The sequence below is a fragment of the Acromyrmex echinatior genome, chromosome 1, assembly GCF_024713525.1.
Source record: "Acromyrmex echinatior isolate Ae372 chromosome 1, ASM2471352v2, whole genome shotgun sequence".
Lineage (NCBI taxonomy): Eukaryota > Metazoa > Arthropoda > Insecta > Hymenoptera > Formicidae > Acromyrmex > Acromyrmex echinatior.
The window spans coordinates 3680773-3745616 of record NC_141852.1 but is presented as its reverse complement, the minus strand read 5'-3'; the positions used below and the strand labels follow the sequence as shown (position 1 = coordinate 3745616).

At 31.6% G+C, this 64844-nt stretch overlaps 2 protein-coding genes across 7 annotated transcripts; both read right to left on the bottom strand.

Moving 5' to 3' along the window:
- Positions 1-4793: 4793 nt before the first annotated feature.
- On the bottom strand, positions 4794-64223 carry LOC105148133 (DENN domain-containing protein 1A). Of its 6 annotated transcripts, XR_015546491.1 has the most exons (16): positions 63960-64220; positions 63870-63894; positions 61911-62066; positions 61685-61822; positions 61476-61611; positions 61303-61356; positions 57455-57712; positions 39447-39548; positions 39121-39348; positions 32987-33163; positions 32824-32856; positions 32608-32662; positions 32322-32505; positions 18698-18830; positions 9486-9626; positions 7994-9401 (listed from the first exon to the last, which is right to left on the bottom strand). XR_015546491.1 is itself a non-coding variant. In XM_087410668.1 (15 exons), the coding sequence occupies exons 1-15, from the start codon at positions 64192-64194 to the stop codon at positions 5997-5999; spliced, it is 2295 nt and encodes a 764-aa protein (XP_087266794.1). In that variant the 5' UTR covers positions 64195-64223; the 3' UTR covers positions 4794-5996. The 6 variants fall into 6 exon arrangements, 5 of the variants coding, with proteins under 5 accessions (XP_087266794.1, XP_011057949.2, XP_087266800.1 ...); XM_087410668.1 differs by lacking the exons at positions 7994-9401; positions 9486-9626 and adding an exon at positions 4794-6413 and having other exon boundaries at positions 61685-61786; positions 63960-64223; XM_011059647.2 differs by lacking the exons at positions 7994-9401; positions 9486-9626 and adding an exon at positions 4794-6413 and having other exon boundaries at positions 63960-64218.
- On the bottom strand, positions 45151-49735 carry LOC147910845 (uncharacterized). The gene is made up of 2 exons (XM_087410719.1): positions 49084-49735; positions 45151-48998 (listed from the first exon to the last, which is right to left on the bottom strand). Exons 1-2 carry the CDS (start codon positions 49377-49379, stop codon positions 48953-48955), a joined length of 342 nt encoding a protein of 113 aa, XP_087266845.1. The 5' UTR covers positions 49380-49735; the 3' UTR covers positions 45151-48952.
- Positions 64224-64844: the final 621 nt, after the last annotated feature.

Sequence of the window (64844 nt, the reverse complement as noted above, 5' to 3'; positions counted from 1 at the left end):
CAAGCGACATTCATCGATACAGCTTTAATGATATTTATCGATAATGTACAGACAGATCAAAATAAAAAAGAAAAATTTATTTCAGCCAGTAGTATTACAGCTCTCAAAGAAATGTAGGCAGTTTTAAGACGTTTAGTATACATTCATGTATGACTTATATTCTTTCCACGGTTCTTTCTGCGATTTGCTTCATTTTACACGATTATGTTGTATTTTTATTATGTTGTATTTTTTTCAGATATTAACATTAAAGGTTAAAACATTTGATTGCATTTACTGACTTACTTATTTTTTTATATATAATAAATTCGCACATGATTTGTAGTGTAACTTGCATAACTCTCTAACTTTAATATTGTATTATTCAACATTATTTAATTATTCATTATTTAATTTGTATTTTTATATAAATATATAAGAAATAATATATTAAATAATTTCACGTAAGCTATATTGCAAAATATCATCTCTGAGGAAAATTTTACTCGATATAAAATACATTATGTGTGGTATAATATAAAAAAATACATTATGTGTAGGGGTTTGCATTAAAAGCCGTTGTTTTTTCTTTGTATTTGAGCACTTATTTCAATAACAAAATATATGAATACCTCAATCAAAGTATTTTCCCTCGGAAGTTATGACTTTTTGCCACTTTTCAGGCAGAAGTTGAATTCCACGACGAAAGAATAGTCTGTCTTTTGAGTCAATCCATTCAGCAACCCAATTTTCGACTTCGCTATAATTATGGAAGTGTGTATCTTCCAGAGCATGTTGCATCGATCGGAACAGATGATAATCGCTTGGTGCTAAGTCCGGAGAATACGCTGGGTGCGGGAGAACCTCCCATTCGAGATCTATCAGTGTTTGTTTCACGGCTATAGCAACATGCGGCCGAGCGTTATCATGGAGTAAAATCACCTTTCGACGATTTGATGCAATTGATGGTCGTTTTTGCATCAAATTATCATTCAAACGTTCCAATTGTTGTTGATAACGCTCGGCGGTGAGTGTTTCGTTCGGTTTAAGCAGCTCATAATACACGACACCTTCCATATCCCACCAAATACAGAGCATTGCTTTGTAACCGTGGATATTTCGCTTTGGAGTCGATATTGATGGTTGGTCAGGATCAACCCATGATTTTTTGCGTTTTGGGTTGTTGAAAAAGATTCATTTTTCATCGCCAGTCACGATACACCACAAGAAACTCTTCTTGTTGTGCTTTGCAAGCAAAGAAATTGAGATGTTTAAACGGTTGGCAATGGCATTTTCGGTCAATTCATGTGGCTGCCATTTTCCTTCTTTCTGAATCTTTCTCATAGCTTGTAAACGTCATAAAATAGTTGATTTATCGACTTTTAATTGTTGAGACAATTCTTTGAGTGTTTGAGCTGGATTTTCTTCCAATAGAGCTTGCAGTTGTTCATCTTCGAATTTTTTCGGTTGACCTGTTCGTGAACGTCACAATCACCACTTTTGAATCGTCGAAACCAGTCTCTACATACTGTTTCCGATGGAGCAGATTCACTATAAATTTCCGCAAGCAATCGATGAGTTTCAGCTGCACTTTTTTTCAAATCAAAATAGTGTAAAAGTACACATCGGAAAAACAATTTATCACGTTCCATTTTAATTCAGTTATAGAAAAGCACATATGTAAACAAGGATGACGTCTGTTGACTGAATTTTAGTAGGAAATGTTCACATTTAAAAATGATATAAGTAGCAGATGTCTCTGATCATAGCATACGCAGCTACTGCCATCTAAACGTGAACAGCGGCTTTTAATGCAAACCACTATTTCGAGTAAAATTTTTTAAGACATTTTGGAATATAGTGTTAAACAATATTAATCCTTTCTCAAATATAAATTACAAATAAGGAAAATTATATATATAAAATATATGATGTACGATATTATCTACATTATATTATATAAACATATTATATAAAATACTTTAATAAAATTAATTAAATATTTAAAAAATATTTACTTTATATTGCCTTCAATCTACTTAATAAGTTATGATATAGCGATTTTTACTATAATATTTTAGTTGTCATTAGTAAGTCCAAGACTACGTTCGCTGACGTTCACGGCATTTAAGTATCAATTGTCCTTGTTTAATATTTAATAAATATCAAGAATGAAACGACGCTTGAAGCATTGTGAGTGCCAAAACAATCCAAATGTGTCGATACGACGTTTTCGTCATCTAAGGGGGAATCACGTTAGAGTTAACAATTATTATCGTGAATTAACGATGAATATCGTTTCATATTTATTAGCAGCGATATAGAATTGCACTTACCCGAACTTTATCGACGAGAAAGAAGCATTAATATTATTTAGGGCTACATTCAAAGATGTTCTTTAAAAAATTTTACTCGAAATATATTACTATATATTACGATACAACGCATTTTATATCAAGTAAAATTTTCAGAGATGATGTTTTGTAATGTAACTTACGTGAGGTTATTTGGTATATTATTTCTTATATTTATATAATATAAATACAATATTTTATAAATATTATATTCATAATTATAATATAATATATAATAAAAATACAAATTAAATAATGAATAATTAAATAATGTTGAATAATAACATCGACAACTATCGGTGAGCGTAAAGACATTTACAAAAGACATTTGTAAAGACATTTACAAAAATGTCGAAATTCTCTAAACATTTTATCGATAATTTTCGTTATCGTTAACTAGCGACAGTTGATGAAAGTCGCGCTTTCTTCCAGCAGGGACACTATTCTGTAACTGTAATTACATGCCTATCGACAGTAGTTGGTGTCATTGCGCAACTTTTTCACCATATAAAATGTCTGTGCATGATACCGACAACTGTTTTTACGTGACAGTTGTCGGTGTCGTTAAATGTCGGTCGACAAATTTCAGACAAGTGCAATTCTATAACACTACTATTGATATAAATATGTAACGATCATTCGTCGTTAATTCACGATAATAATCGTTAACTCTAACGTGACTTATGTAACGGAAACGTCGTACTGACACATTTGGACTTACTTTTTTTTTGACAATTAAAATAGTAAAAATCGCTGTATCATAACCTAACAAATTGAAGGCACATATAAAGTAAACATTTTTTAAATATTTAATTAACCTTATTCAAATAATTTATATAATATGTAATTTAATATAACTACGTTTATGTAATATAATGTAGATAATATCGTACATCATATACTATATATGTAATTTTCCTTATTTGTAATTTATATTTGAGAAAGAAGCATTAATAAACATTTTTTAAATATTTAATTAACCTTATTCAAATAATTTATATAATATGTAATTTAATATAATTACGTTTATATAATATAATGTAGATAATATCGTACATCATATACTATATATGTAATTTTCCTTATTTGTAATTTATATTTGAGAAAGAAGCATTAATATTATTTAGGGCTACATTTCAGGATGTTCTTTAAAAAATTTTACTCGAAATATATTATTATATATTATGACGCATTTTATATCAAGTAAAATTTTCAGAGATGATGTTTTGCAATGTAACTTATGTGAGGTTATTTGATATATTATTTCTTATATTTATATATTATAAATATTATATAAATATTATATTTATATAATATAAAAATACAAATTAAATAATGAATAATTAAATAATGTTGAATAATACTATATTAGAGAGATAAGAGTTAGAGAGCTATGCAAGTCACGCTAGAAATCATGAGCGAATTTATTATATATAAACAAATAAGTAAATCGATAAATACAATCGAATGTTTTAACCTTTAATGTTAATATCTAAAAAAATTACAACATAATAAGCCTGTGCAAAATGAAGCAAACTGTAGAAAGAATCGTGGAAAAAACACAAATTATTCATATATATGGATGGTATATTAAACGACTTAAAACTTCTTACATTTCTTTTAGAGCTGTAATGCTATATATTGAAATAAATTTTTCTTTATATTTTGATTTATCTGTACATTATCAATAAATATAATTAAAGCTGTATCGATAAATGTCGCTTGCAATGATCAGTATCGGTATGTGTCATTTCTAGCCTTGATCCATCCCTGTCGGTTGCGCAAGCGACAAACGTCGCTAGTTAGCGACACCGAGAAATATCGTTAAAAGTTATAGAATCGCGCCCCAGATTGTCCTACCATTGACTGTCGTTAGTTAACGATAGCGACAATCATCGTTAAGACGTTTAGAAAATCTCGCATATTAGACGTTTTCTTTTTATGAGAAGCGAGTTCATCTCTCTCGTAGCAGAATCATATATGACAATGACAGATCTTGCTCAATTTTTGTCGACAATTTGTCATAAAGTTAAGACAGCAAGTTTTACTCAGCTTTTGTCTGTTAACTTGCTGTTAAATTACTTGCAAGCCTTGCTTAGCATTGATCGATAATTTGATCATATTATCAGTAGATTTTGTTCTTTACTTATCATAAATTTGCAGCCTTTGAGTACAACAAAATTTGCATCCATTTGGCGCCTTTTGTCTTCAAAATTTGCAGCAAGATTTTTGGAAGATTTATTTTCAATAGGATTTGGCTATTTTGTCTACTTCAGACTGGACGCAGCAAGCGTCAAGCAACCAACCAACGAGGCGATATTTTTACGCCACTGTAAATATCGCTTTACTGACTGGTTGCTGCTCCGTTGCTTTACGCTTGGTGCGTCCAGTCTAAACTAGGCATATCTGAGAGCGTATTTGGTGGAAGTTTGCTAATAGTACTAGCAATAACAAAGTATATTTCCTATTTGCAGCAAATCGGTATACTTTATTGTCAACATTTGCGATTGTAGAGAAGGTTATAGGGGTTATTGAGTAACACCTAAGATGATCCTTATACCAATATTAATGCGAATGTTTAAGGCAAGGGGATGTTGGAGTAGTCCTGTTTTACTAATAAAATGTGATTAATATTTAATCCTCCAATCTCTTAATTGCATTTATAAATTTAAAATTAAAAATCTTTCTACACAATTAAATTAGACGAAAACACAGTGCGCAAACAACAATTTCATATATAAAAAACAAGAAATTTAAAAAATTATAGTTTTATCAGCTTCTGCAGTTGACTCCTGACGACATGTGTTGCATATAAGAATTTTAGATTTTGTATGCTTGTATGTTTTAAATAAGCTTAGATCAGCTAGAGATAAAAAAATAATACTATATTTGTATAAATGAGCTAGAGGTTTTATAAGAGCAAGGAGAATTTGAAAATTTGATTTATATACTATGAACAAAATCGATGCGAAAAATAAAACAGAGTACTAATTGTGTTTAGTAGATATTGGATGCAAAAGTTAACGTTGCAATATATTATTTTAATACTTTTTTTAATATTTTGTTAATGCTTTGTAAACGCTGTGAGTTTAGGAAGTCTGTATTATCGACATCGATCAAGTTCGGCCATTGCTTCAACATTTCCTTAATGTAAAGATATCTAAATAATGTATAAAAAAGATACTAATGCTGTATTTACAATTATAATATGCGTGTATATATACATGGTTAAGTATTTTAAAGGTTTCAAGAGGCGATTCCTCATACTAAATCAAGACGAAAATATGACGATATATCTGAAATGATGTCCGAAAATATAACGATATGTCCGAACATATATATGTTTATCCATAAAAGTAGATGGAGTGGCTTTCAAAATTTTTGGAAAAAATGAAATTTTTTCTTCAACTTTGGCATTTTGTATTCTTGAAATTAAGCCGTCTCAGATATAGTCATATAGAAGTAATTTAATATGACGATTGTGAGGAATTACCCCTTAAAACCTTTTAGAGTAACTTAATTATTACCCTGTATGTATGTACAGTACATACACACACACACACACACACACACACACACACATACATACATACATACATACATACATACATACATACATACATACATACATACATACGCACGCACGCGCACGCGCTCACACATTTACTCAAACTTCGTCCAATTATTTTGTGATTTAATGGTAGGTGCATCCAATGTTAAACTGAATGTGTCCATTGTATCATTAATACTGTTGTCACTTTGATTACAAGCAGCAGTGTTTATTGTGAATGAATTATCACTATTAGATAAGCTAAATTTATTAAAATCTATACCATACGCTTGTAATAAATCCGTATCACCCACATTATCGGAGGTCTTTGGCTTGTCAGTTTTGTGCGATGGTTGTTGAAAATAAGGATACAAGGGGTTACTAAGACCTTCGCCCATTTCAGGTAAATATAATGATTGACTCATCTGTTTTGTGCTCGAAAATTCGGAAGATTTAGATAGTAGCGGATCGAAATCGTCGTTGCTGTTTATTGAATCTAACCGTATTAAATCTGGGACGTCAGAAGAATCCTGTAAGAAGAAACACGCATTAATTATTCCAGTTTTGTTAATTAATTAACAATAATATGCAAGAGAATAACGCGAATTTTCATTTGTAATATTAAAATGTTATTTTTTAATTCTTGTCATTGGAGTTGGACGGCTGAAAATTATGTAAAATTCGAATGTTGTTTCTGGACAAATGAGTGAACATATTATATATACATTTTCTTTTTAGCATGTTTTGAATACTTTAACGAATAAAATCAGTCACGAAAGTCTACAAAATATAATATAATATAATGATATAATATAATAATAATTGAGGGCAATATTGATGAATTTATTATAAAAGCGACTACGCGATTTGCTCCGCGACGCGACGCGATTGCTCTGTTCTTGTCACGATAACTCAAGAAGCTGCAGAAATCGACTTCAAAATTTATTTTTAAAGTAAAGATAACAAAACTTTCCATAAACTAAACCTACTTTTTTACGTACAAAAATTTATTTTTTAAGCCCATTTCAATAATAAATAACATGAATTTTTCGATATTTCTTAATTTTCAACCACCATTTTTATAATTTTCAGATTTTAGGTTCAATTTATAGATTAGAATTTCATCAATAAAATGGCACCAAGAAAATTGAAAAATTCCAATTCACGCGAAATCATGACAAGAACGTAGCAGTGTGTAGTCGCCTTTAAATATCAATATTGCCCTCAAATATTCATATTTTGTGAACTTTCGTGGATGATTTTATTCGTTAAGAAAGCATTCAAAATGCTAAAAAGAAAGTTTATATATGTTTATTCAATTGCTCACAAACATTCAAATTTTACATAATTTTTAGCCGTCCAAACTTTTCCATCACCCTTAATAAATAATAGATAATATTTTTTTAATCTGTGCAATAAAAATGTATGGAAATTATTATAAAATAAATGACAAAAAGCTCAATTTTTTAATATAAGTAAATAATATATTCAAGATTATTTATGTATAAAGTTACATTGCATGAACTATGTTCTAAAAAATAACTAATCTCATTTTAAGGACGCATTGTCAGGGACTGGAAAATTACTTTTTAAAAGTAATAAATTACAGTTACTTATTATCGAATAGAAAAAGTAACAAATTACCATTACTAATTATCGATTTTTAAAAGTAATTCATTTATGTGCCGATATGGTTGTCGGACTTTCAATCAATCTGAAATATTAATAATGAACGATAAAATAAATTGATCAAATCCAATTACACAAGAGACTTACTGACAATCTTAAGATGACGAAATCGAATGTTGGAAAAATTATTTAAAATAACTTGAATACGTTAGTAATTTTAAAAAATGCAATTACTTTTTGGCCAATCCGATAAATAAAAATGTAATCTTCACATATATATAAATATATATATATATATATATTAGGTGTTGGAATTAATTCGTAGCGTTTTACAAGTGATGGGAAGTACTTTCATTAATGTATTTTTTAATGCTCATGTGAAATAAATAACATTCTTTCATTAAAAAACGCTACGAATTAATTCCAACACCTAATATATATTCTGAAATATTGTAAGATTTGAATAAAAAAATTTGAGATATTTTCTAAACAGTTATAAAATAATACAGAAATTCTAAAAATTCAGAATTTTTTATATGTGAATTATAAAATATTGTAAGATTCATATAATTTTCTACAATTTTTTATAATTGTGTATATAGACATATTTTATATACAATCATATCGTGATGTCTACACATTATCTATACATTAAACATAAAACGTGCAAGGAATTCATTTCGGTAACAATATTGCAAATTTGAAATGTACATAAAAATGTTTATAAAATATTATATAAAAATGTTTATAAAATTTCATGAATGTTTCAAATTAACATTTCAATTGTAACATTCATACGCCGTTCCAAAAATGTTACATTTTGGCTGTTATTTCGACAATTTGATTTGAGATATTGGAAAAATAATGTTTAGCAACATTCAAGAAACGATTCATTTGGGATGTTTTATTTGTAATATTCAAAGACATTACAACAATGTCACATATGTGATGTTCATAAAATATGTATTTTAAGACAATCCATAAACGTTTCATTTAGAATGTTTGGCCTATGTTTGATAACATGATTACAGCAATACTATATTTGCAACAGTCCTCCGTGGCCCTCTATCGGCAGAGATGCATAATACTCGTGGGTGAATGATTTTCGTGATAACATTTTGTTAGCAATGAACTATAATTTTTGTTGCCGTCATATTTTCGACATAATGAATGATCGTCAAGATACAATTCGTCAAGATAGAATTCGTCAAGATTCGTCAAGATAGAATGATTAATGGATTAATCATTCCTTGTTATTATGTTGCTGACAGCATAACGTACCATTATTACTGACCGTTTGTTTTTGAAATTTCAACTGATTGCATGCATAAGTAATCATATTACTGCATTTATAATGTGTCCTATTTTGATATCAACAAATGTATGCCAAATATAAAACAATTCAAATATTCGTTTGCTCAATATAATATTGCTAAATCACGCTTGGTTATCCGGGATATTTATCGAAAGAATTATACTAAATATATTCTCACACATAAAAATAATAAATCATATAAACATGGCTCGAAAAGTGGTGCCATGATTTAAGATAAATAGAAATTGAGTGTGAGCTTCTCATGTCCAATTTCTTCCGTCTAGATAACTTTATACAAGAGATATCTCCCAGAATACAATGGAGAAATCTCCTGAATAAGATTATCCGCAACGTATCTGGAAGTGAAGAAATTGGACATTAGAGAAATTACAAGCATATTCAGACCGACTCAAGATCTCGCAGCAATCAGTCTATTAATAGCAAGTTCAAATATTATTCAGTTTCGATACTTGCGTCACATTTTTCAGATTCTTAGCTTCAATGGACAAGCAAATATTGCACCGGATGCGGGTAGTGAAAATTCGTTAATTATCTTCGGATTGATTCGTAGAATCTAGAACAAATTCAGAGAATCGAAAAATGAGGATAGCTGACAGAGAGCTGAGCTATCGACGATCTCGAAATTACTCCTACTAACCCAAGAAAATTAGATTTTTTTGGAGGCAAAATTGTCATAAAAGACATTTGTTTACGGGAAGTTGTTTGAAATGATATATTATACAACATATTAAAAATCCTGTCCGCCAGCTGACTTGGAAAACTTGCCAGTTTCAAAAAACTGAAAAAAGATAAAAAATGCGGTTTTTAAAAAATGTTTCAGAAAGTATTCATTTTATCGAAATAAAAATCATTATCAACAAGAAAGCTGATAAAATTACGAACAATTTCGTTTATTTTGAAGGTCATACGATCAATACTTTCTGTGATAGAATTTTTTTAAAAGAATGTTGTATTTTTGGTCATTTCGAGAATGAAATGATTTTTCACACTTTTTTCGTAAATCGTTTTTTATTCATCCTTGTACGGCCAATAGTTTCCAAGATACACATCCAAGAAGAATTTACTTGCGTAATTAGTCTTAAAAGATTATTTTGTTTTTGTTTATTAACGATCCTTTTTGCTTCAATGTTGAATAATTCGGTAAAAAAATTGTATAGAGATCTATAAAAAAATAAATTAAAGGTAAAGACTCTTTCGAAAGCTGTAAATTCTATTTGTGCGCAATTTTTAATTGGCGCCGTGGAACTTCACAAATTTCGTAAAAAATTTTGAGATTCTGTACATCTTTGTTTATGTTTATGTATTAGGTGTTGGAATTAATTCGTAGCGTTTTACAAGTGATGGGAAGTACTTTCATTAATGTATTTTTTAATGCTCATGTGAAATAAATAACATTCTTTCATTAAAAAACGCTACGAATTAATTCCAACACCTAATAATTCCATAAAATATCAGTAAGACTGTTTTCTAAGTATTGATCTAAAGTAAAGATTTCAAGCTTTAAAAGGCTTTTTTAATCATCTCGATATGATGATTTTTGACGAAGTTATTTTATCTTGAAATTTACCTGCTACTGCTTTTCAACAAAATAAAAATCAGCGTTAAAATTCAAATTTCACATATCTGCAAAAAATGGTCGCGAAACGATATTCGCACGCGATATTCGACAACTTTTTCTTGTAAATTCAGTATAACTCAGAAATAAATTATTGTATAGGAAACTTTACCAAAAAAAAAAAAGGAAATTAAGATATGAATTTCAAATTTTAATTCTTCTTAATTTCATATAAGTGCATGTATGTACAATGTATATTTGAACACTGAGATAAAAGACGTTAAAAGATGCAAAGATATAAAAGTAACAAAAGGTAGACAGGAAAAACTGAAGCGATTCCTTAAAGGAAAGTGGCGCTAAAGTAGAAAAAGATTACCTCAGCAAACAGTGCCATCGATGCAGAGACGTTACAATTAAGATAGCTTACACCGAAAGTATTGGGTCATCTAAAAAGTATCCGCGGTTTTTTGTCACTAGATGTGTGTTGATGGTCATATATCTAGTGACAAAGTACCGCGGATACTTTTTAGATGACCCAATACTTTTCCCAATATATATTTTCAACAGAGGATTTTCCGTCTCAGTTTAGTCCGCTCTACATGTCAACGAATTAAGAACAATTATTAGATTCCCTGTATATTGTTGCAAAGTTACAATTTTTTCTCTACATTTTTTCTTTTCTTCTTTAGAAAATTCGCCAATAGATTCGGATTCAGTCATGAAAAAAATCTACAGAAATATATATATATTTTCCGAAATGGTCAAATATTACAATTTATAATTGCAGGAATAAGGTGTATCACCAACGAGATTTTAACCTCTTACATGTTTAATCGGGTTTAATAACATCCGTAGTTATGAAATTGGTCAATCATAGCTGTTCCTCGGAAGAATGGAACGATTGTGATTGGCCAGTTTCATAACTATTCTAACAGCACAAAGACGACTCTAAGTTAACTCTGAGTCGACTATAGCTTCTAGAAAAACATCTGAAAAATGGACGTTCATAAGTCGACTTTAGACTACTTCTCTAAATCATACAATGTCCCACTTTAAAGACGATTGTAAGCCGACTTTAAGTCAACCATGAACAGCATTCAACTACAGTTAAACAACAAGGACGAAATGATTCCACGTTTAAGTTTTATGAGCGTAAATTGCACTAGACGTCCTAAAGTCAACATTGGAAGCACATCTATACAAAGTCGACTTACAGTCGACTCTAAAGGCCTGACTTAGCAAAGTTAACTTACAATCGACATATCGACGTTTGTGCTGTTAGGGTACTGATGTTATTAAGGGTCGACAGGAGTAACAAGACAACTTATTTACACCTTATTTGTGATGCAGTTACATATATGTACTCTATCAGACTACCATATACAGTCTCGTAGAAAAAATATTAGGTGTACAAATAAGTTTCCGCCGTTTGACAAAAGACGGCGCCACTAGCAAGCTATGGTTAAAATTGTCTGATGTAAAACATTATATCGTAAGGTTGGACATGTCTGTCAACAACATAATCTTGAAATACTAGCGATTTTGTATCAGCATCATATATTTTTTTTTGTGCGAAAATGCCGAGTTTTGAGCCGAATAAGCGTCATTTGCGGGAACTTTTGATTTACTTCTTTAATTTGAAGAAATCTGCAGCTGAGGCTCATCGATTGCTCGTAGAAGCATATGGTGAGGCTGCCTTAAGTGAGAGAAGTTGTCGTGAATAGTTTCAAAAATTTAAGAACGATGAATTTGACGTCGAAGACAAAGAACGTAGCGGAAGGCCGAAAGTGTACGAAGACGCGGAATTGAAAGCATTATTGAATGAAGATTCGTGCCAAACGCAAAAAGTAATGGCTAGTGATGGACAATACTTTCAATAAAACATTATGTATCGTTCTTTCACAATAAATGTTTAATTTTTAATTAAAAACGGCGGAAACTTATTTGTACACCTAATATTTTGTCATGGAATTCGTTTTGGCTTATATTTTACGAAGCTACGAAATCTATGAAAGACTAAATTTCATTCTTAAATTTTAATGAATAAAATAGTATGCTCCTTATTTATAGTGCAGATACCTGTCTTTATGCTGATATTTTATTTCTAAGAAGTAATATTACGTCATAAAATCTTTTTTGTTTCTTTTTTTTATGAAGTTGTGAAAAGCAGAATTTTGCAAATTGATTCTTGAAAATTTTTTAATAATAAAATTATGTGCATTTTAAGTGCATTATTGTACATCGAGTGAGATATCAGAATACATTTTTATTTTGCCTTTTTCCCCAAAAAATTCTGTAAAAAAAAAAGCTACAAATCTTTAGTCTTCAGAAACCTTTTCTGATTACAAATATTGCAATCAAAGAAAGACTAAAGCGAGGAATACAGACTCTTGCATAACGCATAATATATGAGGCATAAATTGAACCAATCAGATTCTTTATTTCATGGAAAGAAAGGAAATAGAGGACTTCGATTGATACAGTTTTTTATGTGTTATGCAAAAGTCTGTGCTCCCCCCTTTAAGTTTGTGGTATGGACTTATAGACAAACTTATGGACTTACAACTTCAACAGTGTTATTAATCCGTACAAATTAAAATCGTGTTGCCTAGAGGCAATTTTTGTTAGTGTCAACATTTTCTAGTTTAGTTTTTCTAACCCAGAACTAATGTGTCAAAATGGTCGAAGTGCACATAGTACACGATGTCGGATGCGTTCCGTTTCGTGTATGATGCGCATAGAAGCATAGAAGTCCGTTCTATTTGTCTTTATATGCATTCGCTGCATGCATGATTCATTTATGATAAATTGCATGGCTCCGCCTCTTCCGGTGCATGAGACCGTATGAAGTGCTTTAAGTAAGGGTATATCCACACAAGTTATCCAATCACGTTTTATGAGACTTTAAAAGAGAGATGCAATTGGATAATTTTCTTTATGCATACGTTTATGCGGCTATGCAATTTGTGTGCGAGCTGTGAGGCAGTTCATGCAGCTTATGTATTTAACATATTTTGGCGCGAAATTAGAATAAAAGATAAGATTATATTTACATAAGCTCTTTGAGAAAATGTCAGGAAAGATTACTGTTCCAATTTTCGTTGGAAATGATGAAAAAGAAGAATTATATTGGCACTTTCATCTGAACAATATAAACGAATACTGAATGGAGATAAGTTATCAGAAATTCTCTAAACTTATGAAAAAACTACTGAGAATATTATGATTTACTTTTGAATATTTTTGCGCTCTCTCTTTCTCTCTCTCTCTCTCTTTCTCTCTCTCTCTCTCATCTTTTTTTCTTTGCTTGAGAAAATGTCATTCGAGATAGCCATTAATAATAAATGTATACCTTTTCTGTTTCTCTGCTTGAAAAATATAAGTCTTCTTCTTTTCACAAAAGAAAATATAATACTAATTGATGAAGAATTAATGAAGAATTGATTTGCGTATCGGTTAATCTTAAATTTCCGTCCATGTTTAAATATAGAATGATAAACCTTTCGTTTATCATAAATTAGAGAAAAATCTACTCTAGCTCACTGATACTTGCGTTTCAGCAAAAATAATGACTTCAGTAACATTGGTAATTGATGCGCTAACTACGTGTTTTCTAATATTTCCAGTCAGTTTATATAATTAGCGCATCGAGTGAACATTTGCCCGTGATTTTTAAAATATTAGATTGCGATCAAATTGTATTTGTGTTCTGACTTGAGATACGTGACAGTCCCCTTTGCTGCACTTATTATCATTAATTCAAAATAGCAAATTAATCCATTGGGTACAATATCCAGCTAACTACCGTCTTTCTGAAATATTTTCAACTGTTTACACTGAATAATCCGGATCTGAGTAAAACATGTTTCCACCGGATTATTTTTTCAAAATATACTCTTACGGTGATCATTCATTAATTTGATATTCGTGTTTAGTTCGAAATGATCGGTTTTGTACTTTATAGACTATTAATTTTGTATGCACATAATCATTACTAAAACACATAAGTTAAACATACGTACATATTCTTTAAATAAACTAATTACAATTCAAAAACATTGATTTACATACTAACGGATATATTACATACTAACATTGATTTACATAACGGATTCATTTTCTCAAATAAAATACTTACATACAAATTCATTAATTTGAAATGGCCGCGTTAGGTGTCAAAATGAATGCGAGTTTGCGGTACTTTATAGATCTAGTTACTTTATTGTAGTCCTGCACATAATGAGTGTCGTAGGAAAAAGTATCATGAACGTAACTTACCCCGTGAAGGTGATTTGGTCTGCGGTTAATCTTTCTTCGTGATAAAGACTAATCGCTTTTTCCTACGGCGCACTCATTATGCGCAGAACTATAAAGTTCACAAGCGCGATTGTCGAGAATCGAAACTTAACTCGAAACGCAAAATCGCGTGCCGCGGTCTACATTTATTTACAATACGTAAGTGGAATCTCCTTAAGACTGCAGCACAGATTTTTGTATAACGCATAGTGCATAAACGAATCAACTAATCAGAATTTCCTTTCCTCCCATTCTATAGAAAAGAAGAATTTCGATTGATTGATTTCCTTATGCATTATGCGTTATGCAAGAGTCTGTGCTGCGACCATTAGTCTTCCTTCCTGATTGTAATTAAAACGCCATTCATCCAGTATTTTAGTCGAAATTTCAGTATAAAGAAATTTTTCCTTAACTCCAAGAGATCTCCATATGACAATAGTCTCTTCTGTTGACCCTTAAGGGAATACTGAAGTTATCAACGGAACGTCATTTCGTATTTCTCAAATCATTTCGTTTTCCTTATATAGAATAAAAAATCCTTTTCCAGAATAAGAAAAAACGCAAATACCTTTGGAAAAGTACCGGTACGAAAATCTCCAAAAAATTGTAAATTATAGTTTTCTGTTACCATGTAGATTTGCTTCCTTCACATATACTGGGTGTTTGGAAATTGATAAGTCTTTCATACAGGGGTAGTGTTGAGGAATTGCTTCCTCGGTGATCTGTGTCGCGTGCGTATGTGTATGCTATTTTCACCTTGTCGTGCGTGTGCTTGTATATGGTTGTTATCAGGAAAGACTCAAAAACTTTGTACTTGCTTTATTATACTTTATTATGCAATAGCTCTCAGCGTGAGATTCTGTGTGACTCTTCTCGAATTGTAACGGAGGAGGGCCTCATGCCGCGAGCGCCAACAAGGGGGAGTACGAAATGTGTATGTCGCGAACAACTAGATGTCGCCGCTACATTGGCACTAGTAACTTACGACTATATCAATTCGCTGGTTATTTAAAGTATACGTAACAGGTAGAATGGACTAAACTGAGAAGAAAAATCCTTTACCATTTTACAATTATCGCAATGGTTAACGAGTTATTAACTTATAAAAATAACCAAATTCGTCCAGCCCACCGCCAAATGCAAGCGCGCGACAGGATAGGACTGCCCAGCGCGGTGAAGCGCGTATTCGCCGTCGCTAGGCACATTGTTTATAAACGACAATTGCCGTCGCTATATATTACGTGCCTATAATATTTTATTTAGAATTAAAAATCTGTTTTATCGACATCGATCAAGTTCGGCCATCGCTCCAGTAGAGCGACTCTCAAGGGAGAGTCTGGCAAAGCAATATTCAAGTCACAGTATATACAGTAGCGTAACTTTCTTTTAATGTTAGTGTTTGCTAAAATGGAATGCGCATGCGTGAAATAAGTAAGTTCCCTAGTAACGCCATTTGAATTTCTTTCTCACTTGCTCTTTATTTTTCGATTCTCTCTCTCTCTAGGTCATTTGTATATCAAATTATATAATCTAAATGTAATAGGACTAAAAGGAATAGATTCATAATTGTAATGCATTGCAAAATAAACAAAAACAAAAATAAGAAAATATAAAATTATATAAATGTTGTATGATACAAATATTATACTGTAAAAATATTTTAATTAATGACTGCGGCACACGATGCTTGTTTTCTTAATTGCTTGCGTTTTAGTAAATTATTGTATTAGAATTGCACCACACAGATTTTCTAGTTAAAACAAAAGCAATTCAGCAATTATGCATATTACTCACAGTATTTAAGCGAGAGTGTGTATGTGTAAATGTATGTATGTGTGTGTATGATTTCAGTTAATGGTTCAGCTCTCATTGCATTGTTGTCTTATTTCCAGTTTTGTTGCTGGTGGACTTTGTAATAGTAATTTTGCTAACATCTAACCATTTGCAAGCTACTAATGACTATTGTATTTTATTTTATTTTATGTTATGTCTACTATAGTCTATTGTATCATATTTTATATCTACTCTGTTAATATGTAGTCTTTCTCATAAAGCTTCAATAAACTAAATTAAACTAATCATGATTTTCTTTTCTTCTATCTCTTTCTCTGATCCGTATTTCAGCTACTCAAACATTTAAATGGCTCTGAAAGAGAGAACAAAAAAGAAAGAAAGAGAAATGAGATAGAAGTGTAGATGGCGTTACTGAGCAACTTACTTATTTCGCGCATGCGCATTCCAATATAAAATCAGGAGAATTGCACTACTGTGGTCAAGTTTTGATTGATGCAGCCATGTGCCAAAATTTTCATGTCATCCTTGTTTAACGTTCGGTAAATAACAAAGATGAAGTGATCTAAATATCACCAGTTTGCACCATCAGGGCAAATGTTTGCCAGACTCTCCCTTGAGGATCTCTACAGTAGAGTGCCTATAATAAGAGTATGGCTACCAGGGTAACGATTGGTGATTGGTCCGCCAAATTGAGGCAAAAAGTGGAGTGAGTTGCGTGCCCGTACTATCAGTATACATACGAAGTACATCTTTTACACGGCCATTTACACTGTTTCGAGCGAATTTTCTGTGTGTCAGAGGTGAGTGATTCGTTTGGCGAGTGATTCCACAAGTCAAATTGAGAAGAAGAGAGGTGAATAACGAGTGGATTGCTGTTGGCGTCCGAGAAAATCTGATGTTTCTAGTAAACAATCATATTCTCAAAATGGCCGCGATGTTGAAACCAAGGAGTATGATCGAAGAGTTGCGATCATCGAAAGCCTTCGCGCTGGGCTCAACAACGGAAATAATTTGGTTCTTTGGATTCTCGAAATCAATCGTTTATGACGTTGTGGCAAAATATATGGCTTTAGAACAATCCAACGAAGGTTCCGTATGTTAGCAAGGAAGAGTCACTCGAAAGAACGCACCGCGAGGACCTCCACAGTCGTTGAAAGGGCTCAAGCACTGATTTCGGATGATCCAGGGCAATCGTTGCAAAAATTAGCATCGATTGTTGGTGTAAGCGAGCCAACAATGCGTCGAATTGAGGACTTTCGATACAAATCGTACACATTAAAGATATAACAATTGCTCTCTGAGGCTGCCAGGACAAACCGAGTTGCTCGCCTCGGCTCCCATTCTGGCCTCCCAACAGGTCAGATTTAAATCCCTTGGACTACTACGTATGGAACGTAGTTGAAAGGGTCAGGTCAAACAAGTCTCGGCATTCCAATGGGGGGTTTCCGTGTGCAGAAGCCATAAATTAATGGAAATATTATAATTAACAATCACATAACGTATAATTGACGTATGTTTCCACAAGTGACAACAGTTCATTATTCAAAAGCTAAAATGTTTTTTAATGTCTCTGTAACAATACTGCAAGATTTATAAAATCTTAATATGTTCTCCGTAATATGTATTATATATATATTACAATTTCCTAATACCTACGATGTTGCAGCGATATTATAGCGCAATATTGTAACATTTCTGCAATGTTACTGTAAGTTTCTGTGCTATATGAGTGACAAAATTAACGGATATTCTCACGTTTCAAAGTTATTGTAATCTGTAGATGTCAAAAAACGGTCTTTTATTTTTAGAACATCTTAGAAAATTCTGCCATGATAGACATTTTTATGGTTAGATTCGGGTTCAACGCAAAAAATTATGTTGGAAATCACTCCTACATCTTAATGTAGGAATGATTTCCAACATTTTTTGCACTGAATCCGAATCTAGCCACAAAAATCAATCTTCGTAGATCTATATAATTTATTAATAAAAAAATTGGCATTAGATTAAATTTGCTTGCATTGTTAAGTATTCTTTGCTAGAGTTAAGAAATGAAAGAGTGAAAATATGTGTGAAATTATAAAAAAATAAAGATACAATACTCAATTTATGCAATTTTTTCGTTTTCAATAATAATATTATTCAAATTTTTGTGCAAATCATATAATAATGTATAAATATTGTAAAAGCTATGAAAAACTTACCGTCTTATCTACAACTGGGATATTTGGAAATATCACATCTTGAAGTTCGTGCATAAGATCTATATTTATACGCTCCAATGGAGAGTCGGATTCTTCAGGGGAACTAGGGCTTAAAGGTGAGTACTGTTTTCTACTGTAATAAAAATATATGTAATAAATATAATGCAGTTCAATTACATTAATTTACAATAAAAAAATTACTTCGAACCTTCTAACAAGGGAAGTATCACAACTGTCCGGAACCGATTTGATTCTTCATGAAATATGTAAAACATTAAAAACTTATTGCCTCGGCCGGGATTCGAATCCGGATCTCTTGCATTGCAAGGCAATATTTTTCGCAATAAGTTTATTATAGTTTTTTAAGATTAAGTTTGAGAAATTTGGGGGGATTATTAATATTTCAGGTTGATAATATTTCACGTTGAAAGTCCGACAATCATATCGGCACACAATTATAATTTTTGAAATTAATTCATTTAAATGAATATGTATAATAGTTCAACATCTTAACATTCAGATCGTAGTGACACTTCGTATTTAAAGTATATATATATATATATATACAGGGTTGGCCATATTCGACGGAAAGATCTGGCAAACACTGTAACTTTTGACAGAGATGTTAGATCGAGTAACGACGTTTCCCATGATTGAAAAAAAAAACATCTTTCCGTCGAATATGGCCAACCCTGTATATATATATCTTAAAAATATTATATATTTACAAAATCTAAATACATATGTAAAAAACTGTACAAATTTTGCTGAAGACATCTTTTCTTATATCTTATCTTTGTTCCGACGACAATTACTTTCACATATGAGCATGGATAGTGTATATATGGAAGCGTTAATAATTAATTCTCGAAAATGATATGTCGTACTATAACTTTATTACACATTGTTGAATTTGTAAAAAAATAATCTTTAATTTGGTAGAAAAAAAAATTAAAAATTAAAAAAAATTACGGGTGGTGAGGTTTGTTAAACAAAAAAATAAAAAAAATTTTTTGTTCTTTATAACTTTAAAGTACTCTTGAAATCGTACATTTTATTTAGAAATTTTTTTTCTATTTTTTATACTCCCGACGATATTCGGCTCAAAAGAAAAATACCGTTTTTTTAAAGGAGTGTTTCATCCTTTAAACATGAGTTAGCACACGTAAAAAAAAGTATGTGTATCTCTTCGATTTTCGTGTTTTACAATATATTTCATGGAGAATCAAATCGGTCCGGACAATAGTGATACTCTTGTAAGTATTTCATATAAATTTTTGAATACTGAAAACGATGCTATGAGTAAAAAAATTTCAATACGTTAGGTTTTTTCAAATAATAATTGGGGTTCAAATGTCCAAAAATGGTATTTTTAATGATATTTGACATTTTTTTTATCAAAGCCGCATCAATTTGTAAACTGAAACCCATATTTTTCATTGCCTACTTTTGTAGCTTATCTGGAGAGAGCTCTTCAAAATACTATTCCAAACACTATATATAAAATACTTTTTCATTAAATATTTTTTGAACTAGGAAGCTTAAAAGTTACCGTACTGCCAGCATTAGAACATTATCTAAGATGTCCAACAGATGATTAACACTTTTTAAATGTTGTTCAAGATCATGACTTTCATAACATTTGATAAAATCAAGATCGTATTCTTGGTATTTTCATTTTTACTTTTTAGTATAATATAAAAATACACTTCGTAACAATGGCGCTACAAGATTAGTATAGGGATTTTAGGTAGCATTAAGTTGCACCTTTTACACTCATTGCACTTTTAGTTCTGTTATACATTTAGATAGATCCTATATAATTTATGTTCTTTTTTACGATCGCCACTTTTGTCGCATCTTATATATTCTCTCTCTGTATTTCCTCGGAAGAGTATCGTTCTACAAGAATAAAGACTTTGGATATTACATTAATTTTTTCATTATTACCGGACATTATCGGGTAATACAATACATTCCTATAGCCTGGTGACTCCGACGTGATTGTTTTCAAGAAATGCAAGGGCACATTCGTTTTTAGTGTGTACCCTGAAGAATGGTTTAAAAAATGAATGGACAGTAAGCGTACATTGAGATCCGAATATTCTTACGATCCAGCAAAGACCTACGCAAGGGCAATGACGTAGTACATTCTCCAAAGAGCGGATACATTAATCGAGGCAGTCAAGGCGAGATTACGAGACAAGCAGAGACGAACCTCATAGAGTTAGAGAACGATGAGGATATACAAAGGCACAAGAGGTCTAACTATCATCATTTTGAAGAAAAAAACGAGCAATAGTACGATCCAGATACAACTTCCGAAAATCGTTTTTCAGAAACAGTGAACACAGAGAGATTAACCTGTTAAAATCGCGGAACCAGCATCGGACGAACTCATATTTCCCTCCCACGGTAAAAAACGCGACCGAGACATTCGTATACCGAAGCTACACGTAAAAACATAGAGTAAAATTACGTAAATTTCAATCCGAAAGTAATGTACAGGCATGGTTTAAGATCGCGGAGAGCAAGTTCTTAGAACGAAATATTTCCGAACCGGAAAAATTTACCGCATTAATATCCAGCCTAAATGATGATGTTTATGACAGCTTGAAAAATGTAATTGCCAGACTTCCTTCCGTGAACTGTCACTCTAAGCATTACTGATCGAATATTATTCTTTAAGGAATTTACACGAAGACAAAAATTACGGAAATTACTATTCGGTTTATCAGTCTTCCGGTTACTTGCGGAAATGCAGTCGTCCGTCAAGGAAGATTTGACGATGAAGATCTAAAAACACTCTTTCTCGAATATTTATCTAGCGATATGCGAATGACGCTACAAGTAGTTCTCGACAATGTAGACGCGTTGGCAGCAGTAGCGGACAAAATAGAACATCGACCATCAAATGACCGTCAAGAAATAGCGATTCAAAAGCTAGAAGATGACATCGTCAAAAAGTTCGGGGAGATCACAAAGCAGTTAGATCAAATGCAAGCGCGTTTCGAATCAAGATCGCGTTCACGTTCGCATTCGAACGTTCAAGAAGATCATCGAGGGATTCCTCGCGCAGCCAATCCTACGGATCAAAAATTTGTTTTTACTACCGACGATTTAAAAAAAAGGCAGAGAAATGTCGAACTGCAATTGAACACAGAAGAAACAAGCTCTACAAATGACGGAAAACTAATGCAGCCGTCGTTGGTTTCGGCGATAATAGACGGCACGCATTCCTCCCGACTTTTTATTATGGACAAAGTATCTGGACTTCGTTTCCTTAATTCAACAGCGGATATTTCGGTCATCCCACCACGTCCTTCAGATTCGATTAAAAGCGCGCAAGGGAATATTATATGCCGTGAACAGAGCGCATATCAAGACTTTTGGGAAACGAATAATGTCTTTAGATCTCGGACTATGCCGACCAATCCGCTGCGTCTGTCTCATCGCTCGAGTGCCGTATGCGATTCTGGGAGCCGATGTTCTATATCAGTATAATCTCAAACCCAATCTCCATTTAAAAAGTCAATGGGTCAGTCTTCTACATATAATCAAGAAGAAGAATGGCAGCTGGCGTTCGTGCGGCGATTATTATCATTTAAATGCACAAACATTACCCGACAGATATACGATCGCGCACGTTCAGGATTTTTCATCGATTCTGCATGGAAAAATTATTTTCTCTACAATTGACTTAGCCAGAGCTTATCACCAAATACAGTCGCAGATGCAGACATCCCCAAAACTGCCGTCACAATCCCCTTCGGCTTATTTGAATTTTTAGTGATGTCTTTTTAGACTCAGAAATGCATCACAAACTTTCCAGTGCTTTATCAATCAAGTGCTGGTAGATCTCGATTTTGTTTTCGCCTATGTCGACGATATTCTCATCGCATCCTTATCCGTGCAGGAGTACAGACAACATCTTAAGAGAGTCTTCAGCCGACTGAGGGATCATGAAGTATTCATTAACATTGATAAATATAAATTCCAATCGGAGTCGGTAGAATTTCTTGGATTCCAGTAAAGGATCAGCACCATTACTCAGCAAAGTCAAAGCCATATTCAGCTGTAAAAGACCAGAAACGGTTCAAGAGCTCCGCAGATTTTTAGGGACAGTCAATTTTTATCATCGATGCATCCTGAACGCGGCATCTATCATTAAACGAGTATCTCAAAGATTCTGAGAAGAAAGATAAAAGGCTCATCAATTGGACAACCGAGACTATCAAAGCTTTCAATAAAGTGAAACGAGACTTAACAACATTATTAGCTCATCCAGCTCCAAATATCAAAATGCGGTTGATAACAGATGCGTCAGAAATAGCAATGGGGACTGTGCTGGAACAAGCCACCGATCGCGTTAACTGAGAGCTCTTCTACTAAAAAAAATTCTTACTGATACAAGTAAACTACTACACTTACGATAGAGAATTAACAGCAATTTATCACGCCATACAATTTTTTAGACCTTGGATTGAAGGTTACATGGATATTGAAGTCAGAACGGATTACAAGTCACTGACGTATGCATTTTTGCAGAAATCAGACAAGGCAACTTCGCTAATTCAACTTAATTAGCCAATTCACTATGAAGATCACATACATTCAAGGGAATATAGTAGCCGACTCTTTTTCCAGGATAGATGCATTTAGACTTCCTTCAATCATCAATTTCGAAGAACTATTAAAAGCACAGCTGGAGGGCGAGGAACTTATAGCAATTTTACAGGACAACCAGATATCGCTTAAATTTCAGAAACTTACTTTTAGTTCCGAGCATCAAGCACTTTATTGCGACGTTTCAACTCACGATATACGCCTCTTTGTCCCTAAATTATTTCGATGTAAAGTATTCGACACTTTTCACAACCTCAACTATCCAAGCGAGAAAATCACTACAAAACTGATCAGATAATTATCAAAATAAAAAACTCAATTTACCATTGACCCTACTAAAATGGCCATCTATGAGAAAAGACATCAGAGAGTGGGCTAAGACCTATCTGCAGTGTCAACATGCTAAAATAGGACGTCACGTTCATTTAAAACCAGAGACTTTTTACACTGATTCACGTTTTGATCATATTGATATCATTGGATCAATGATTTCCTGCGATGTATATACTTATTGTCTCACCATAATAGACAGATTTTCAAGGTGACCGGAAGCTATACCTATCAGGAATCATCAAGCAGCAACGGTAGCAAAAACCTTTTTCATTCATTGAATCTCTCATTTTGGATCACCAAAATTAATTACCACGGATCAAGGATCGGAATTCGAGAATAAACTTTTTACAGCGCTAGTAGTCAAATTAGTAGTCTAGGATTGATAGAACGCTGGCATCGTACTTCAAAAACAGCGATTAAGTATCACGCAATCGGAACTGGACTGAGATATTTCCCATTGTATTCCTTGGCCTGAGGACGTGTTTCAAACAGGACATCAAAGCTTCAGAAGCCGGCAGAATATTTGTATAGCACAACACTGAGGGTACCTGAAAAATTTTTCACACAGAAGACGTACCAAACGATTCTAATATCTTCCTTGAAAATTTTCGAGTACACATGCGAGCAGTTAAACTTTCAGCAGCATATCATGTAAGAAAACTTTTTATTTTAAAGATTTAAACCCATGTTTGTATTCGATAGGAAAATACTCGCAAAGAGACATTGAATAATCCATACTCAGGCCCGTACCGCGTTGGAAGGATTAATAACTGTTTCGATAACTGTTTGTTATCGAAATTAATGAGCAAGTAACATGTCAATTGAGTGGCTCAAATCTGCTCATCAAACAGCAGAAGTTTTCGTTACAGAAGATATTCCCCATACTGATGCAAACAGAGAACACAACTCACAGAGAAAGAAACTCGAAGTGCAAAAAGGAGCAGACAAAGATTAACAGTCTTAGATGCTAATACAATCCTCGGATTGATTTACGACATTTTAAGATTGTAAGTATGTCAAACAAGGAAAGATTCAGTACCAATTTCATGACGCGAAACAGGCCGATATTCATAATCGATTCTTGCATTTAAGACTGTCTTAAGTACGGTGTTAAGATGTCATAAGTCAATCCGAGGACTGTATTAGCATCTTAAGACATTATTTAAGATAGTTTTAAAATAAAAACGAGCTGTGAATACCGTCCTATATTGGCGTTTCACAGTTGGTAGCCTATTCACACTGCAAGTCAATAGACGATAAGAGCAGAGATTTAGAAAGAGACACTGTCTAACTGCACATACTATGTTATCCCTTTGACCATGTACGAAACGCAAGAAAGTGCATTTGGACACAAATATGATTGATCGTTTCCAATATCGCTGTTATGCGCAATGCTTCACCTTATATATTTACCATGGTAATACCAAGATTTTTGACAACTTATTATTCTACGATCTGCATTCCTATATGTATAGTCTGTGTACGTGTATCGATATCAAAGAAATTGTATACATATGATTTTATCGTCATAAGCGGAAAATTTATTATCATAAAAAAACTCTGTACTTAAACCCCCATCATGATTAACCCCGCAAACGCAATAGAGTAGTAAGTCTTAAGCCTTAACTGACCAATCATAGTCGAGTATTTTTCTCACATTCGATTGTGATTGATCGATTTCTTAAGGTTTAAGGCTTGCTATATCTATTGTGTGTGTAGAATAAAGAGTAAGATATTGAAAAGGAATGCATTTTATAATGAATGAACAATACATTCATGACATTTGAGCGGAATTTCAAGATGTTATATTATAACTTTCTTTACAAGAAATGTCAAATATCATTAAAGTAATTTTTAGACATTAAATCTCAATTATTCTGAAAACTTGACGTGCTACAATTCTTTTGATTTGCGATAATGTTTTCAGCATTCATAAATTTATAAAAAAACTTCTAACCTGGCTCCGTTTACGGCACATTAATAGCTTGAAGAGGGCATATGCGGATACACAACCCAGGCACGAGAGTACATGAACTACTACAGACTCATCGTAGTGTATGTGTTCGTCTATGTTTTCCTCAGATTATTAACGTGCCGCAAATGGCATTCTTATTCCTAATCCGGTTTGAAGTAATTTTTTACTGTAAACTCATGTTATCATTACGCAATACATGCTTGTACATGAAACCATCAATCGTACTTTTCATGTTCAAATTTAAACAATGTGTCGAGCAGATATATTTCAAATACCAGTATACGCACAGCGTAAGTAAAAAATTTAAATATTTTGTAACACTTTTATGACAAAATTGTATCAGTAAGAAATATGAATTTGCAAAAACTTTGCAAAATTTATGAAAAAAATTCTATTATAGGATGTGAATTATTAATGGCTTACCCTTTAGATAATATTGCATCACATGAAAAATAAATATACTAATTACTCTTAAATTTATTTTCCCGATCTCTCCACCGTCCTTCGAAAATATTGAATTACTTGATAAGAAAACGTGTGCCACATTCATATCATTAAAAAGTCGTGTACTAAAACTGTACTTGGCTCATTAACATTTTTAATTGTTAATAATTTAGCAAATTAAAAAAATTTAATTTTGCTGAATTGGCAAAATAAAATATGGCATCTTAAAATTTGTGTAAAATAATATACTACGTGCGCGCTCACAACAATTAAGGGATTACTTTAAAATTTACGAATTTTGCAGATTTTTAAAAAGCTATATCTCAGCTTTCAGAGATAGTAATACAATTTTTCTAAGTGCGTATTAAGGGGAGCCTAAAGCCGTCTGTATTACCAACTAAATCATATAATTTTTGTAAATACTTTTTTTCTCTTTCACAGATTCGAAAATCCTTTTTCAGGATTAAATTATACGCATTAATACGTGTTTGTGAGGTAGAGTTTATACCGAGAAAGATTAGAAATTTCGAAATTGATGTATTTTTTACCATTTCTTACAAGGAGATGGCATGAATTGGGAAATACGAATTGGAATGTGCCCTATACCATTTGAAAGGCAGGGTTGAAAATGTAAAAAGTGTAAAAGAAGTTAGGTGAATGAGCTCTTGTTTAAGAGATATTGCGTGTAAGGTTAGGCAATTGGCCTGCTGCACGGTAAGTATTATAAATAAGTAGGGGTAAAACAAGAAGCGTGATGGCCGTAGTGGCCAAGGGACCTAAAGTGCGCGCGTGCTACTTTTACATTTGACGAAGAGAGCCTATTCACCCTTTTACACTTTTTACATATTTTACATTCTCGACTCCTCCTTTTGAATGGTATGATACATTCCAATTCGTAATTAGTGCCATCTCCTTGTTAATGCAACATGGTGTCTCGAGTAGGGCTCAGACAAAAAGATTCAAATATAAGGTAAATGTACCAATTCGTCCATGTCTTAATTAGTGACCAAGCACGTATATTTATTAAAATTGCAAGGAAATTCCGCAATGCATATCGTCAATTAATTTTTTAATGTTCCAATATTAAAGTAGTACATATTTATGTATGCATTTTTATCAATTTCCTATTTTATCTTACTAGTTGAAACACATTGAATGTAGATGGATTGTGATTCAAAACAGAAGGCGTGTGTAATGGTCGCCACCTTGTAAATATCAGTGAAACCGGTGGATGAATTTTCGTCTACGTAGATACAGTTTACTCAAAAAAAAGTATCAAAAGGATTATTTGAATATAAAAGAAGTTAACGGTAAGTAAAAATATACGCAAAGCATATTGTATATCAAATAATTGTGATGGATAATAATATGTATCAAAAAAACATACGTGTTAAATTAATGTCCGACTAGATAAAATAGCTTGAAAAATGTGGTTTTTATCACTTTCGTCAGAAAAAAAATCTTATATTATTGTCTAATTTTAGTTTACGTTCATATTAGCTTGTTTGGCGGGTTATAATCTGAAAAAGGTGCACACAATAACCTAAAGTAATGCCACTGAGTTCATAGTCTTCATTCAGAAGGTTATTATTTGGGACATTATAATTTCGGTACCAATATTAACCGGATTATTTCATTAATGTACATACAAAATTTATTTTAATACAAAAATTGACTTAAGTAAGTGATGAAATAAGTCATATAAATATTACTAAAAACTTCATAAAATTATTTGATCATTTGTTCAATCATTCCGTGAAAAAAAAACATTCATTGTAAAATCAAATCGTTATTTTAATCATTCGTTTAAGAAAATCATTTTATCATTCATTTAACTCAATGTTAAAAAGTAAAAAAATAATGTATCATATCTAAATAGTGTTAAAATCTCAAGTTCAATAAAAAATTTATAATTTAATATCTTACTATTCAATAGTAATTTATATCTACAGGATATTTAAAGTTTCTATAATGGTCCGAAAAAAGTGGACAGACAATGAGCTTCAGTTGGTACTTGCTATTGTTCGGTTTGGTCGATCTGTTTCAAGTGTCAGTAAGGAAAGTGGTATTTCAAAAACGACTCTTATACAAACTCAAAAAAAAGTCGCCAATAGGCAGCAGACATGCTTGCAACAGATATATTGCAATCCCAGTCACTAATCAGGCTGTTAATATAAAGCATCGGTCATTAACTGGGTCAAACATAGTCACTAACTGGGACAAAGCAAAATCGAGCGGATACTAATAGATACATTTACATATAGCGATATCTGTTATTTTATGAATAAGAATGTATACAGTATTACAAGATTATAGCGATGATTTTCAATTGATAAATGATCTAGCTTTCCTATAATAATAAGAAAGGCTTTCAACTGAAAGCCGAATTTTGTTTACTTAAATCTCATTCATTACTTTCATTAACTTTACTTGATTGCTAATTGGTACATTCATCTTATTGAACATTCGATCTATTCGAATAGTTCGAATTTAAAAAAAATGAGCATCTAATTCGAATATTTCGGACAATTTGAACAGTTTGAGCTTAAACAGTGATCAGAGTATGAAATGTCAATTCGTTATGTCTGAAGTTCAGACGATTCGGACAATAAACAAATGTAGTATACCTTGGAAACAAAAAAGCAGTTTTTTACGAGACTTCAATATTATTCAATAAACATTACAAAAATGTCAAAAAGAAAAAATTGCGTGTAGGAATATTTTATTGAATGTAATAATAATGAAGCACAATATAACATTTGTAAGTAAACATTCAAAACAACGCATTCATTTACAACTACATTGAATAGACACCTCGAAAAAATCTACAATATAACTGTAAATGCGTTTAAATACGTAAATACGTATTGTAATTGTAAATACGTTTTCGTTTAAATAGCAAGTCTTAATTCTAAATCTAATATGAATTTATTTGTCGTTTAAGCTTTAATACATCAAAGTACATGAATGTACATGTAAGTACAGTTCAGAAGATGAAACACATGTGTAATAATGTCACAATATATATAACTGAATGTACACATTAAATTTACATAAAATTCCTATATTTATTGACATCATCCTACAAATATCCATCTTGAACATATTCAGGATGATCCCAACTTGTGATATCTGAATTCGAAATGTAATAATTTTGAACTTTCAGCTCTGAAGTGGATTCAAATAGTTCGAATATACATTCAGTCCGAACTATTATATTTAATATTCGAACTTGAGATTCGAACTGTCTGAATTGTCAAATCGTCTGATATTTCCGAGCACTAGTCTCGAGCTGTCAAGTCGTAACAACATTTGCTTGATATGAAAGTTTTGATCCTTTTTTATAACACAAGTATGATTAGCTATTTTTAATGTATTTTTTTGTTTGTTGAGCCCAAATCCATTGACTAAATTGGAGGGCTAGCTATCCTAGTTAGACATATCTACTTACATCGTGTCCAGTGACTAGTATAAATAGCGTATTCGATGTGGTACCTTTAAATAGTATTTATTATTATATTTATTATTATAATTATTTTATAGTCTGTTTTTTTTAGCTACAAAAAAAGAGTTAAACTGTATAAAAAATGCAGTTAAAAAGAATTTACTCGGAATCGAATTGAATCAACAAATTGAAGATTGGGAAAATTACTTTATAAGTTATATTTTAGGTTACCTTATGTGTGTTTATTATAGAAATTAAGTACAACAGTAATACAAAATTGAAGTAAATGATAAAATATAATATAAAAAATAAAATAAGAACTTATTGTTCTCAATTTCTGTAATAAAAAGTAACTCATAAGTAAATTGTAAATTGTAACTTTCCAAACACACTGAATCGAATATGCTAAAATAATTTATTTTGTAATTTATTGTGATGTGTGTACCAATTTAGAGTTCATCGATAAAGAACAGATCTCAAATTTGGCGTAAGAGTCCCAATTGGACACATTGCTAAATGATTAAAATGAGATATGTTCTCATCGATTGAGCATACATGTTACGATTGGACACCAGCCACTCGCAGTATTTAAACTGTGGCGATTATATCGCCATTACTCCAGCTAAAAAATGCATTCGAAAAAGATTTAATTTTCATCGAGAGAATATCGTGTTCTCGGGATCACGAGAGAATACTCGCAAATATGGGAGACTTGCTCAGCTATTCAAGTTAGAAAAAAGGACAACAGAGAGACAGACACGAGACGGGTAAAGCGTCGAATGTAAACAGTGGCAATGAAAGCGAGGAATAATTGGCGACAGATTATCTCATTTGCGAATAAAATCTCAGTAGATATTTAAAATCCGACATTACAGCCAAGTGCAATAGTGCACATGCTGTAATCCGCTGGGAGAGGCAACCGTTGTACGTCACGAGAAAATTAGATAGAATGAGCCAAAGAAGTATTCTTTTAAAATCAAAACTTCGGAACCTTCTAGAATAATCGAAAAACAAATAGTTTTTCTCTGAGTATGAGGTTGAGCAGCGAGAGGTAATCGACACTCTTCCGCCGGCGCTCGCTTAGTGCTTGTAAAATCCGTCTAGCCTCGAAATAAAAATACATGTTTTTTTTTTACCAGAAACGGAGTCTTTTTTAGCGCTGATTATATCCTGTGATCTTATCACTATCCAATATTTCGCGATAAAATGTCTAAAAAACAGTGGGAAACCAATAGGTATTGACTGCTGTGAGTGGCTGTTCAATTATAATGTGATTAATCGGGATCCTTCCGTTCTCTCGTATGTACGAGTACACTGAAAAATTACTAGCCATTGACCGATGAGAATGGATGTATCCAACTGGAATGTACCCATCTAGGATTTTTTCAATTTGCCAACGGATTCGTGTGTTCAGCAAGTAAGAATATATAAAAAATGACTATTCATATCGTGTTGTAAAAAAGTTCAAAAAGAGGATGTTAAAAAGGATTTTTGCTCAAAAAGGTGAAAGTACGCGGAATAATGTTTTTTATAGATTTTAACTTCCTGAATACGATAATGTTAATAAAAAGTTCGGATCGATAGGGAACACCTTGAATATTGAGCATGATATATTTAAAGAAATTTCAATAAGTATTCTTGTTTACTTTTTAAGGTATTCCCCAAATACTACGAACTTTTTAATTTTATCCTATTCAGAAGGTCAAAATCTACAAAAACCACTATTTTTTTTACTTATATTCTTTTGGATAAAAGTCGGTCCGTTTTTGTCCTTCAAAAAAAAGCAGATTTTTACCCAAAAAAATGTAAGTAAAAGAAATAGTATTTTTTATAGATTTCGACCTCCTGAATATGATAAAATTATTAAAAAGTTCGTGGCATCTAGGCAACATCCTGAAAAGTAGTAGTTCAACAAGAATGTTGAAATTTCTTTAAATATATCATGTTCATGTTTAATTTTTAAAGTGTTCCTTATCGATCCCGAACTTTTATTAACACTATCGTATTTAGGAAGTCAAAATATATAAAAAACACTATTTCTTTTACTTATACCTTTTTGGTAAAAAAAATCGATCTCAACATCATCTTTTGTCGGTCAAGCAATCAATAATTTTATAAAATTATATGGAAATTTTAAAACAAAATATGTTTTGTTAGAAGATTTGCAGGTTTTCATGTCATGTCATCCATTGCTGATGCCAATGTTTTGTGAACTTTGCCGTTCACTTCATTAGGGCGAGAAACGCATTGATATGATACTGGATCATGACATAATGATAACCCGTAAATACTTCTAGCATCTTAGAAGTAAATACCCATAGAAGTCTCAAAAATATTGTTACACTCACATCATATACGTACTAGCAGAATATTTCACTCGCATCGCGGATCACGAATGGATAAAATAACTCTCGAAAAAATAACTCCGGTCTTTTAAGAACGAGAAAGTTTTATTACAAAATGAACACGTAACTAATACAGAGAAAACCGCAACAGTATGTAACGGCCCGACACGCTTCAAAAACGTCAGTTTTACAGTTCAAGTTCTCTTTATCCAAAACTCTCGATCGTCGCTTATTCAACACGTCGTCGCAGAGACAAAATACTTTCAACTTTCAAGTTGATAACAGCAATTCGATGGAAGAGAATCAAAATCGCCAATTGTAACAGTATTATCAAATATTTTTTATATAATATTTAAATAATATGAAAAATTATATTTTTTTAGTATAAGAATAAATTATACTACTAAAACGAAGAGACAATCAATACATAGATGATTATATATATATTATATGTACCTTGTATCAGTGAAATTATTATTCCTCAAACGTAAATCTTTTCGGCAATTAATTGCCACTGATATATCATTTGGAGATTTTGGTGGGGACGTAAATCCAATAGATCTTCTATCTATTGTAGGTGAGCTGGGAGCTGATCGTGGCTGATGAAATCTCATATTAGTTTCACTTCTATTCAATCGTCCTATCTCCCAAATAAATATTTATAATAGATATAATATTCATAAATATACATTTAATATTTTTATGTGTCATAATAATAATAAAGATTACAAAGATCACATACCTTTCCATTTTAATCCTTTATAAGCCGTTTTCATATCTTTGCCTTTATCTTTCACCTGTAGATATCAACCTTTATATTTCTTCCATTAACTCTTATTCTAATAGATATTAAATAATATAGAAAGTTATAAATATAATGTTTAAAAATGTTAACTGACTAAATCATACATGATTATATACAAAACAATGTTTGTAATAAATTATGTTTTAAACTTACTGATCTAACAGCATATTTTACTGCTGGATTGGCCTGCAATTGAAGGTAGCAGAATAAAATATTACTTTATTTTCTTTTACAATAAAGGGAGATAGCAGATATTTTGGAGATAAATTCTATAATAAATTCTGTCCAATTTAATTGAAATGTTAATGTAACATGCCTTATCTTTTACACTACGGAAAAATGCGGAGCTCTCTTTTCGCATAGTGTAAGTCCACTCCCTATATTGTTGCATAAATTTACTACTTGATTTGGCTGAATAACTGCAGGCTTCCATTTCGAATTCATCTGAGAACCCTAGTCCCGAATTAAGCATATTTAATCTTTCTTCTATAAACTGAAAATATTCAAAATGTTTTTCTTTAGATTATATCAAGTAGTTGTAATTATACTATAATATAGTATAATTAGACAGTGCTTGGAGTAATGTCGTATATTTCGGCCAATTCCTGAGGCGCTGTCTGGTGTCCTACTACCGCTCAAAGCTCAAACTGCTGACACCGACGAGATATTATTAAGCCCATGATATAAAAACAAGGGTGTCTATGTGCAGGATACAATCACGTGACAGTCGAACGATCAATCAGAATTGTTGACAAGTTACGTCATCGTTTCGTGATAAATTCGAATGTATTATTTATCAGTATACTTTACAGCGCTCCTTGCAATATACAATATTTTAACAAATATTGTACAAAAAATATTAAACACAAAATAAATATTAAAAAACAATATTATAAATACAAAAATATTATAATAAAAAAAGAAATACTAAAAATAAAAATATATAATATATTTCAGAAATTTATTTAACTCCCTCAAGTACTAAGGTTGGTTCGTGAGACCACGTTTAAAGAAGAAAAAACGCTATATTTATACGAAAGAAAGATCGCTATATTTATATTTCTACGCTATATGTTATATCAGTTTGATTAATAAAACATAGATTTCTAAAATTGTTGCTGTTTTTATTCTAGTTCTTATAAATCAATGTCTCAAGAAACAACTTTAGAAAAAAAATGTCGTTATTTTACCTTAATGATTAAAAGAATGGAGTGGTCAAATTGTCAGTATTTCGCAGATCAACATAAATCTCCGAAATTTACTGAACGAAATCAAAAATTTTTTTATAGGATTAAAATAGACGCAAAATTTGGGAGCGCTGTAATAGATTTAAAGTTACAAATATTTTTTTCAACTCGTAGAGCTGTCACCTGACGTAGATGTTTCCTTAATATAAAAGCTTTATTACTCGTATGGATCACACGATAGTGCACCACTCAGCGCATGACGTGCACAAACAATAATGAGTTTATGAAATTAAGATTAGAAGCTTCAAAAGAAAGATTTATATCGATCTGCAAATGACATGTATACGAACGCTGAGCGAAGAAAAATGGTAAATAAAGCAATAATTGTGTCTAGCTAGGTGTTCGATCTTCTAAAAGATAGCGTAGCAATATGTTAGATAAGGACAAATGAATACATTTGAGCGAGACACAATGATATACGTATATAATAAATATAAGAAATGAATGAAAATTGTAGACTACTACCGAATTTGGAATAGTTCTAATACAAACGGCTCCAGCATCCCCATTTAATGAATATTTTTTATTACTTAGTTAGCTCTCTAGATTGTGAAAAGTGTATCATTTTTTCAAAAATATTTTCTCCATAATTTATTTCAAACCAAGAATTGAAAACTTATGCATTTTGTAATTTGATTAATTATTTTATTATATATATTAATATTATTAATTAATATTATTAATATTATTAATATTTAGTTATATTATTGGGTGCATTAATTTTAAGGGATTTTTTAGTAAAAATACGGCTTTATTATAAAAAAAATGATCACAAATTGATCATTCAAAATATTGTCCATCGCTAGCCACTACTTTTTCCCATCCTTCTGGTAATAGATGGATTCTACGTCGAAAGAACACTCACAGACACATTTTTTGAGGCTATCCACGAATCGACTCATTTTTTCGCATTTTCATAAGAATGGAAACGCTGCTTAGACAGGCCATGAGTCATCAATCGAAATAAGTGGAAGAAGCAATATCTGGAGAATACGGCGGATGTGATAGGACATCTCAGTTAAGCACTTCTTGATCGGTTTCGCAAAATGTGACCGAGCGTTGTCGTGCTGAAAAATCTTTGTCGTGTCTTTTTGCATAAACTGGCCATTTTTGCTTCAATGCTTAGCTCAATTGCATCATTGTTGGTAGCGTTCCTCAGTAATGGTTTCGTTGGGGAGTAACTCATAATACACTACATCGAACTGATCCCACCAAATACAGAGCATGAGCTTGACGCCATGAATATTCGGCTTTGCCGTCGATGTTGATTCGCCTGGCCTGTACCATGATTTTTTGCGCTTCGGATTATCGTAGCGTATTCATTTTTCATCACGCGTCACGATACGATGCAAAAAATTTTTTCTTCTGTATCATTGAAGCAACAATTCACAGGTTATTTTGCGCCTTTCGACGTCCTTCAGTTCAACTCGTACGACACCCAATTTCCTTGATTTTTGAATCATTCCAGTGGTCTTCAAACGTCTGGATCGTTAATCGATCAACATTTTTAATGATTCTGCAAATTCTTCTTGCGTTTGACTCGGGTCTTGATCGAATAAAGCTTTCACTTCCTCATCTTCAAATTTTTTCAACTGGCCTGGATGTTTCTTGCCATCCGTGTCAAAATCATCTTTTTTATAGCGTTGAAATCAGTACTCATATGTTGAAATCGACGGAGTATAATCACCATAAGCTTCCAACAGTATTCATTGACTTCCAGCAACATTTTTCTTCAAATGGAAGCAAAAAAGCAAAGCTTCGCGCAAATTGCGTTTTCTTGGCACAAAATTTGACATATTCAATACTCAAAAAAACAATGTTGTTTATACTTCGGCAAAATGACACATACTGAAAATTAAAGCCACATGATGGTCCTTTGGACATAAAGATAACAACAATATGGTACGATGCGGTAGTACTAGTTATGCCATCTCTTGAAAATCCTTTAAAATTAATGCACACTTCCAATAGTAAATAAACCAAGGAACAAGATTCATTATTTTCTTAATTAATTATATCACATTAATAATATCACAAAATACAATCACGGGAAAAAGCAATTTTTTGCACGCGCGCGCGCACATCTCGAAAATACTAAATTCCTTATTGTGAACGCTGACTCAATTATACTTTCTTAAAACTTTATCTTTGATAACGGAGATATTTCGATTTTCAGACTTCACGCCATTTAAGGCAAACTGCTTCATCTTTTGGAAATGAAAAATATTTCACCGGAAGATTTTTTGTTTTTCGATAATAATTTTTACATGCACACTTTATTTTAAACTGTGATCACAAAATACAATCACTTTATAAACAGACATACTCACAGCCGTGATTTGCGATCATGGCTGTGTTCACTTTGCTGCTTACAATGCTTTAAGTGTTGTTTCATTTTTGTTATTTATTAAATTTAAACAAGGACAAAATCACTCGAGGCTGACGTAACTTGTTGACAGTCACGTGTTTACCCCTTCTTTTCCATATCTGCGCAACCGGGTTATCACCGGACGAGCGTACTCTTGTCTTTATTATAATTAAGCCTAGTCTACAATCAGATGGGAGACGTCGAATGTCGTGCGCATGCGCACAACCTTGATTTTTACATGTCGGATGTCAACTGTCGGCTGCCGTGCGTCATTTGGAAAATAGTCAGGTCCCATCTTTTACAATTAACGACATCCAACAAGCGTCATCCGACTTGATTGCAGACGAGGCTTTAAACATTGTTGGCTCTGAGCAAATTTTTGTAACTATCAATGAGCCCTGGGGGCCCGGAGATAATTGAAGAACGATTACCGTCAAATTAATAAAAATTAATAAAAATTAATAAAAATTAATATAAGTATTTTGATAATATATTATTAAATTCGTGATTTATTATATAAATGCTATTAGGTGTACAAAAAAGTTCTGAGCTTTAGATTTGATACAACCGAAATAACAATTTAAATTTTATATATCTTCCCGCCCTTTTGCGGTTTTAAAGCGTTAACATTTGGCCTTCTAAAATGTCATACGATTTGGCGTTTGATGCACATAATCTCAAAAATCAGTAGTGTTCACGATGGCAATAACAAAAGAGCATATTCGATTTTCCATCCACTTCGCGTTTCATCTGAAGAAAAATGCTACTGAAGCCACTGCAATGATTTGTGCTGCATATGGAGAGAACGCTGTAAGTCATGCTACATGTAAAAGACGGTATCAAAAGTTTCGCAAAGGAGATTTCAGTCTTAAAGATGAATCGCGTGCTGGACGCCCTGAAAAGATTGAAACGGACGAATTGCAAGCACTGCTGGATATAAACTCTGCGCAAACTGAAAAGGAGCTTGCAGAACAGCTTGGCGTTACGCAGCAAGCCATTTCCGTACGATTACATACGATGTTTTGATTGAATTTTACAAAAAAAAGCTCAGAACTTTTTTGTACACCTAATAAATAAATAAGTATGCATACTTTTCATGCTATAATATCTTATATTGAAAAATTACAATTTTTTATCTATAGTTACCATCTCTATTGAAAAATCAAACTCGGATGATAATATTAAAATCACAGTTTTAAAAATCGAGTATTATTAAGTTTTAAACATATATATATGTTTAAACAAAACTAATAGATCATGAAATTACCGTATGAAGTATCGTATTATCAGTTTCTTACTCTTAATCTTAACTTAAATTTTAACAGTCGCGTAAACTTTTGTAAGCATCAACCATCTTCAATAGTATCTCGTCGGTGCTGCTGATCACGCGTGTGACGCTGTATTTCAAAAGTGAAAAGAGAAATATTACGAAATAAGAAATATGCTGGGATCTCTTTGGTAAATTATCATTAAAATATTTTTTCCTACATAATTTTTATTTTCATAAATAATTAAATTAAATTTTCTAATTATTAACATATAATCTATAATACACTAAATATAACTAACTAATTATAATATGATATAATTGCAATATGGACAATGGCTTTCCATTGTCCATATTATCTTTGAATTCTTAGAATGCTATTATTGATGCGTTTTTCAAGGGTTTCTCCAGTAGATTCTTTCACTAAAAAAGTAACAAAAAAATGATCAAATATGTGACTCGGCAAAGTAAAATTCTATATTATAAGTTTTACATTATTTTCATGAGTAATTAAATTAAATTTGTGTTATTATTAACATATAGTCTACAATAATTTACAACAATTACAATATAATATAGAATATAAACAATAGCTTTCCGTGTTACCTTTAAATATGTAATAATCATATTGTAATTACTGTCAATTATATTATTGCAGACTGTAATATGTTAATAATAGAAAATTTAATATTAAAAATATTATGGCTCAAATGATTAATAATTAATTCAATAAATGAAAGGAATCAACGCGAGTTAAATTATTTTTGTCAATATTTTAATGCCATTATAAACAAACGTTTTGACCTTTTAGGTTTTTTTTAGTTTTAATTAAAATCTAAATAATAAAAGTCAATTATAAATTAAAAGTGGTAACACGAACATATTCTAACTTATAGGTGCTTTTTAAGAATAAATAACGCTGATTACAATGATTCGTTCAAAAATCAATTCATCTAAGTGGTTTTCATTATATTGGATTATACAATTGTGTTCTGTAACTTCCTGTCAATATAGTGTAGGCTTCAATCTGTCAAATTTAAATCTCATCCTGCGGCTTTATAAAAAAAACGTTTGTTTATAAAAGTTTACATTAAAATATTGACAATAATAACTTGCTTTAGCTCGTTAGCTCCTTTTATTTATTAAATAGAAAATTTAATTTAATTACTCACGAAAATGAAAATTATGTAAAACTTACAATATAGAATTTTAGTTTGCCGAGTCATATATTTGATTATCTTTTTTGTTCTTCTTTCTTAGTGAATGAATCTGCTGGAAAAACCACTTTAAAAAACGAATCAATAATAGCATTTCAAATATGGAAATGGCTATTGTTCACATTGTAATTATCATTTGTAATTATTATCAATTATATTCTTGCGGACTATAATATGTTAATAAAAAATTTTATTAGTTATGAAAATGAAAATTGAATTGTAGAAAAAAAATTTTACAATAATAATTGGCTGCAATTGGCGCAGATGATTCGATCATTGAAATCGCCTTAAGAATCGACTCGAAATGTGCAACTAATTCAGAGCACGGCATTGTATCTATAACACACTTACTTGTTGGAAAATTTGTAATTCTAACATTTTTCGTAAAAAGGGTTGCATGGAAGATGGCCTACTTTCAACAAATGCATTTTGATTAAACGTGATACGCTCACCCTGCTGTAAAGTTAATGCTTCTCTATAACCTGCGGTTAATTGCACTAATGCCCGCAGGAATGCCCTTGATACGCCATCTCCAAGAAGAGCCGATCTATTGCGTAACGCTTTCTTTAAATTCGTCACCTACAACACAGAAATTTTTTACTTTATTATTTAAGGCATTTATTAATCCTTAAAGATACATATATTAGTGTATCATAGCACTATATCGCTTTACGCACTACATCTTGAGGTAAAGACTCCAAATCTTGAAATGGTGACTCAATTGTATTATTATCAGCATCTAATATAACAACTTCTCCTAAATCACTTTTCGGTACTTTCTGCAAAAAATATTATACAAATATTATATACTTATACTGTTAATAAGTAACGTTCATAAATATTATAATAGTAACATCTTTGTCGCATTTTACGAAAAATTAAATATCTCGATGAAAAAAGTCGTAGAGAAGATTTCGAATATGCATTTTAAAGCTAAGATTTTAAAAGCGTAAAGGACTTTAAAATCGCGTTTGAATTTTTTTGTTCTTAAATTATATAAAATTGAAAATTAATATTTTTGTCTTACTTTGAAGCGCTGCAGTTTGATGAAACATTTTAGAACAAAATTTAATATAAAAGAATTTTAAAGTAATCATTCTAAACTTTAAAATGCTTTTAAAAGAAAAATTAGTACAATGATTTTTCGCAGATATCGAATTTTTTTATTGTGTAAAATTTTATTGTATAAAACCACTTACTTTTTCTAAAATATTTTGTAATTTCGGAACTTATGGAAACAAAAGAGAAAAATGTTTATCATAATGTGCTTAATTCGTATAAATTTTTTCTAAATTTTTTAAAAACTTTTTTGACTCTCAATTTTAAAATAAGTTTTACACAACATTTCATACGGCAAAAAAATTTCATATCTTTGCGAAAAATCATCGTACTAAGCTGTTTCAAAAAGCGTTTTTAAGCATAGAAAAATTACTTTAAAATACTTTTATATTAAATTTTGTTCTAAATGATGTTTCCCAATGATGTTTCATTAAACAGCGGTTAGTAAGAAAAATATTGTAAAAAAATATCAATTTTTAAATTTATGTGATTTAGGACAAAATATAGAAAAAAATTCAAACGAAGATCTAAGAAGATCCTCTTAAATCTTTTGTATTATCGTTTAAATACAATAATTTTTGTATAACAATTACTTGTCTTCTCTTTTAGAGGATTTGCAAATCCTTTTCCAGGATTAAACTATACGCATTGATACATGCTGTGAGATGGAGTTTATGCCGAGAACAAAAAAAATTGTTTAAATCTTTACACTTTCTTATTCCAATATGGTGTAGAGCTGTCATAACATTTGTTCGACATAAAAGCTTTGTAATTTGTATCTACGAAATTGAGGGACTGAATTCTATAATAGGATACGTGTGGATGTTGCGGGATAAGTAATGTCCGCCTAATTTTGGATATCGTTCTAATTTCGATTTTGACGATTGATTCTTGTAGAGAATTTCATAACGCATCTTTTTGTGTTTAAACCAAATTTGTAATTTTTATATTTTCAAGTTATGAACAGAGAAAAAAATAATTTTAAAATGAAAAAATTTCAATGCATTTTTGTTTTCAATTCGGCATATCTCAGCCAAATATGAATATTTTTCTTTGAAACTGTTACAGAATAAACTTCTACATGCAGTAGCATTCAAAAGTATTTTTTCAGTAACATTTTTATTAATTTATCTACAGCGGACGTTGATCCGACACAAACATGGATGGCGTTGTTATTACAGGGTAAGGTAACAATTTGTGTTACACTGAAATCGTACATTAAAAGATTAATTCTTTATTTATTGACAAATATCTATACGAATAAAAAATATTTTGTTGGTTGAAAGAATAAAGCAAATACACTGTTCACAACATATGTTCACAATAAAAAAAAATATCAAAATAATTATGGAACAAATGTGTAAGAGACTTAATTTTATAATGAAATTTTTTGATTTTATAATCACGGTACATAGATGGGACATTGAATCTATGAGCTTCTCTATCTTGACCATTCTTGCAAAACAGCGTGTAACTCTCGTCTATGCGAAAAATTTCGACGTCATGTCCGTGTGTCATCCTTCTCTAAAAAATGTTTTAGAGTTAGAGTCCGAACTTTAAGCTAGGCAAATCCAAAATTTTAATTTTGTTTTATTTTAAAAAGTCTTTTACAAATTGAGAAGAAAGCTTTGGATCGTTGTCTTGTTGAAATCTTTTGGGCATTTTTTTTATCATAAAGTAGCATGACTTCAAGATGTCTCAATAAGCAAATTAGTTCATTATTGTCTCTAAGAATCAAGGAACCTGTCTCATTTCTGGGAAAATCCCCAGACCATAACGCAAAATTCATCATGTTTTATGAGTTAATTTCCGAACATCATTTTTTTTTATTTTTAGGACGGCGGATGTTAGGTATCATCAGAGGAAAAGAGATCGAACTTGCTCTCATCACGACTTTAACCTATACTTTAACCTAATCATCTTTTGTCCATGCCAAATGTTTCTTTACAAATACAAGTTTAACTTTTCGCTAAGTTTGAATTTTTACGCTAATCATTGGCGTAATTCTTAAATGGGATCTTCCCATTTAAAACTATATCTGTCAAGCGACGTTTTATACTTGAAACATGTAGCTTGCAACCGAAATTTCCCTATAAATCATTCCTTATTTCCTTGGCTATTTTATGTGGATCAGCACTAGATCTCATTCGAATAATTTTGTCCATTCTTTCTGCTGTCTTGCGTCAACTACTATTTGATTTGTTTACATTTTCAGTTAACCTCTTTTTTATACGAGAAATTTACAAGTTGCTGAGATAGACTAAAACGCTTTGCAATTGCACAGACTGAGTTTCTTCGGAGTACGGCGTTTAAAATATACTCTTTCATCCAATTCTATTGGATAATCTGCATTTTGGTATCATTAAACTTATATAAACAAATGCCTACCTACATAAACATTTTAATTATTAGGTGTTGGAATTAATTCGTAGCGTTTTACAAGTGATGGGAAGTACTTTCATTAATGTATTTTTTAATGCTCATGTGAAATAAATAACATTCTTTCATTAAAAAACGCTACGAATTAATTCCAACACCTAATACATAATCATATACTTGCTATTTATACTAATTATTGCTAATATAAAATTCTTATGATCCATCATATTATGAATATTTATTGAAAAATAAAGAACTAATCTTTCTATATAATACAATTTCAGTAGCACAAATCAAACTCTTTCCTGCAACGCCACCTATATTTGTCAGATTAACGTAAATATAATATAAATGTCACAAAATATTTTTGAGAGCTACTATATTTCTCAAAATATAGAATATATATAAAAAGTTTACGAAACATTTCACATTTGCATGTCAAATTTTTCGAAATATTTTTCTCAAATTCGTAATAATAACGATAATAATAATTTTATTCATTCGATCACAAAAGTTGTACAAATTTTCAAATTATCAACTTTTACCTATACTATCATTTTGTTTATTAATTAAGGACATTTCTTTTGGAAAGTTTTAGCTCTTTAAACATTAAGATAGTAATGATGATTTATACGTCGATGCGATTATTTATAATAGTAAACAATAAATTAAGTTGAAAAAGATTTTTGAAGTCTTTATATTTTGTTTTGATACATTATTGGCCTAGTTTACATCGTGCACTTGATATGGGTACTAGTAACTTTCTAATAATTAATAGAATAATCTTAATTTCGGCGATATGTTGAAACATATATTATACATGATATATGTATTATATTTAATTAATCATTGATGTATATTGTACCAAATTAATAGTACATCATTCTTTAAATACATTGTTGAAATTAAAATAATTTAATAGGAAGTTAGTACGTGTATCAAATGCACGATGTAAATTAAGTCATTGCTGCCTCTGTTTCGTGGAGAACGGTTCAGACTTTTGGATTGTGCGCTATGTAATCGCATCGATAATATAAATCGTCATTATTTTACAACCTTAATGTTTAAAGAACTAAAACTTTCCAAAAAAACTTCCTTAACTAAAAAACAAAATTGTAATACAGGTAATACAGTTGACAATTCGAAAATTTGTACAACTTTTGTGATCGAATGAATAAAACAACAAATTCGGAAGAAATATTTTGAAAAATTCGGCAACATTTCGAAAATTTTTTATGTGCCCTATATTTCAAGAAATATGTTGAAGTTTGTTCTGTGAAAGTTTAAAAAAAAATATTCATATTTTTGGCTGAAATATAACGAATCGAACACAAAAATGTATTAAAATTTTTTCATTTTACAAATTTTTTTTTTCGTACAAATTATTTTTTTCGTTTTTATAATTCGAAAACAAAAAAGTTATAAATTTGGTTTAAACACAGAAAAAATGTGCTATAAAATTCTCTACGAGAATCAAATGTCAAAATCAAAATTAAAGTAATGTTTAAAATTAACTCGGCGGATAATATTAGGTCGAGTCATAAATAACTTCCGATGCGGCTAGATAGCATCTATGTTCGTATCTACCCACTATAAGTCACTGGGACAAACAAGCTTTTTGCTTTCACTAAATAGATAAGGGTTCAGTTAGTCTTCTGACAACTGTTTTGTGTGGTGCACGTTTCATTAAACTGTTGTTCATAATCCCTAAAGTGGAGAGTGAAAAAGTGCATATTCGTCATGTGATGCTTTGGGAATTTAAACAGGGCAATAATGTTAAGGCGACAGCTGACAAAATATGCAGTGTATACGGTGAAGGTCTAATAAGCGATCGGGCAGTTAGAAATTGATTTACCAAATTCCGTTTCCAAATTTCTTCCAGTCCAAACCAACTACATTTTACAAGGAAGGAATTGATAAGCTGCCAGGAAGATGGGAGAAGGTCATACATAATATTGGTGAATACATAATAAATTAATATAACTTTATTATTTAATGGAAGCAAAATAAATGTCTGATAAAAAAAACGGAAGTTATTTATGACTCGACCTAATACTTAAAAAGACCGCGAAATCTACGCGTACTCTTATAGAATTCAGCCCTTCAATCGATTCAAAAATTAATAGTATTTACATGAATAAATAACATAAAAATCTTTAGAGAATTAGACTTATTATTAGACATCTAATTAAAATGCTATTGTTCTACAAAAACAATATAACAGAATTCACGCCAAATTAGACTTGCTATACGTCGATTGTTAAGCCTCCATAAAAGAAATATTTTCACCAAGTTTTAAGAGGATCTTAAAGTGAAGTCTGAACTCCGATGAGGTTATCAAATGTTGCTGTTTTTCCAGCGCATCAATATTTTTATATACTATTATACTAATATCTCACGCAGACTATGATACATCGCATTCGTGTCAATTTTCGTATAATAAATTTGTCGCAATAAAGTGTAATTCCAAGAACTCGTTGCTTGTTCATGCGAACTATGTGTCTGCGGACCACAATTTCATAAATACAGATTGCAAAGCTTTTATATCAAGCGAATGTTGTTACGATATTGACACAGCTCTAATGCTATATTAGACTAAGAAATGATAAAGAAGATTTCATTTTAAACCTTTTGTAATTCTTGATATAAACTCTACCTCATGTATTAATGCATGTGCTTTAATCCTTGAAAATGATTTTCAAATTTACAAGGAAAAAAGTAATTGTTATACCAAAATTATTGCATTTAGTCGGTAATATAAACAACTTTAGGATTCTCTTAACCTGCTATCATCATTACGATAGTGGACGATAAGAATCCATTTCTCGTGTCCTGTTTCATGTCGTTAAACATTTTAATTCCCTTGTATTACACTTTCTACACTTTCTATACTGTTAACATTAGTTTTTAAAGCGCATTTTACACAAAAATCCGCTTATTGGATTTTCCTTTTTTCTAATATACGTGTCTTGGTTTTCAATTTTATTTGAGATCTTATTCGCCTCATTTAAACATTAGGTGAACTGTTAAAAAATAACTGGCTAAAAAATAAAAATAGTTATTGCATTTTTTTTATCCGAGGAAAAATTGATCTATAAATTAAAAAAATATTAATAGTGTAAAATAAGCGACAACACGAGAGAAATATCAGGGCGTTCCAGGATTCGAACTAAAGCCTAATCTCCTTCATATTGGAGATAAACTTCCGTCCTGACCATGAGTCACATAGCCCTAACACTGATAGTTTCTCTGTTGTGCCTATTTCTTCTAAGTTTCTTATAATAGTATGTATGGGGGAACAAAATAAATTTAAAACATGAATTTCATATTTTTATTAATCTGAAGACACGATAGTGTTTCAGTGCTAAGACATGGCGTGAGACACTGCCGTTGGTAAGAATATACGTGATGCTTGAATAGAACCTAAGCAATTACCTTTTTATTATTCCAACTCAAAGTAATAATAGTAGTTTTAATTCTTCTTCAAAAATATTCTTATTAAAAGTCTTTTTATTCTAACCCAAGTAACGACAGCTTCAACTCTTTGTCAAAAATTATTACTTTTCAAAGAAAACTATTGTACCAAATTAAAAATTAAAACCCAAATGACATAAATTTAACTAACCAAATTAAATTCTAAATCAAATTAAAAAATAAACCAAGGTATTATCTTTGTTATTTATTCTAATATTGGGAGTACAAATTAGTTCGGTCCGTTTTCCAAAAGATGGCTCCGGTTGTTGTGAATGGTTCATAGTGACAGCTGATTTTGGCATTTTCAGAGAGGTTAGATATCTGCTAATAATATTCAGTTTATATCGCTTTGAGTTTCATACAAAAATCTTGATTTTTACTGTGTTTGAAATGTCGAATTTTGTGTTAATCAAGCAGCATTTGCGGGAGGTTCTAATTTTCTGCTTTAATTGGAAGAAAAGTGCAGCTGAAGCCCATCGAATGCTTGTCGAAGTTTATGGTGACTGCTCCAACTAATAAATCTTGTAGGGAATGGTTTCGACATTTCAAGGATGGAGATTTCAGCGTTGAAGACAAGCCTCGCTCTGGACAGCCAAAAAAATTCGAAGACAAAGAATTAGAGGCATTACTCGAAGAAGATCAGAATCAAACGCAAGAGAAGCTTGCAGAATCATTGGGAGTAACTCAACAAGCCGTTTCTGCACGATTGAAAGCCATAGGAATAATTCAAAAACAAGGAAATTGGGTGCCTTATGAACTGAAACCGAGAGACGTTGAAAGGCGATTTTTCACTTGCGAACAGCTGATTCAAAGACAACAAAGAAAAGGTTTTTTGCATCGAATTGTGACTGGAGATAAGAAGTGGATATTCTACGACAACCCCAAGAAGAAAAAATACTACGCTAAGCCCGGTCAATCGTTGACCTCAACATCAACACCAAAGCCGAACATTCATGGTTCGAAGATCATGCTCTATATCTGGTAGGACCAAAAGGGTGTTGTTTACTATGAGTTGCTGAAACCTGGCGATTCCATTACGGGCGATCGGTATCGGCTACAATTGATTCGTTTGAGCCGTGCATTGCGAAAAAAACCGCCGGAATACGAGCAAAGACATGATAAAGTTATTTTTCTTCATGACAATGCTCGGCCTCATGCCGCAAAAATCGTAAAAAAATATTTGGAAACGCTCAAAAGGGATGTTTTACTGCATCCGCCATATTCTCCGGACATTGCTCCTTCTGATTACTGGTTGTTCCGAAGGATGCAGCATGATTTGGCAAGTCATCGGTTCACTTCTGCAGAAATCGAAAATTGGCTCCGAATTGGATCGCCTCCAAAGACGAGTCATTTTTTCGAGATGGAATTCGAAAATTGCCTGAGAGATGGGAAAAAGTAGTAGCCAGCGATAGACAATGCTTTAATTAATCTGTTCATTCATTTTGTTTTGAAATAAAAATAAATGTATTTTTGAACACAAAAAAACGGACCGAACTAATTTGTACTCCCAATAATATCATTTGTATAAAAGATTTGATATCAATAAATGGTGCCAAGTTAAATCCCATATCAACCAAATTAAATAAAAAATATAATCCAAGTGATACTATCTTTAATTTTTGTATAATAAAACCTAAATATAGTATATCTTTTCATATTGAAGGGTTTTCTAATCCAAATTGCTTTAATTCTTTTTATATGAAATTTTTATATCGCAATTCATTCAAAGACATTTTCTCTTGCAACTAAAGTAGTATTTATTAATTCTCCTTCAAAACATTATTCAAAACTGCGTTTATCACAAAACTGCGTTAGCTTGTCCATTCAAGTGTTACTACAAAAAATTAAAGAAGTAACACGAACTTGCATCACATCTGTTTTTTCAACAAAAAATTTAACTTGTAGAGCTTTTTAAATTTCAAGACCCTGCATAATAAATGGAAAAATTCGGTCGACATTCTAATTCTTAACCAATTTAAAAATTTTTCTTTTAATTCATTCGAAATTGAATGAATTAAAAGCCTATTCTGCGTAAATTTTGATTACAGTCCAAAGTGAAAATTGCCGAAGTGAGCAGAACAAATCAAAATTATACGATAACGACTATTGGATCGGCCATTTTTATGCAAAATGGGCTTTCAATTCATTCAATTTCGAGTAAATTAAAAGACTTCAAAATTGGTTAAAATTAGAGTGTCGGCCGAATTTTGTCCACAAAGGTATTTTTTTGCCTATCTGTGCTTTGATGGCTTAAAAGTGTTCAAAAAAATCTGATGTTATTTTTTAAAAATATTGAACCATTTTAAAGGATGTCACGATTAAATTTCAAAAATTGTTAAAATAACAACCACCCTAATATATACATATACATATATATATATATATACCGGGTGTCTCAGAGCACCCGTACCACCCTTTTAAAAGGTAGGGATGTGTTTGTACAAAAAAATGGTTCAGACAAAATTTGCAGGATTTCGGGAGATCTATCTGATGGTGACCTTGAATTTGACCTTGAGGTCGACCTTGGGCATAACTCAAGGTCAAAGTACCGTTTTACAAATGTAAACCCTTATTCATGACATCACAAATGAAAATAGCGGAAAATTTTACATCCGAATACGTTATCAAGCCTAGGTCAAAATTACCCTTAGAGGTCATATGGAGGTCAAGTTACTTTTAGAGCACCCGTACCAACCTTCTAAAAGATATGGATGTGTTTGTACAAAAAATAGTTCAAACAATACTAGGTATTTACATAGCTATGATGCATCCATCTGCTGGTGAATTTGAATTCTACCTTTAGATTCATTTGTAGTCGTGTACATTGATTTTTAAAGATTCCTAATTATCAAGATCTTGAACAGTCGATGCCGCCTGTGTCAGCGTTACCCAAGATGTACCACGTGGAGGTCACAAAGTCGGACTTACACCTCGTCGGGGTGCTTTTTTAAGGTGGTTCCCCTTGCCGTCACCTTTATTCGTACGCATGTGTTCAGTCTAGATTTTCGAAGTGTCCTCCACGTGCATGTATGCAGGCTGTTATTCTTCGTTGAAAATCATCCGTCACCCGACGAATTTTGACAGGATCTAGAGACTGAATGGCTTCTCGAATTCTGTTCTTCATGTCTTCTGAAGTCGTAGGTCGTTCGCGGTATACGAGGTCTTTTATTTTTCCCCACAAATAAAAATCCAAAATTGTAAGATTCGGTGATCGTGGTGGCCAGTTATGTGGACCATAATTTACCTATCCATTGGCCGCGAAATATGCGGTTCAGTTGTTGACGAGCAATGACAGACGTGTGGGCTGGACATCCATCCTGTTGAAACCACATATTTAGACGTAGTTGAAGTGGAATATCTTCAAGTAAACGTGAGAGTTCGTTTTCGAGTAAATCGACATACAGAAAACGGTTTAGATTTTCTTCAAAGAAAAATGGTCCGACGATATGCATATCAACAATTCCGCACCAAACATTGACTTTCCAGATACGTTGATGATCGATTTCTCGATACCAATGTGGATTCTCTTGCGCCCAATAACGGAGATTATGTGTGTTCACTTCGCCGTCACTTTTGAAGGTGCACTCAACAGAAAACAAGATACTTCTATGGAAAGTAGGTAATTGTTGAGTAATCCAATTACAGAATATCAGTCTTTGTCTATGATCGTCCAATGTCATGGCCTGGTGAAGTGACATTCGATATGGATGAAATGAATTTTCTCGCAAAATTCTACTGATAGTGCTTCTACTTATTCCACTATCTCTTTCTCGTCTTCTTAAAGAATCGGTAGGATTTACAAGAGCAGAAGCAACGTTAATATCTCATTAATTATTGCGAGCATTACAAAATGGTAGAGGACTTTTCTACTCTATTTAGTCCACTCTACCTGCTCGGAAGAAGTGGGGCCGTATATTCATGACACCCTGCACACACACACACACACACACACACACACACACACACACACACACACACACACACACACACACACACACACACACACACACACACACACACACACACAATATATATATATATATATATATATATATATATATATACATACACATTATATATTAGTACAAGGGCAAGTCAATAAGTTCTTAGAGAATCTGTCAGAGGGCATTCGCAGAGTCATGTCACATTACTTTTTGACGAGTAGCATCTTTCAGCTGATTACTGTCAAATTTTGAGCGGAATTTATCGCGTGGTTTCATTTCTGTAGACGATTAAAGTGAACAACTTTTGTATTTTTGTGCAAAATGGAAAAAAAGAAGTTTCGTGCAGTGATGGAGGAAAAAACTATCGGCAAGATAGGTAGAGCGTTTGCTCACTGTGGACCATAAGCGCGACCGTGTGACGATTTCAAGACAATGTTTGTGGAGATGTTTCATTATTATGGACATGAATCCACTTACTTTATACCCGACGAAAGAACAGTCAAAATAATGGACTTCACCGAGTGAACCAGCTCCGAAGAAGGCGCAGACCGTGAAGTCGGCCGGAAAGGTGATGGCCATAGTTTTTTGGGATGCACGCGATATAATTCATATCGATTACCTTCCGAAGCAAACGATCAATTGCGATTACTACGCAGCCTTATTGGACCGTTTCAATAATCTTTTAAAGAAAAATTCAATGATCTTTTAAAGAAAAAATGTCCCCATTTGGCGAAGAAGGAAGTGCTCTTCCATCAAGACATTCATATGTACGTGCCCGGCATCGATAGCCAAATTCAACGAATTCCGCTACGAATTCCCCATCCAGCATATTCGATCCAGATTTAGCCCCCTGCGATTATTTTCTGTTTCTAATCCTGAAGAAATGATTCGAAGGAAAGACATTCATCACCAGAGAGCAGTTGCTCATCGCCGAAACAGAGGCTTATTTTGAAAGGTTGGACAAATCATATTATTCGGACGGTTTGAAAAAGTTAGAAAATCGTTGGATGAAGTGTATCGAGCTGAAAGGAGACTGTGTTAAGAAAAATAAAAATGAATCGATAAAAAAAAGTGTTTTACTATGTTTTTCTAAAAACTTATTGACTTGCCCTCGTGTGTGTGTGTGTGTGTGTGTGTGTGTGTGTGTGTGTGTGTGTGTGTGTGTGTGTACCGGCGAAGTCTTGTTCGTATAATTCGCGAGAGTATCCCTGTGTGGTGTGAGCTCATGCCGCAAGAATCTAATGAAATTGATACGTCTAGCGTAAAGCATCGAGGCCTGTGTGAAGCCGTTATCGCGCTCGATTAGAGCTTATCGTCACGATTTTGTCGGCAGATGTAAATGCAAGTCGAAGACTTATTCAATATACTTGTTATCTTTGCTATTGTTAATTCGGGTGTTATTGTCCCTGCTCGCTCTTCCAAATGATCCGCTATCCTCGACGAACCGCCCCTCTACCATTTCCGAGGCTGAACTACCAGTTGAGAGCTCGTCGACATTCACAGCTCGTTAGATTACATAAAGAAAATATCGCGTAATTTCGAGAAACAGTGGCACGCTCGCTCGTGCCTGGCGCCCAACTATTGTTCTGCGATTGTGTTCTGCGATTCCGCTCCTTAAGGCCGCGCGAAGACGCATTCCTGTCGCGTTTCGTCTAACGTCACCCGTCATCCGATTGCAAAATCTTAGCTGTGAATACGCGACGAAGTTGCGCCACGCTCGTGAGTGCAGTTGCAACACATTTTTGTTTAATCGATTCATTTTTATTTCTCAACATAGTCTCCTCTCAGCTCGATACACTTCATCCAACGATTCTCCAACTTTTTCAAACCGTCCGAATAATATGATTTGTCTAATCCTTCAAAATAAGCCTCTGTTTCGGCGATGAGCTGCTCTCTGGTGATGAATCTCTTTCCTCTGAACCATTTCTTCAGATTTGGAAACAGGAAATAGTCGCAGGGGGTTAAATCTGGCGAATATGCTGGATGGGGAAGCAATTCGTAGCGAAATTCGTTGAATTTGGTCATCGGGCACGTGTGAACCCGTGCATCTTGATGGAAGAGCACTTTTTTCTTCTCCAAATGGGGACATTTTTTCTTTAAAATGTTGTTGAAACGTTCCAATAAGACTGCGTAGTAATCGCCATTGATCATTTGCTTCGACGGAATAATCGATATGAATTACACCGCATGCATCCCAAAAAACTGTGACCATCACCTTTCCGGCCGACTTCACGGTCTTCGCCTTCTTCGGAGCTGGTTCACTCGGTGAAGTCCATTGTTTGACTGTTCTTTCATCGGGTATAAAGTAATGGATTCATGTCCATAATAATGAATCGATGAAATTCATCTGGATTACGTTGAAACATCTCCACAAACATTGTCTTGAAATCGTCACACGGTCGCGCTTATGGTCCACAGTGAGCAAACGCGCTACCTATCTTGCCGATTTTTTCATACCCAATTGTTCGTGCAAAATTGAAATCACTGTGCCATGTGATATGCCTGTGGCCTCAACAAGCTCGCGCACTTTCACTCGTCGATCAGTCAAAACAATATCGTGGACTTTATCGATGATTTCTGGCGTAGCAGCCTCAATTGGACGTCCCGAACGAAGTGCATCACATGTGGATGTACGACCACATTTAAATTCATTCACTCAATTGCATACAGTCGCAAACGCTGGTGCAGATGTGCTATGAACATTATCTAACTCGGCTGTGATTTCTTTCAGTGTTAAATTTCTTTCATATATAGATGTTTGATCACTGCACGAAACTCGTTTTTTCCATTTTGCAAAAAATATAAAGGTTGTTCGCTTTAATCATCTACAAAAATAAAACCATGAATTCCGATAAAGCGATGAATTCCGCTCAAAATTTGACAGTAATCAGCTGAAAGATGCTACTTGTCAAAAAGTAATGTGAGTGTCAAAAAGTAGTGCGAGTGCCCTCTGACAGATTTTCTAAGAATTTATTGATTTGCCCTCATAGCATAACCTAGATCCAGATAGCACGGAGGTGAATAGAAGTTCATAGAGAATTAAAAAGAAGACGTACAGAATTAGGAAAATGAATATCTGAAGAATTTTTGAAGAATTGACTACAATTAGTTCATCTTGAAGTGTTCTTCAAAAATTCATTACAATGAACACTTCGCGACTTACTACTTTGAATCCCCGGTGAAAATTTTTCTCAGAATTTTTCATATAATTTTTCAGAATTTCTATAAAATTTTTTAGAATTTCTATATAATTTTATAACTTTCTCACATTTTTTATACGAATTGGAACAGTTCTCAGAAAATCTACATTTTTTCTTCAGAATTTTTCATATATGTTAATTATGAAATATTGTAAGATTTCTAAGATTTTTTGTAAGTATAATTTCTGATGAAATGTTATAAAATCTATAAAATTTTAAAATATTTTTTTTTAATTATGGGGTGAGAAATTTCAGAATATTTCAGAATTCATTTGTATGAAAAATTCCGAGAGAAAATGTAAACTTTCCGTATATTTCTGAGTATTTTTGAAAAATGTTCTAATTCGTGTAAAAATTATGAAAAAAATTTTCACCAGGAATTCACCTGAGAATTCATGAGAAATTGCAAGTGCGATGGATCATAAACATGGCCAGACATGATTGTCGTGCAGCCACGTGCAGAATAATATTTATAAAAATAATATAATTATAACAATTTCTTCGAACAAGTATTTTTCGAAGCAAGTATAAAATTGTCGGGCTTCGCCATATATGAGAAATTCACACTTTATCGAATGGTAAGTGTATAGTAATAATTGGATTGGATTTTGGATTATATATTTGGTAATATTGCTTTTATACCTTCAAAAAAATGCATGCGGTAAGATTTTTTATTTGTTATCACATTCAAAATATTAATGTTATATAGTTAATTGAGGGTTGTTCGCATGCTCCAATATGTTCCTACAATAGCTCTTTATAGTCACTCCAACTCGAGGTTGATATGATAGGTGTATTTCAGATTATACGAAAACGAATCGGAGTTCATAGAAAATTCATTTTAAAGAAGACATACAGAATTAGAAAAATGAATATCTAAAGAATTAACCACAATTAGTTCATCTTGAAGTATTCCTCAGAAATTCATTATAATGAATACTTCGCGATTTAGTACTTTGAATACTCTGAGAATTCATGAGGAATTACAAATATACGCATACGCGATCGATAAGTTATAAACATAGTCAAACACGAAGCTCTCTACCGAGTGTGTATCGGAACGGACATGTTTCGTCTCGGCTTGGTGTTGCATCATCCTTAATTTTTATCAAGCTGATGAGCTTTTTTGTTTTCTTATTTTTGGACTTGTTATCTGCATTTTGAAACTAATTTATGGCCAAATCGTGGCCGAGCTGGCTGCGAGATCAATAACATAGTCCATGCATATGAAGCATGTAACGCAAACAAAGAGATTTTGAGATTTAGATCCAATTTCACAACTCATGGTTAAAACTTTTAACCGAGGTTTAACTTATTCATTATCTCTTTCCAATTCTAGAATTGGAAGAGATAAGAAATAAATTTCGGTTAAGAGTTAACCGTGAGTTGTAAAATTGGGCCTTACCGGAATATTTTATAACCCTATATGCCTATTCTAAGCACTTCTTCATAAGAATTCATAAGATATATCTGTTGATATATCTTGGATGGAACACTATATGAATGCTTTAAGAAGTTTTCAGAAATTCGAAACATGATGCATGAAAATTTTTAAAGTATTCTTATTGTGTTTTTGTATGAATTCCTAAGGAATTACATTCAGGAAAGAAGAAAACTTGAAGAATGCTTTGCGAATTCACTGTGTATCTGGGATAGAGCATGCAACGCAAATAAATTTTGTGGGAAATTTTACTGGATATTTTATAAATTATATGTCTTCCAAGAACTTCTCCTTGAATTCATAAGATATAGCTGTTGATATAAAGGGAACACTTCTGCAGATATTCGTTTTTCTAATTCTGTATGTCTTCTTTAAAATGAATTCTCTATGAATTCCGATTCGCTTCCGTGCTGTCTAGGATACATCTACCATATCAACCATGAGTGCGTTGAAGTAACTATAAAGAGGGGAAAGTTTTGAGAAATTTTCAGAAATTCGGAACATAATGCATGAAATTTCTTGAAGTATTCATATTGTGTTCTTTGAATTCCTAAAAAATTTAGGAAAGGAGAAAACTTGAAGAATACTTTCCGAATTCACTGTGGTATCTGGGGACTTCTTTTTAACTTAAATTTATGAATTTTAACAATAAAATATTTGATTGTCTTGATTAACATTTCAATATAACTTCTTTAATGTAGAAAAAATATTCACTTTTTGTCAACAGTAAATTAATATTCATTTTTTAAGCATTTATATCATTGGAGAGGGGGAGGAGGGGGAAGGAAGCACTCTTTATCTGCAGAGCTCTGCTTTGTTACATTGATTCTAACTGGATTATTCAGTTGAGATACCAATTTAAAACTCTCTATCAAAATATTATTCTTAAAAATATAAATTATAAATTTAAGAAAAAAAATTTCCGATTTTTTAATCTCAGGGATGGTGCTTTCTTTAATGAAAAAGATTTTCTTTATTGTAGTGTTTTAAAAAGCTCTTAAGCTCTCTAAACTAAGAGAATGAAAAATAGGAGAAATGTTGCTCTGACCTTGACAACGTTACCAAAAGTTAAACCAATGGTACAACCAATGGTAAAAAAACTTCTGTCTGAAACATTTTTCAATGTATTTTTCGAGAAATTAGCCTAATTATGATCGCTTTGTTACATCTTGTATATATATATATATATATATATATATACATATACATATATACATATACACATACGTATAAAATATAGGGTTAGTCTATATAAAATTATGTAGATAATTACCTAGATATATTGAGTCATCTAAAAAGTATACTTTGTCACTAAATATATGACTATCAACACACATCTATCTAGATTATTCTAAATAGTCTATTGTGAAACTTTATCTTATTTTTATTCAGATAATTATTAGGTGTTGGAATTAATTCGTAGCGTTTTACAAGTGATGGGAAATACTTTCATTAATGTATTTTTTAATGCTCATGTGAAATAAATAACATTCTTTCATTAAAAACGCTACGAATTAATTCCAACACCTAATAGAAAATATATATTATCTTTATTTTTATCTTAGATAAAAATATTATCTTCTTTCAAATTATCTTAATGTAAAATTTAGTACTCCTCTCCCAGTACAGAGGATTTTAGAACATCTTTTTTATAAACTAAATGTTTATGTTTAAGGATGATAGATCTGTACTGTCCACGATTTGTAATTCTAAACATTAAATTTCATGTATGTCAGCGCTAATTTTACCTATCATTTTAAAAAGGTACTGTTAATATTGAAGTATTTTAATATTAAAAATTTAAATCCAAAGAATTAGATTTCTACTTTTTATTCACATATCAAATAGATTTTCTTCAATTATACAGGGTGTCCTGAATTTAAATGGCCAAATTTCGGAAACATGTAAAGAATCGATAAATTAAGAAAAAAAGTTTTTTAGAGTTACTCGTTTTTTTGTTTAATTTTGAGAAAATAGCAAAAAAAGATAAAACGTAGTTTTAATTTTTATATTTATTTATTATTTATTTATTCACGATGTTACTTGCTTAAGAGGAAACATCACTATGACGGATTAAAAAAATCGATTTTTTTTTGCATTTTTATAATGCTTAGAGTCTTAAAAATGTCCTTAAAATATTATGTTGAAATTCGTAACGGTACTATAGTAAATATATGATGGAATGCACATCAGCTGCATAAACTAATCGGTTATAAAACTTTAAACTCGTTTTTCTCGAAACCAAACCGTTTTCGTAATTGAGCTCACATATCTCGGCCAATTTTTATTCGAATGACTTGAATTTTAGACAGAATGTTTACAACAAAATTGTCTTCAGTTAAGCGTACGAATTTTTTAATTGGATTACTAGTTTTCGAAAAATAATAAAAAAAAGTAACGATTTTTTTCGCAAAATCGCGACCTCTTTTTTTTTAAACAGCGCCATTTTGTCTAAAATTTTTTATTAAAAAATTAGTATGCTTAACTGAAATTACACTTATATACATTTTAAAATAAAAAAAAACTTTTTTATTTTAGAGCTCCCGTTCAGACGCAGCACGAGCGCCTATGTTTTTTTAGACGAGACATCAATGAGCACTAAGGCTAGAAATATTAATATTATTTAATGAATTTTTTGTAATAACTTCGTAAATGTATATACTTTGAATATATAAAGACAATAATTCACACAAGTTATTAGTTTTCACAAAAAAAAATTTATAAAAATAGCCTTTTTTCAGCCGTCATAGTGATGTTCCCCCTTAATGCAGATATTGTTCAAAATGTTGGCCTCTTGTAGCAATGCATGCATTGTATCTTGTATGGATAGCTCGTATTGCAATCAAACACTGATTTAGTTAACATAATGACTCGCCGATCCAGCACTCTCCTGTCTGGAAATCGGCGCTCATGTTCTCGCACTGCCTCTGAAGTATTATCGCTAAAATCGTATACGAAAACAATAATATTTCGCTTTGAAAATAATAATATTTCGAAAATTATATTTTATTATTTTTTGTGATTTTTTTTCTAAAACAAAACAAAATCGAGGATATCTCTAAAGGATTTTTTTCTTAGTTTATCAATTCCCTAAACACTCCTAAAGTTGGCCATTTAAATTTGAGAAACCTTGTATATAAATATATATACATATACATAGATAGATAGATAGATAAATAGATAGATACCTGAAGCGTTAGGGTAGGTACTCCAATTAAGAATGGCATAGGCGCTAATAAATAATCTATTAATGATAACGGCAGAACAGGGATGTATATATGTTGCCAAATCATTGGATAAATTAAAGCGTTGCATGCTTGTACACATGCACTCAACCTCGATAGACGTTTCGAAATGAAAATAATACGGCGTTCGTATAACATAGATGCGAATATCATCATCATATTATGCGAATCTACAGCACTATAATATTCAGTCAAGTTTCTCTGAAACAGTAAAATTATTATAATATAATACTATTTAGATATTTGACAATAATTTTATGTTTTAGATAAATTTCTTTTTCTAATACATATATTCTCAATTATTTTCAAATATATAGTGTTCCATTTTGAATAACAGATGAATAGTTTAAAATATAAGCCCGATAGGCAAAAATGTTCCAACAAAAGTTGTATGATCTTAATTTCTTAAAAAATTGATTTTATTGTTATTTGTCTCTCTAAAGAGACAAAAAAATAATAAAATCAATTTTAGAAAAAAATTTTTTTTAATGAAATTATATGATTTTTTATATAATCTGAACCTTTTTTTACATAATACATATCCTTCTAGTTATATATTCTGCATATAAATATTAACGTAAGGTTATTAAAAAAATCAATAATTTATGAAATATTTTATTCAAACATACTTTGACATAAAAAATAAACTATCGTGTAAACAGTTAATTTTTAAATAATTTTAGTGTTGTTAATTTTCCGGGAAATTTAAATCGTCGGGAAAGAACCCGGAACTAGGAAAAAACGTTAATTTTTTAATGTAAGTAATTATAAAAACATCAAGTGTCATTACTGAATTTTTTACTTTTAAAATTCAGCATAAAAAACAAAGTATATTAAGAGGATCCTAAAGCCATTTGTATTATCGTCTGTAACTAAATCGTAATTTTTGTATAAAAGTTATCTTTTCCCTCTTTTACAGATTCGAAAATTCTTTTCTAGGATTAAAGTATACGCATTAATATGCGTCTGTGAGGTGGTGTTTATGCCGAGAACGACAAAAAATTTTTCTTAAGATTTCAATTCGAAATTTTTTGTTCTCAGTATAAACTCCACCTCACAGACATGTATCACAGATGCGTATACTTTAATCTTAGAAAAGGATTTTCGAATCTGTAAAAATAGATAGATCTGTAGATAGTTGAGATAGTTGATACGTGTGACAACTGAGTATCGCCATATGTAAAGAAAATGCGGGTCATGCGCGTTAAGGTGATTTGTTCAAATATGGCAAAAAAACAAAATATTTTTAAAATTTATATAGAACTAATTTAATAAAATTAATAAGTCTGTATAAAGTTTAGGAAAGTTTGGGGGATCGATTTACTTGGTCGATTTATTGTAATTATTGAGTGTAATCGTTAAGAAAATTAAATTTTCCACTCGATTTTCCACTCTTTAATATTGCGCTTATGGCAGCCGAGATGAGTTTGTACATCTATACATCGAAAGCTAATAATGTACAAGACAAATCGATTCCAAAATTTTTTTCTATCTGGTTAATTGTATGCCGCAAAGGTAATGCTCTCGACCGTATGGTATTAAAATATGATCGAATAAAAAAATATAATTTGGCTGTTTTTCGACGCTTTATATTCGAGCTTAGACATGACGTAGACATGGCAACATTCTTCGAATGTTAGCGGTTTTGTATAGATTATAACATCGTATAATTTCTTTCAAATAGTATGTAATAGAATATTTTAAACTGGATATTATAACAAATATTTATCTTCTAACTTAGCAAATCGCGGGACCGCGGATCGAAAGTAAACATGCAACGTTGCCACATTTAAAACTCAGCTTCTCTACGCTGATGAAATTAGTGTTTCTGTATTTATTATTATTTTAATTTTATTGAATTCAATTATTAAAAAGAGTGCAATAGAATTTTAAAAAGTCAAGTTTTAAATTTTGTGCTACACTATTTCTGATATAATCAATCTTTTTAAAGATGTCAGCTTGACTAATATAGAACCACCTTAAACTAATTATTTCATTTCAATATTTACTTCAGACAAGATAATCCCTATATTGTAGAATCTACACTAACGTAGATTCTACAATATAGAGATTATCTACTAATGTAGAAATACTAATGTATGAATCTCTACTAATGTAGATATAATGTAAATTATAAATTATAAGCACTTACAATGCTTTTCGTAACATCAAATAAAGCAATTCCCCATTACGGGTTCTTTCCCTCAAAGCGCGGGAAGAAATGTTTTTCGTTTCCGTTCTTTTCTGGGTTTTTTCTCTTCCATGCAACATTAATCTTAATACCTTTATATACAAAATAGATGAATCAGTTAGTGTAAAGAGAAAATATATAGTTCCTGTTATTTAATATCACAACTATGCGAGTCAATGATAGACTTAAATATGTTTCTAAATTAAAGCATCACTATATAAAATCTAAAAATAATAAAGTATTTTATAATAATAATTTTATTATAACTAAAAATAATGAAGTATTTTATATACTTACAATAAATCATAATAAAATAAATTTATTATAATTAATTTAAAAAAAAAAAAGGAAAATTATCCGTAATATAGTAAATAAGAGAAATTAGATCGTGACAACGTCGCATTTTTACAGACGAATATAGGTACAAATTATCTGTCAAGATATATATTTACATGAAAGAAAAAAAATGTCCGCACAATTGCGTTATAAAGGAAAATATACCAAAAGTACAATTTCAGCAAAAAAAAAAAGTGTAAAGCGGCTCTCGCGAAGAAACGACAAGAATACGAGAGATAATCTCCTTGTCGATTCTTCAAAGTGCGACATTGCCATATCTAATAGACGCCCTCAGTTCTCGAAAAAAGGTATAAAATCAAAATTTTTTAATGACTCACAACTTTAATATCATGCAATAAATATTTACGATATTGTTACACGAGTTTCCTCACAAATTTAATTATTTGAAAATTGTTTTTCATTAACTTTTTTTGAATGTGATTTCGAGGCTAAATTCGTAACGCATCACAGCAAAAATAACTGTAATGGTAGATAAAAATCTGCAATGTTTGATCGATTATGTATCAGAAACGGAATGATAATTCGAGTTCATTTTTTACATGCATATATATTAATATTTAAATTACTTGAGATGAAAATTTCAAGACATTCTTGAATAATGCATATTTGGGATATAACTGTCTTAAAAAAAAATATAATCATATATTGTAATTGCACTATAATAAACTAATATGTTAAAAACTATTGATCTTTTGATAATTTTATTATACTCTTACAAAGATAATTAAAGGACTGATATTACTCCGGTGTAAATAAAATTATATAAAATATATTATGTTAAATAATATTATAAAATTAATATTAAATACTATTATAAAATTACTTAATACTATTATTATAAAATTAATAGTAATATATACAATAATTAATAATATTATATATCCTATTTTTTAAAATAATCTTTATATGTGCGATAAAAAATCGTTTCTTTTTCCGAAAATTTATTTTATCATCATTAGTCTTTCTCAGATCCAAAAACTTTTATCAGAATCATTTTTGCTCAATTCAGCGTGCACGCGCGCGCGCGTGTATGTGTGTGTGTGTGTGTGTGTGTGTGTGTGTGTGTGTGTGTGTGTGTGTGTGTGTGCGCGCGTGCGCGCATATGTGTGCGCATGTGCATGCAAGTGAGCGATGAATGAGTGAGCGAGTAAAAGAGTTAGTGAGCGAGTATTCACGCTTGTGTGTATGTAATTGGACAAATAAAACATATTCCGCATCTAAACTGTTAATTATTATTACTTACATTTTCAGGAATACTAGGTAATTGAAACTGTTTTGGGCTTTGACAAATAAAATTCTGAAAGAAATTTTAAAAAGTATTAAAACAATGTATTCAGCAGATAACATTAAATTTCTTATTAAACACACTTAACAGTTTAGTAAATTATGACATGATAGAGTTTAATAATTACTTACCGCTGTAGAATTTGGTAAAGGAATAGATATGGAGTTTCCAGGTATTGGAACCCCACAAGTATATATAATTTCAAGAAATTTCCAGGGATCTTCTCCACTAGCACTACTGGTTAAGGATGCAATATGATTCAAAAGTCTACAATGAAAAATTTAATATTTTGATCTATTTTGAACACACGTGAGCATTTAAATAATATATTTTGACTAACTTGTAAAATGTTTCGTGCCATGGAAGGGCGCTTAAGACTACTAAAGCTGTTTCTGTTTTGGGATCATGACGGCAGAATCCAAAAGTCCATTTTGAATCTATGCTAGTGAGCACAAATGAAAAATGTTGTACTAATAAACTAAAACAGAAAATTATAACAAAGAAATATAATAGAACAAAGACAAAAGATTATAGTTTATATTGTATGATAATCAATGTTAACATACTTTTCAAATTCACAAGGATATGCAAATTTAGGAACAGATTTCAGTATTTCTTCATCTGAAAAGGAATTGGGATATTTTTGGAGAATCCAAGCTGGCTTCTCCCTTATTGGCGCAGCTACTTCACAGAAACATTCAAAAAGTTGTTTGACATTTTCTCTGAAAATTTCATTAAAAAAACATCAATGTTTATATGATTTAAATGAAATATAGTTTGCAAGTTATGAAAGTATTGTAAAATTTTAAAAGTAATTATGTTTAAAATTTTATAAATAATAATCATACATAATTGTATTACAATATTCATAAAATATATTTTTAATATTTTTTGTATTGAATTCTATTTTTTCTTATATTTTATCTTTTCAAACATACAGCAAATTTTACAAGAATATAAAGATATAAAATAGATTTTGTTGAACAAGCAGAATCTTTTTTATTGCAAAACCATCTGATTGCAATATAAAAATAATTGCTCTAGAAATCCATTATGTACCTTGAAATGAGATAAAAGTTACAAAAATGAGTGAATTTACAATATTTATAATTTCATTGAGAACTCCCATCTTAATGTTTCCTAGGAATCATATTATCCTTATTTAATATTTGGGAAACAACAAAAATAAAATAATACCTGATGGCACTCAGATGAGAATGAATACAGCCATTAGTTCATCTAAATTTACTTACTTTTGAAATTTTTATCTCATTTCAAGATATGTAATTATGTTCTTGATCACATCTCACTCAAAAGAATTCATTAGTGAGGATCTACAATGAATCAATAGTAGGTAGTTAGGAGTTGAGACCAACTACTGATTCACCAATTTAGACCACAATCCTAATTCATCAATTGAGTCCTTCAGACTCGTTTTTGACTCATCAACTACAGATTAAAGATTCATTATAGACTCGGCTTTACATCAGAATCTATGATTCTATATACGAAGGAAAAATATATTATATTTAGATGCAGCCTGATTTATGCCAAAGTTATAACATCCAATGTTTATTACTGATATTAAGGTCCTGCGCACAATGGAGGAAATATTAGGAATAGAAATAAATATTAAGATTTCAACCTACCAGAAACCACATATTCTGATGTAACTGATTCGACAGGTTGAAATCTTAATATTTATTTCTGTTCCTAATATTTGTTTTATTGAGCGCAGATCCTAAATGCTGTGTAAATTCTATTTTACAATGAAGTTATTACATTGATCTAGTTACTCAAAGCTATTTGCTGATGCTATAATAAGTCGGTAATTGATAGTCTTAAATCCTAGTCCAAATTTACAATGAATCAATGACTATGTTCAACAAAACACAATAGTTTTACATCTTTATTGTTTGCCAATGTTAAACAAAGATGATATAATCACTGTCTCTTGTTAGAAGGCATACACAGAGCCGGTTGTTCCATCTTTTGGTAAATTTTACCTGTTGGGTAAGCAAAATTACTCAATCACATGTGTGGATTACCAGATTTATCTCAGATAAAATTTATCAAAAGGTGGAACAACCGGCCCATAGTCACCTATTTAAGTTAAGACTGATTAAAAATTAAGATTTCCGACTACCGACTCATTGTAGAATTAGTTTTAAGTTACTATAGCGACGTAAAAAGAACGTGTAAACGGCCACGATGTTATAATATTTACATAAATCAGGCCGCGTAAATGTAATCTAAAAATTCACTTTGCTCGTTGAATCATTTACATGCTTTCGTTCAGCTTGGTGGAAACACGATAAACCTAAGAGTATAAACGTGACTCACTTAAATAGGATTATAACAACATTACTATGAATCTAAGCACAAAGATGATCGTAACTGAGTCGTGAAATGTCATAGTTCATTGATCAAAACATTGTTCACTTACGACTTACGACTACGATTCACATTTCATAATTCAGTTAAATCGAAGTTAAGAAACCGTGTAAATGTAATAATAAACTTGCCTTAATCTAGATCCCATGATAATAACTTGAAAAAAAAAGGTAATTATTCAATTTAGCAAATACAATCACAAAAATTAATAAAAAACATACAAATCGACGCGTTTTTCATGAAACAAACAAATCTGGCTAAAAAAAGTGTCGCTCTGCCCCGCGAAACAGGAATTAACAGTAGAAGTTTGCCACTATTGAGGTTACGAAACCAGTCATATCGACATAATACAATCCTTCCACTATGAAACTGCGCAACATTGGGGTCACATGTGTATATACACAGAATTGCCAACTTGTTGAGAGTAGAGATCACGAAGCAAAGGTGCCTTTTCATGCCGACGTTCAATGCTCATTTTCGGCATTAAACTAAGTCACGTGATAGAAATTGACCATAGAATATAGAGAATATAAAATCGAATTAGGCTTTGAAAAGTGTGGTCAAAATCGGGTTTCTGAATTGGTATTGGTGCTGCTCAGTAGGCGACGTTCGAATCGCAAAGTTCCTCTTATATACACTTACGCACCATAACCGAACACTTAACCTAAGAATAGAGACGTTAAGCCCAAGACACGATGCGAGGCAATAGCTGTAGCGATAGACATAGCGATAACAATAGGAATAGAGGAATCCAACACACGGGAATCCATATGTCAATGCACAGAATAGCGATAGCGACAGCGATAGTATAAATTTTCGACGAGTTGTTGGAATTCTGTGTCTATCGCCTTATAGCCTACCAATCAGCGTTCAGATTTTTCATTCTGTTTATGACTGCGGTTCATTTGGCGCTTCAAACGTTACAAAGCATTTATAACATCGATTAGCTGATCCATTTGACGCTCTGGAACGTTCCCAGTAGTTCTCATTACGTCATTCATACATCATCACTTTCACTCCCACTTCCGCTCCAGCTGTCTCATCTCGGGGTATGTTCAGATTCCTCACCGGGTGATCGTTGGGTGATTGGGTGAGTGGGAGGAGCC

Coding starts and splice junctions, on each gene's coding strand:
- LOC147910845 (XM_087410719.1), bottom strand. CDS start 49,379: ATGTCACTTCACCAGGCCATGACATTGGACGATCATAGACAAAGACTG. Junction 48,999..49,083: donor GAAAATCTAAACCGTTTTCT/GTATGTCGATTT, acceptor TGGTTTCAACAG/GATGGATGTCCAGCCCACAC.
- LOC105148133 (XM_011059647.2), bottom strand. CDS start 64,194: ATGAAAAGGCACCTTTGCTTCGTGATCTCTACTCTCAACAAGTTGGCA. Junction 57,713..61,302: donor TACCTAGTATTCCTGAAAAT/GTAAGTAATAAT, acceptor TTACTGTTTCAG/AGAAACTTGACTGAATATTA. Junction 39,349..39,446: donor AGTCTTTACCTCAAGATGTA/GTGCGTAAAGCG, acceptor TCTGTGTTGTAG/GTGACGAATTTAAAGAAAGC.